At 47.6% G+C, this 71048-nt stretch overlaps 2 protein-coding genes across 2 annotated transcripts; one reads left to right on the forward strand and one right to left on the reverse strand.

Moving 5' to 3' along the window:
* Nucleotides 1–11000: 11000 nt before the first annotated feature.
* ZIC4 (Zic family member 4) lies at nucleotides 11001–28753 on the reverse strand. The gene is given in 6 exon segments (XM_043874968.1): nucleotides 11001–13780; nucleotides 15830–16151; nucleotides 20646–21263; nucleotides 27176–27260; nucleotides 28436–28456; nucleotides 28458–28753. Coding segments are annotated over 6 exon segments (1161 nt in total). The 5' UTR covers nucleotides 28572–28753; the 3' UTR covers nucleotides 11001–13779.
* Nucleotides 28754–34594: 5841 nt separating this feature from the next.
* Nucleotides 34595–39172, forward strand: ZIC1 (Zic family member 1). Its single transcript, XM_043874967.1, has 3 exons — nucleotides 34595–35652; nucleotides 37087–37250; nucleotides 37970–39172. The coding sequence occupies exons 1-3, from the start codon at nucleotides 34671–34673 to the stop codon at nucleotides 38165–38167; spliced, it is 1344 nt and encodes a 447-aa protein (XP_043730902.1). The 5' UTR covers nucleotides 34595–34670; the 3' UTR covers nucleotides 38168–39172.
* Nucleotides 39173–71048: the final 31876 nt, after the last annotated feature.

The following is a 71048-nucleotide window of genomic DNA, read 5'->3' on the forward strand; positions in this document are numbered from 1 at the left end:
TCCTGAAGGATATATGTCCCTCATGGGTAAGCCTAAGAAAAGCAAGGCGTCTGGTGGCCCAGTGGGGAAGTGTGTAAAACACGGGTTGATAAAATTTGCCAGAGGACTAATAAAATTACACAACCTGAGGACAGAGACATTGACATTTTGACTTCCTCCGTTCCTTGCCCTTTGTTTGGAGTAAGATGGCGCCAACGCTCCTGCTCACTTCCATCCTGGTGGCCTGCTGGTTGGGGATGGTGAGGACGATGTGCATTTGTTTCCTGTGATTTACTATTTGAATCTTAAGTCAAGGCTGATCGTTTGACCTCTCTGGATTGAACTAAATCCATCACCTATAATTTTATTAAAAAGCCTCGTGGCCATCAATCATCATGAGAGCGTGGAGAGCCAAGGTTTTCCAGGGAAATGTGTCGACTTCACAGACACGTGGCGCTTACAGCGTCCCTTTCAAGCTGTCCTGAGCTAAGCAGGCACACACCTGGGGTTCCCTCTGAGGACACAAGGTTCGTTCAGCTCCCATGGGTGATGGCATTTGAAAAGAGGAGCTCTTTGCTTGCCTAAGGCCAAAGCTGAGTGAGATGATGCCAAGACTTAGGCTGAGTTCTAAGTGAGTCCCCTTCCTTTGGTCTCAAGAGATGGTTTAGGAACTGTGTGCCCATCCCCAATCCAAAGAAAATTTTAAAACATCCCCCAAATTCCTGTGACATCAGGGTCAGAGCTGATCTCCCTCATTCTTAATATTGCTGCTGTAAATCACTTTGAAACTACAGTCTATCTCAGCCCTACATCTTTCTGAGTATCCATGTTATTGCCTTGTAGTGAAATAAGTGTTACATCAGTCTCATTAAAACTGTTAAGAAGGGTAAAAATTTCCAGTGGTCTTTAGACCCAACTCAACATTAATTCTTAAATCTAAGGTGACAGAGTCCCTATTTTGGAGGTTTCTGGGTTGAAGTCTATTTGTCCTTCTACCTGAAGCAGGTGATGTTTCAGCAGAGACATCTGAATGACAGCGGGAGTGAAAGACAAATCTAATAAAGCCTAATAAAGCGTGAGCATCGAAATGTCATTAAACTTACAAAGATGAGACTCAGAATCACCAAAAAGGTAAATGTCTTCATTAGTCTGATCTCTGAAGACTGTCGAACATTTCATTAATTTATAATTTATGATTGTTTGACAAATATTGAAAAGTATGTAAATATGAGCCGGATAATGTCTTTTCTGCGGGAGATGAGGAAATGACCCAAACTGTACGTGCCTGCAAGATTACACATAGGACCCAGATCTCTGTTATCAAACTGTGCCGCCCCTTTAGCCAACATATTGTGCAAGTGACAAGTGAAATAGTGCAGATAAACCAATGGTTTAAAACGTAATAAAGACAACAGCCATTTGCATTTTTTACATTTTATTACAAAGGTAATTTACTATGACACATTTCTGAATGTAATTTATGAAAACATGTTAAAGCAATTACATCTCATATACAGCCCTCAGAGCTACAAAATTCAGATAAATAATAATATTATAGACCTTCAGAGACTTTCACTATTGAAAACATATCCTTTATTTCAAAAATGGGTTGTACAGAAGAAAATAATGGCATTAAATTTTTAAATTAAGAATAAAAGCTTAGAGAACAATAGAAAGTAAATGAATAATATTCTTTGCTGGAGTTGCAAAATTAAACCTTTATGATGGCAATGTGCTTATTTCACGAGGTTTATTATCCAGTTGTGTTTTTTTTCCCCCCTCTCCTTCCTGGAGTCAATGTTAACTGCAAAGTATTAAGGGCTTTGGGGGAGGGAGAGACAAGAGGAATGCCTGTTTCCTTTTTCAAACTTCTGAGCTCATTCCTTCACCCCATTTCTCTTTTCCTAAGCACAGGACTGTGCCAGCTTTGAAAACTAAAGAAAAATCCATTCCTTGAAGGTCAGTACTGTCTGAGCTGATCCTTCAAGCAGATTTTCTACACCAGTCTGTCATGAGTTATCAGAATGGGAGAAGATTTTATGGGGGAAAGGAGGAGGAGAGTTTACATACTAGAACAGGAAATAAAAATTGAAATTAACCAGGAAATGTTTAATTTCTGCTCCCACCTCCCAGACATTAATTTATCTCATAATAGCTTCACATTATGTTTTAAATATGGAATGCACAGTTAGATTCGTAAGAGTCAGCCTTCAAGTATTCTTATCAACTTTGGCAGGGGAGGGGGATCTGCCTTCTTTTTGTCTTTTTAGGTAAAATGGTTTGCAAATGCTTTAGCTTTAAAAGTCAATGATAAAAGCAAGCCTGAAATGGGCCCTTTACTTGCCTGTGTGGGGAATGCCATGGGTTTATTGTGCAACCTTGAGACTATCTGCAAGGCCTGTTGTATATTTGCCTGTTTTGCTTGGAAGATCCCTTAGGCAGCGTGACCTGCTATGATGGACTTACAGCCACAATTTCCCTCCCAGCCATATTAAACCTTCGAGTTAAAAAAAAAAAAAAAAAAAAAAGGCCTTGACACAACTCAAATCTGAATCTAGGGGCACTGGAAGCATATAAGAATTGTGCCTAGACCTCTTTTTCAATTGGGAAATGTAACCGGCCTTCAAAATTTCCCCCAGGCCCCCATGTTGGCGGGCTCAGCACACTCAAGTGGACGCACAGGTACAGGGTTCTTGAAGCGGCCCGTGGGGTGCTGTCCAGTCGCCACGCGTGGACCATCGCTGAATGCGGCACAGTACTTGCGAGGCGTGGGCCAGCGAGGCCGGTCTAGCGACCTGAACTCGAAATCTCTGCTCACGAACTTGTGCTCTGCCCCTCCCCCTAGTATACAGAGCACGTGCCTAACGCTCCTTCCACCTTCAGGAGAAGATGCCATCGGGAAGGCTCCTCCGCCAAACATCCCTCGGGCTGACGTCACTGATGGACAGACCAGCAATTATTCCCCTACCCTACCCTTTCAGCGCCCTGGGCCGCCCTTCTACCCGGCTTCGGAGAGAATTGTCACTTTAAGGCCAGGAATCGCCCCCACCAGCGACCCCAAGTGCAGTCAAGGCTGAGGCCTAAGTCTGTTAGGCCCGGGCACTAGCCGGGAATCGGTACCCCTCTTTGCCTCCAAAGCTGGACAGCGCCAAGCGGGTGGGCTGTGGGTTAGTTTTCACCAGGGCTAAGTCAGTCCTCGGTTCCAGCCTTTCTCTCTTGGAATGTTTAGGGGCTGCATATGCTTTCGTGTTGCAAACAGCAAGCGGGGTCCCCAGGAGTCCCTGACCCCATGCCTTGACGCGAGCAGAGTTCCCCTGGACGATTGTGACTCGGTGGGCCTCCAGGTGATGGCCCTGAGCAAGCGCATTGCCACGCACATCCCAGCCAGAGCGGACAGGCAGCGCCCGCGCGCTCACATACACACAGAAAGTTCCTCAGGAGGTAAATAATTCAAGAATGAATTGCACTGATGATGAACTCTCTGAATTCAGGGACTAGATGAAGGAGGGAAATATAATGAGAGAGGGGATCAATAAAGAGAAGGGGCAGAGAGAGAAAAAATACCTGCTGACGTGTCAACTGCAATGGGCAAACTCTCTTCTAACAACAAATGAAACAATGAAAGGGCTGCATGTTTCCTGTTAAGCCTCCATCCAGGACCCCGTCTCTGTCTGCCCAGCCACGTTTTGATGACTCCGAATATATGCAAAAACAAACTTTCCCGTGGCGTCATTTTTTTCCTCCTTCTACTCTGCTTGTCAAGCTTTTCTTTCCAAACAGTCAGATGGTTTTAAAAACAAGGCAAAGGAGAAGAAACGGGCTGGGGAGGGAACTCCACCACCATCGCTACCCAAGAAATGATAAATAGCTTCGAACAGCTAATCGCTGGAGGGCGCGTTTACCAATTCATAATCATTTATTCTGGGTGATGTATGGCTCTTACTCTTAAATCTGAAAAGCTTCTATTTGAAGGTGTAAATAGCTTTTTTTCTTTCCTGCAGTAAACCTTCCTGCATTAGCAGTGATTGATCTCATGTACAATTCGTCCCAGAGTGCTATTTTACAGGGGGAACACTAGCTTTTGGAGATTAACTGGGGAGTCTGTTACATATTAATGAAGCCGGGAGATATACTAACGTTTTGGTAATTTAGTTATTTGTGTCTATAGCTATCGTCGTTATTTTCTTTTAGACCCCTGCGGTTGTTATCCATCGAATTAAAAAGTGGTCCTTAGAATTATTTTTTTTTTCCACTGGCGACTAAACGCCATTTAATGTGAAAAACAAATGTTGACTTCTCTCTTGAAGGAAGTGTGTTTCTTGGCAAGACATCAAAGTGTTTTAAACTGTATTAGTGGGTAATGTTAGTTTTCTTACTCCGCGGAGCCTGCGCTGAAGTAATAGCTAACTAGAGGAAAAAGAAGTCTTGGATTGCCTCTATCTTAGAAAAATTATTTGATCTTCTAGGAGAGGGGGAGGTTAAAACTCTAGGATAAAAGGGTTCCTGGCAAAAGGTCCCCCAAAACATCTGGAAATCCAAGTCAATGTTGGGAATGGAGGTGGGGGGCGGAGATTGCCCATTGATTTGCAACTTGATAATTAATATCCCATCAAATGAGACATCAACGTCATTAATGCCTGTGTATTCCCGGAGAGAGACTTAGTGAATTGCAAACCCGAATAAAAGCCACGTTCCGCAAAGAGATTGCTTCAGGGCCCGGGATGAGATAGCCCTACTTCTCTGCTTTCTTGTAGGAATTTTATGGGGAAGGAGGTTTCCCAAAATGCTCTGGATTCCCACCGAAGATCTGGGGGGATGTCTGCGGGCAGGAAGTCTCTCCCGACACACCCCAATTTCCCAGGGTCTGTTGGGAACGCGGGACCACTGCCGATTGCGGAAGTAGGGCTAGGAGAGAAGCGGCTGCGGAACGCTTTGGAGAAAGGAGCGAGGTCTTGCAAAAGGAAAAGTGGATCCCATTTCCACTTCCGGGAATCGCCCGCTGAGTTCAGGAGCGGCCAGGAAGTGGCATAACATCCCCAAAGGACACAACTGACCCCAGGGTCCTGAGCCTTTGAATCTTAGCCCCTTGGCCCTTGGGATCGCCTGCCCCAACCCGGTGCGTCTCCCCTCCCCAAAGGTAGTCCCCCTATATTCCCCGCGCGTCACCCATTACCACTCTCCTTCCAGAAGCCCGACTCTGGAGCTCTAGAGGATTGGGGCCTTCCAGCGCATCGTTTGCAGCGAGGGTAGCTTCTAGACACAACACACTTTCTAGAACCGCGAAACCCTGAAGCGTGATGGCGCCAGTTGGCCGGGGCGCGCCCCTTTTGTTTTCGGGGGGCGATTTATGTTCTTTATAAAAATGTGGTTTGGGAAAATAGAAAGGGCCTTGAAAACGTTGTTACAATGAAAAAGGGACAAATTAGAAGACATCTTCCGTGATCAAAGGCGCGAGGGCGAGCGCGCATGGATTCACAAAGCCTGACTTATTCACTCCCTTCCTTTGCAAGCCGGGGCAACAAGCGTGTCCCCCATTGACAAGGCGCCCTATTCAGACTGCAGGTGCGAAGTGGGCCGGCGCACCCGGCCACATTATGTCAAGGTTGTTGGAGATTAGTGTTCGGCCTTAATAACTAAAGCGCTTGATTTACATTGGAGAAAAGCCCCCTCAGCCGTGAAAACAAAATCGTTGAACGCGTGATCATTGCGAGGGCGGCTGATATCCTAATACTCGCATTGTTCTCAGCCGGGCCCGGCGCCCTGGCCTCCTCAGGAAGGGCAGCCTGAGCGTCTGGCCTTGGACCAGGTCTCCGGTCACACCGCCTGGGTTCTGGAAGAGAAGGCGATGGATAGAAGTTTGACAGGGGCCTGCGGAAGACAGAGTGGGAGGGTCCCCAGGAGTCCTGCTCTGGGCCCCCAGTTGTGGCAAACCTGGGATGGGAGAATCGTGGGGGATTCACGGCTCAGGGCCCGATGGTGAGGTGTCTTAAGGCTGAAAGGGCTCCAGTGTGACTTTGGTGGGACAGTCAGGGGACGTGCCTTGAAGTGTCATAGGCAAGAACAGTCTTACTCCAAGGTGAGGATTCTTTGGAAGTGACTGCAGAGCTGGAGGAACTTAGGAAGGACTAAGACACGCCCACTAATTTGGACTGCTCCAGGCCCAGCGGCGGAACTGATCTGAACTGAGGAAGGCCAGAGTGTTCAGACCAAACCTTCTCCTCCAAGGACAGCCCACTTCCAAGGCCTGCGGAGCTGCCTGGAGCCCCTACTTTGCGTTTCCTGCACTTTCCCTGCTCTACTTTCCCAGAGATGGAGGGGAGGGGGGTGTCCACCTTGGCCTTGGTCCTGCTTCCCCCTGCGTGGATATTTTAGGGTAGATTCTCTCCGCACCCTCATATATTTGTGCCTCCCAAACTTCCCCCTCTCCCACCCATGAAAAGGAATGCAGAGAACAAGAGATGAGTGGTTGGGCCCTGAGATATGATATGTATCTATTCTAATTGCCGTATCTTTTTTAGAGGTCTAGCTACTTAAGGCAATTTCCCCAAGATCTGCGCTGGAAGAATAGGTTTGGTGGGGACAAGGTGAGAAGGCTGTGAACCATTGTCTGGCCCTGAGAAGGTCGTAAGTCAGCGCCTTGGTAGCTGACCTGTCAGAGGAAGGTATAAAGGCTTTATTCATGCGGTCGCTGCAATGTCCTCAGCTCTCACAAAAGTGTTTCTTATGATTTGATTCTCTTACCTCTTTTCTTAATTAAAAAGCTGAACCATTAGAATAGCACCTGCATCGCGTCCTGATGGGGCCTGCATACTAATTCCAGAGCCTTTACAACACGTAATTATAACATAAAATCGGAGATTGAATAAAACAGAAGGATTTTGCTCCCAAAGCCCTGCTAATCCCCTTTTAAAAGGGTCTGGTGAAATAATTCAGAACAGTATCCGGAAGTTGGATTACCGCTCCTTTATTTTTTTTTTAACTTTTTACAATGAAATGATATTTCACATTTAAAGGAAGTTCTGTTTGTCTATAACAGTTTGTGTGTGTGTGTGTGTGTGTGTGTGTGTGTAAGAAATTTGGCAGGTTCTTTGAATGACACAAAGCATTTGACTATGGATTCCTTGCTTACTAAATGCAGTGCCAGAAAACGTAGAGGAAATTTGTACACATTTGCTCAGGTGAAAGTGGCTGCAACGTGATTGAGAATTGCATGCGTGCATCAGGCAATTGTCCTCCCTTCTCTCGGAGGAAATAAGCAAATCTTTTGGGGTGATATGCTTGCTTTTTGTGACTTAGAAATATGTACACTTCAGGCAAAACACTTTTCACTAAGATACTGGGTGTACTTTTAAAATAATGCTTAATGAATACATCCTTGAGCTCACAAAAGCTAGATGCCTCCACTAAACCCTGAGCAAGACCTTGCAGTGCCACAAGCCAAGGACCTTGAGCTGTCTGCAGTTTCTCCCCAGTTCTGGCAAAGAACATTATCCTCATCTGGCTAATCTGATCTTGCATGGCCCAGCAGTCAGTCGCAGACAAGAGAAAACTGGTCATCCCTCTGATTTTCTGTATGAATCATCTGATAATATTGTGGTTGGGGTTTCCCCATTTCTTCTTCCCATTATTCTACAACCATGTGGCACAGACACAACCATAGAAATGTACCCAATTTGGGTTTCTGTTCTCTGCTGACATTTCTCAAGCCTGCCCATTTATTACTGAGGTTCAAAAGCATGCACAGCCTGCGTGACTTGTTTTGAATTGGTGAATATTTTTGCCCTGCATGTTGGCTCACACAGTATCTAAATTGGATCTAAAGAAGCCAAAACTGCAAGACAGGTTTCAAGTTCATTTCCCTGGTCCTGTTTATATTTTATCAATTTATGTCCTGAAGTAATTCTTTTCTTCCTTTCTCTCTTTCTCTCCATTTCTTTTCTTCCACAGCAGTTTTGGATGTTTGCAGAACTACTGGAAGGTTCAGAGGTAAACGCCAAGACCTCTCTTAGTTGTCTAATGAGTTTCTCTTTTTCTTAAATGATTTTGGGGTCTGGACTTGGTAATGTTCCTAGAAAACTCTCAGGCAGTTTCCTCATTGAAGATATTTGGCTAGAAAGGCAATGCTGTCCTGTTGCCCAGACAGGAAGTTGCTGACGAGCAGAACATGTTATTGTGGGATTCTCAGTCACTTGGTGACAAAGATGTTATTAATTTTCTCAGAACAAGAATGAGAATTCAGCATGAAAAGTGATTCAGCATTCAAATGAGGATTCAGCATTTTAAACAGCTATGATTATTTTTTTAAAGGTTCTGATGCCTTCCTAGAAAGAATGCGCCTTTGTGTGACTTTTGCCCCAAACTGCTCTGTCCTGGGTCGCTCACTTTTACCCCCCACTTGCACATTCCCGCCCTGCACACCTGGGCCATGAAAAGCCCACCATCTGGATTCAGAGTAAAAGCAGAATTATGGTAAAAAAAAAAAAATAAATAAATAAATCAACATCTGGGCCGGCTGCAGTGTCAGGGTCTCAACAAGCCATGGGAGTGACTTTAAGGTGATCAGGTTTCTCCTGCTTAGTTCTGCACAGAAATAAACTCGACTTCCTCCCATTTTTCTTGCGCTGTTAAACACCAGTGGCGTCTCTGCCTCCGCGCTCTCCTCCCTCCCCACACTGCACCAGCGCCTAGAGCTCTCAGAGAACATACGCATGTTGTTTCCAGACCCTCAGCTAGCCTAGGAGCTGCCTGGAAGGACGCACCCTGCTCTGAAGCTTGAGACCCTTGCAAGTGCCTCGCTTTCTAGGAGGGTCTGGAGACCTGATTCAAGGAGGAGCTAAGTGATGTGTCTGAAAGATGGAGTCTTGCAAGTGGTCCTAATAACAACAACGTTAACATCAAGCACTCAACACCTACACTCTAAATGGCTTCAAGGATTATCCTATTTACTGCTCCAGGCAAACTTGTGAAGACAGTTCCTGGAAATTCCCTTTCAGCAGACAAGGAAACTGAAGCACAGGGCCACGGGTGGACAAGCCTAGCCAGTCTTCCCCTCTCACCCGCACTTGCCACGTGGTGCTCGCACTGGAAGCAGCGAAGCGGCTAAGGCGTCCCCAACCTTCCCTCGAGGCTACCGGTGTGGGATCAGAGGCGGGCAACTCCCCTACAGATTTTCTCAAGGGTGAACTAGCCAGGGGCACTCGGGCTCCAGTGACCACCCCTCTGCCAAAGGTCACACCATTCAACTTTTCTGCCAAAAATAACTTTTCTCCCAAGGAAGCAGGAGCACTCGGCAGCCGAGTGCCCAGCACACTCGCGCTGTCCTCTCCCTCGCTCTGGAACCTGGCCGGTTCAGTCTCGGGTCCTCCGCCTGCGACCCGCGTGGCGCGGCGGGGGCGAGGGGGCACGGGCCGCTGCCCTCCGCGCAGCTCCTCTCGGCTCCCGGGGCAGGCTGGGCTACGACTCGCCTGGCGACCCCGCGGCACAGCGCGGGCCCGGGCGGGACGAGGGCGGCGTAGCTGGAGGGGCCGAGCGCTCCTCTGGCGGCCGCGAGGCTCCAGGCACCGGACCAGGCCCAGGGTCCCGGGGCCTTCCTTGTGCTCACGTGCTCCCCCAAGGATTCCGTCGGTGAACCGGCTTAATGAGCGCCGTCTCCCGCAGAGGCAGGGCGCGGAGACCCCAGCAGCTGGAGAGGCTCCATCCGGCCCAGGCCGGAGGGGGGACCCTTCCGCGAGAAGGACGGGAGGGGGCGCTCACCCAGGACTGCGGGCCAGGAACCTCTTCCCCCTCGTCGCCCTCGGACGGGCCGCCCCCTGGGGCTGTCTTTCCACACTCGCGCGTCGCCCTGGCACCTTTGCGCGCCGGGGTCCCTCCCGCAACCTCTCTGCTGGCCTGCCACCCTAGCCCTCCGAGCTGGTTCTCCCGAGGTGTTCTCGAAGGGAGCCTAGCACCCAGAGCCCCAGAGTCGTGTCCTCCCACCCACTCAGCTCATCTCAAGCCCCAGCCGGGCCCCGAAACCCCCCTTCTCTTCCATCAGGAAGGGGTCGGGCGGACGCTGTGCCTGCGCGTTAGGAGCGGAGGAGCAAGGCGCGCGGGTGGCCGCAGGGGAGGGCGGGAGGAGGCTCCGGTGGTTCGGGTGGTACTGGTACTTCTGAAATAATTTCTCCAGTGGCTGGACTGGGTAGGAGAGAGCTTCTCCATCAGATGCTAAAACTCACTGAATCCCAACCTCCCAATCCGGGCTCAGAGAAGGGTCCTGTGGCCTCGGGCTTGGCTGCCGGCAATTCCCTGAAGGGAGGTGAATGGTCTGAGCACCGGCTACTCCCCGACGGGAATGGCGTCCGCTGGGAAGACTCCTGCGGGCAACTGTACTCGAAGCACCTTCATGAGGGCTGATGTTTGGCGTTGTGCTTAGTCGCTCGGTCGAGTCCGACCTCGCGGCCCCGTGGACTGCAGCCCGCCAGGCTCCTCTGCTCATGGGATTTCCCAAGCAAGATGCTCGATTGGGGTCCCATGCCCTCCTCCAGGGGATCTTCTCCAACCAGGGATCGAACCCACTTCTCCCGCATTGCAGGAGGATTCTTTACCGTCTGAGCCACCAGGGAAGCCCCATCAGGGCTTAGGGAAGACGTGGAGGCAGCCTGCCCTCTCGTTTTCTTTGTTTTCTTCCTGCCAGGTACCAGGCATTTCTCTAGGAAGTTAGATGTGGTTTGTGAGAGGTTGCGGTACTGCAAGACAGCCCTGCCGGGAACACACCTAAAGCATCGGCCTACCTTTTCCCATTCCGCGATGGAAACCAGTTAAGGGGTGCCAGTGTTACTGGGGTGAGAGTGGGGGCGAGAGAAGTCTTCTCTAAGACCCCGCTCTGGTGGATCCTTCTGTTTTTGCTGCTCCAAACGACTAGACTTTGGAGATGTATCTGGAAGTCGTGAGGGATGGCAGGGAAAAGGACGGGATGCTGCTGGGCGGGCCCCAAATCTCTCCCAAGACGACGAGGCAACAACAGGACACTCGAATTCCAGAGGGAAAGGGGAACATCACATCGTTTATTTCCAAAGAAAATAGGGAAACGTATCTCCATGTACATGAAGATCTTTGGAGGCAAAAGGAATCACAGGTTTAATTCATTTTTACATATTTACAGCAGATTGAACCACAGGTTTCAACTATATTTTCATTCAACAATCACTTTCAGTGAAATACATAACAACTTTTTTCCTTTCAAGTTAGTTCATAATTTAAGGAGCTAAGGGGACAGATGATAAATCACTAGCAGTGTGGGTAGAGAGGGTACCAAATAGTCTAAGGTTTCAGCCAGGCTTTCTTGCGTGAGTAAATTATGATCACAAAACATTTGCCTGTCTGTATAATTCACATTCATTGCAATCATTACATTTTCCCATAAATTAGCAATATAAACAAACATGTGGGGACCTCCAGTAAACAAATAAAAATCAATATAAGAGACAACATTTTGTAGCAACTATAATAACAGCATGGGTTACAGCTTGGGGAAACTTCTTTACAAATCATTTAGTCAGCACACACGGGGGTAGGGAGGCTGGAATCCTCCTTTATGTAAAACACCTTTAAAACCACATCAAAATGTCTGGGGCAAGCTGGACTGGGTGAAAGTCTCTCTCTCTCTTTCCTGGGCGCAATGTAAAATGGAGGACTGCACTTGGGGATGGGGGAGCGGGACGTTTGCATGCACTTTGGGGTCGAGGACCTTCTGAACTCCAATTGCCAAGATGCTTTAGAAAACAGGAAATTATAAAAATGTCTCTCTCCCTCAAGCCCCTCTTCTTTCTATTAACGGCAGAAAGGGCTTGCTGATAGCTGCTAGTGGGAAGAAACACACAATGGGTCTATTTTTAGCTGAGATTGTCTTTGAAGGAGCAGGAAATATGAACAATTGCACTGCTGCAGCTTTAGGTTCCAAGGATCGGGAGCACGAATAGTGGGAGCGTGAGGGGTCCCCAGTGACCTGACTTGGACTGAGTGCAGAGCAGCAGAGAGAAGCAGGCCCGCAGTGGGGCTTAGGGTGTCTCCGCTGTGGCTTCACTGTCTCTGCATTCTTCCCCTCCTGTCCCAGAGCCTGGGCAAAGAGCCCCCTCAACATCTGCACACCTCCACAGGCTCTGGGCCTGATGTCTCTGCAATGCTTTTGTTTTCCCCTTGGCAGGACTTAGCCCTAAGTTACCAGTTAGTGTAGTCTGCATGTATTTTTTTTTTTTTAAGAAGTTAGATTTTATCTCTTTAGAAACGGTTTGAAACTAACGGGGCAGAGAGAGTTTGACAGAGAGGAGAACAAATCGCTGACAAAGAGCCTTTTCCGTTTCATCAGCGTTGTTAGGACGACAAGGAGGAATGTCTCAGATAATAACTCCCACTTCAAAGATTTCTCAGCTGAATAGAAAGCGGACCATCCTTTTTATTCAACCACAAGGACTGGCACTAAAGAAGACTCCACTGTTTGATTTTTTTTTTCCACCGTGTTTATTTTTCCCCTATTCACAGGGGTACTTGGATAAAATAAACAACAAGACAATTAAGGGAACACGGACTTCTAACTCTCCTTCCATCTTCCCTATCCCCTTGGCCTTGGGCTCTTGAGTCTGTAACCAGGCCAGCCAGGCCTCTGGGGGTCCCTACACCCCACCCTGGGGAGAAACAAGTTTGGGGGTGTGTGAGAAACTTCTGGGACAGAGGGGCCGAATGAGCTGTGCTGTGGGCCAGAGTGAAATGTCCCAAAGGCACAATCGGAACTCCCCAGACTCATCCAGGGCGGTTCCTGCTCCTTCCCCCAAGTCCCATTCAAATTCAGGCCTCCAACCTGCTCCCGAGGCGGAGAGCTGCTCGACACAAAACCGAGCTGGGGATGCTCATTTGTTAAGCTTCCGAGCTTGCCCGAAAGTTATTTACTCCTGACCCTGGAGCCTCTTCAGGGCGCAGTCAAGTTGCGCGGAGTCCGGCTCCTCCCTTTCCTGAAAGCGTCCCTGGTGTCAAGCGCCCCTCCCCCGCCCCAGAGTGCAAGGTGAACCCCTAAACGCTGGCGAGGCAGGTCCTAAGGAGGAAGTATATACTGGAGACAGTGACAGTATTAAATGGCGTGAAAGCAAAGGTCAGCGCAAATGTATCTTAATAGAGTGTCTGCAGTGAAGTGTGCCGCCTTTGAAGCGGCCGCTCCCCGCGCGTATTTCCATGGCGAGCCTAACGCGGCATGCTGGTGCACCGTCAAACTCACACTTTCAACCCCAAAACCCGACTCTTTGAACAACCCGAGTTTGATTAGACCTTTCTCCTTTTCTTTCCCCTCTTACAAACCATTTCCTCGCCTTTAGAAACTCGCCATCAAACCCAAATGCGCCCTCTGATCACCGCAGAAAGCAGAAACAAAGGGGGCTGAGCGGCGATTCAAGCGGCCCTTTTCTTCCCTCACATTATTATCCATTTTTATTATGATCGGGAACAAGTGCCCATTCGCGTGGGTTTTGTTTACCGGAAATTAAATGAAAATGATTTAGTCCGCGTCAAACAAAAATATATACTTGTATACACAAGAAAAAAGGCCTGTTAGACGTAAATATTATGTCCTTAATGAAAAGCCTGGACGGGCTCCAGGCTCGGCCTTTCAGGATTTCAGTGCGACTTGCCCATTGCCATAGAAATCCTAACTTACCATGAAGATGCACCGTGGCGAAGAAACATTGCTTTGTGCGCGGCCCCTTTGATGTCGCAGGCGCGAGATGCGGGCGCTCAGCTGCGCCGGGCGAGATTACCTTGCGAGCAACGCGGTGGACATCTGTAACAAGCAAATGAAAAATTAAAGGCGATTAGTGATCGACTACGCATTTTTAATTTTATTTCATTATTTTGCATGGGGGTGGAAGGAAAAATGGGGCCTAGAAAAGCAAGAGAAAGAAAGGAGTCCTCTTTGGAGACTGGGACATTTTTTTTACCATCTTCAGAAGAAGCAAGTCCCCCAGATGTCCCCTGCACCTTGGCGGCGGGGCGGGAGTTGCTGGATGAGAGAACCGTTTGCAGCCGACCTCCAGCCCTCGGCCAGACGGCCTCTGGGCCCTATTGTGGTGGGGGCAGGGCGGGAAGAGGACTGCAGAGCCCCTTCCACAAGGGCGACTTCACTAGAGATGTATTTGGAAGATTCGAGTTTTTATTAGGGGTCATGGAAACAGTCCCTCTCCAGTTAGGACGTTATTTATCTGATGGAAGTGTATGGCGATGGGGCAGGAGTGACAGTCTTCCAACGGTGTCTGCAGAGGCAGAAACAGAAGAAAAGCCAGCAGAGTGGCAGAATCTGGGCTGGTTTGCTGTGTCCAGCTTTTTAACTGAGCTCTTTGGGGGCTCCCCATAGGTAGGAGTATCACACCTCTACTTATCTCCAAATTCTTAAGGGACTGAGACGGGTCTACCAAAACTTTTCCCTGTCTTTTTTATCTGCCCCTCCCCCCAAATCTTAGCAAGACTTTTGGGGCAGCGCCATCCTCCCTTCAGAGGGTAACTGACTGGGAACCAGGCCCTCATCTTTCCTCCCCCTTGGCACAATTGCAGGCTTTCCTTTTCCCTGCCCCCAACATCCGGTTCTTTTTCAGCGATTTGGTACCCAGCACATCAAATACACGCTCAATCTAGACCCATTGGGTGTTTGCCTTCAAAATATTTATTCTCGAAGTTTGTCTCTTGTCCCACGCAACCCCCCCCCCCCCCGTTTTTAAACAAAACCAACATTGTGTGATTTTTGACAAAGACCATCAGAGAATTGCTGCGATGCACCCGGACACTGTCGCCCAGGCGGGACCCCTCTGCTGCGGAGGCCTAGACTCAATGACGTCACTGGTCCACTCTGCATCCCAACCGCCCAGCACCCACAAGACTCCACAGCCAGCTCCTGGACCAGGGTGGGGCGTGGGGGGAGCGTGACTGGTCTGTGGAGTCCTCAGAGCATTGGCTCCCAAAGCCCCTTTAGCACACTCTCTGTTGTGTCCCGTGTTGGGCCTTCTCTCCTAGCCCCGGTGAATAACGTAGGCCGCGGCCGCAGCCCAGGCCGCAGACTGTGCCCGGGCCAGCCTACGGAGGAGGCGCACACGATCCGCAGGGCAGGTGCCTAACCGCCCCTCCCACACCCCCACCCCCACTTCCCTCTCGTGTCCTTACAGAAGTGGCTGGAAATCTTTCGATCTGGGACTGGAACAGCTGGGGGAGGGGGAGTGTAGGGAGGCAAAAGAAGAAAGCAGGAGAGGAGGTAAGGGCTCGTGAGTTTCCTCTGCCACCTTCCCCAGCAGGAATTCCGCGGCGGCTCCGACTGGGAGCTGGGAAGGGAGTAGGGGTCGCTGCGCAGAGCCCCAGGCCTCGGGGAAAACATTTCCCACTCCGTGAACACACAGGGCTTCGTGGTCTTACTTTTGCCACCTGCAGTTGCCAAGATGGCGCAGAAACTCCCCTAAGATGTGTGTGTTTGCTTTTTTTCACCTTCTGCCTCTTTCTCCATTTACCCTACCCCAACCCCGGCTTCACGCTACCCGGTCGAGGGCATCTGGGTGGGTGGGCAGGGTGCTGGATGTGACTGCACAATCCCTGTGGGTACCTTTTGGATACTTGGAGACAATGGACATTAAACTGGCATATTCGGTGAGCTCTGCCCCCGATCAGTGGTGACCTCCCTCCCTTCCCGCTCCCCTCGCTTCCTCCCTCACTGTCTCTTCCAGCCTCGGGAGCCGGGCCTAGACCTGCCCGTCAGCGGAGCGGAAGCAGCACCGGCAGCAGCAGCCTTCGCACAGGCGGCGGCGGCGGCGCGGGGGCAGCCGCCGCGGGGCCCGCGCCCGGACCCACGTACCATTCGCTCAGGTCGGCGCCCCGCGCCGCCGCCGCCGTCGCCGAGGAGGCCGCCGCGGGCTCGCGGCCGAAGTCCGACGAGGGCGACACGAGGGCAGACGGCGCGGCCGAGTCGTAGCCGGAGCCGGGCGGCGGCGGCGAGCGCCCGTGCACCTTCATGTGCTTGCGCAGCGAGCTGGGGTGCGTGTAGCACTTGTCGCAGCCGCGCACTTTGCACGCGTAGGGCTTGTCGCTCGTGTGCACGTGCGAGTGCTTCTTGCGGTCGCTGCTGTTGGCGAAGCGCCGCTCGCAGCCGTCGAACTCGCACCTGAAGGGCTTCTCCCCTGGCGGAGGCAACGCAGAGACGTTAGTGCGCGCGCTGACCTCGCTACCCTTTCCCAGTTTCTCTTCCATTTTGGGGAAGAGGGCCACACACAAAAATTCAGAAACCTGCTTCCCCGGCGCAGCAGGCCCGGCACCCCCTCCCCCCACTCCGAGCGCCCCCCCAGCTCTCCCCTGCAAGCCTGCGGCCCGCCCCCTCTCCCGCCTGGGCCTGGGGGGAGGGGAGGGAGGAGGAGCGACAAAGACTCCGTCTTAGTCCAGTTGCCTTCTTGGGAATATCCAGAGCCACTCCGGTTGTTTTCCTCCAAATTTTCTCCACTCGGAGCCAGAAGCACCTTTGCCCGGAGAATAGAGTTGACTGTGGAGCTCGCATCTGCTCAATTTAAAGTTGCTGTTCCAGCCAAACGTCTCTGCTCGCCCCCCCCCCCCCCCCCCCCGCTCCCCGCCTAGCGGCCCACCCCGCACACATCCAGTTCTGGCCCACATCGTTTCCTAAAGTAGGTTTTGTGCAAACGCCAAGGCGATGGGGTACTTTCAGGATGCGCAGCCGATGCACACGGCGCGTGCCCAACGTGTACTCGAGCTGCCGGGAAAGGTATTCTGAGAAATGATTCACTTCAGTCGCGATTTTTACGGGAAATGGAGCCCCCTCCCCTTCCCCTTTACCCCCCGAGGGCAAACATTTAGCAGCATTCTTCAAATCTTGCCTAAACTGTCCGGGATCCCTCCAGATACGCGCGCAGGCAATAATATTTTATCACGCTGCTCCAGCGGCCTCCTGGAGACTGTGCCTCGGGCAGCCGTCTCTCCCAGTCCAAACTGACTGCGAGAGGTCGAGCGGCCTCCAGAGACCACCCACGGCCCACGGTACGGCCTCCCGGGCCCGAGCAGGGAAACCAGCGAGGCAGGTTCTGCCCGGGCCAAGCGAGCTCTGTGGCCTCTCCAGTGATCGCACCCTTGTCGCGGCGGCTTCAGCAGGAGCGCAGCTGCTGCGGTCCGGCCGGGCCTGGCTAGTTGGACTGGAGGGCAGGCGGGCAGCCGGCGTAGACCCGGGAGGGCTCGGCTCGCGGTGCGATGCCCAGTGGAGCCGCGCGAAGGCGCGAGCGCGCGTTAGGGTGGGAATACTGGCCGCGGACCGAGACTCAGCCTGGGAGCTCACAGCCCGCTGGACCCGCTAGCGTCTGGGGGAGGAAGGGACCGCAAGAATCCGGAAGCCCAGTTTTCTGCAGGAGCTGCAGATGCTGCGGGAAGGAGAGGAAGAAATGTCCGGGCGCTTTAAACAAACGGAGGCTGTCGGGCGCCCTGGGTTGAGGGAGAGGCTACCGAGCGTCTGGCTAAGGAGGAAGGGATCACGGCTGGAGGACTGTTTGCCTTTGTGGTCCTTCTCCCGCCGCTTCCAGGAGAGATGAGTTCTTTGGGGCAGGTTTGAATAAACAAAGCCCCTGTTCCCGAGTCCCGTGGAGGCTTCGGCTGACCCAGAGGTTTGCGCACAACCCTCGCCTCCGCCCGGCAGCGGGTTAGAAGCCCAAGGCTCCCTCACCGCCCGGCCGCTGTGAGTTCCCACTGCAGCAGTATTGTTAGTTCAGTGGAGACAGTGGGCGCTGCTGGCATCTGCCGTTTCTCGGCACAGTTGTATAATTTTATTTAAAAAAAAAAAATAGGAGAACGATGCAGAATAAACCAGTGTCCCGATATGCCTCTCCTTTTCTCCCTTCTGCTCCCTGTCAGCATTTGCAAAACTACAACTTTTCTTCCTCCCTTCCTTCCGTCTTTTCTTTCTAAAATCACTTTCAAAAACCATGTAATTCAGGGCCTGCAAAAGAAAGCAAGACTTGCCAAGACAACAGAGGAGAAATAGAATTTGAGGTCGATTGCAACCCCCAATATTGCTTCCCTCCCCAATCCATCTTGTGAGCGCCCTGTTGAACATTCACGTAAAACAGAAATAATGATTTCGTCCCAGACGAGGTACTGAGGCGAAAAAAGCAGGGCACTGAAGGTGATACGGGCAGGCTGGTAGTTCGCAGGCCCAGGGGAGGCCGCGCCCCGGCGCCCGCCCGGCCTCTCCGCAGCAGCAGGAGGAGCCCCGGGCTCCTCGCCTAACTGCACACCCCACCCCAGCCCACCCCGCCCCTACACCCAACACGCAGCCTCCCGCCCTCTCCCTCCCATCAGATCTGGGCGCCGCGCCCTGGGTGGGTGGGTGGATGGATGTGGGGAAGCAGGGTTGGGCCGGGGTCCTGCAGCCCGCCCCGAGCAGCCTGGGCCTGAGGCTGAGTCCTGAAAGGCCGGCAGTCTCCTCCCAGAGGCTCAGCCGCCGAAAGAGGCCTCCTTCCCCGGCCCGGCGCCAGGCCCGCCCGACAAAGTTAGGCAGCGGCGGGGCGGTTCGGCTCGCGCCATTTTCTCGCACTTGTGGCTGGGCCGGGATCTCCGAGCATCGGCCCCGGCGCGGCCTCTTCTCCTCTGCCTTGGATCCCAGCCCTGCCTCCCTCTACCGTCAGCCTGGGAAAGTGGGGCGAGCCACCGGCCCAGGGGTCCGGGGAAGGGCGCCGGGCAGCCGGCCCGCGTCTCCCTCGCGGCAGCACTATTGTTCCGGGATCGCTGTGACCACCGCGAAGAGAAAGCTTTCGGAGTGGGCTCGGAGCCGCTGCCTCTGAAGCCGGGCCCGGCATTCGGATCCGAGAAAATCTCAGCTCCCAAGAAAGCGGCTCCTGATTGCCGCTCCCGCGACTCAAGGAAATGAAACGCCATTAATATTTGAAAAGGCAATTATTTTCCTGTTGAATCGAGAACTGTCTTCATGAATAATTTGTAGTGAGGTCTATTGCCATTTCAGAAACATTTTGTTGTTGTTGTTGTTTTTCTCCTCTTTTCATTACTTAGGAGGAGGGTTTGAGGGAAACGCCAGGGCAGAAGCGCTGTAATTTTTTTTTTTTTAATTCCGTGCTAATGAATCAGGACTGCCAGTAGAAAGGGAAAGGATGTACTTAGAATTCTGTTGTGAACAGCCGCAACCTGAGCCAGCTCGGGCGCACTGGACTTGCTTCTCTGCTGTAGGTCGATTGCACTGAGAATTTAACCATTTTCTGCTTCACGGACTTCAAACAGTAGGCCGGCAAAGAGCAGTAAAAGTTTGTTTGTTTAAAACCCCCTGTCATTAAAAATGAGTTCCTTCTCTGGCTCAGGACTCGAGTCTACCTTCGCGGTGCGGGTCGCCAGCTCGATGAATAGCGAGCCGAGGGCGGCGATCTGGGTCTCACTTCTCTCCTTCTTCCCCTGGATCAAAATCGGAGGGGGCGGGGAACAAACTCTTGCAAGAGATTGTGGCGGGGGGGTGGATCCTGGAAGCAGCTCGGATAAACCGTATGTTTCCGGAAATAAAGTAGGAGACTAACTGAACTTTTCTTGCCTCCGAGTGTGCCAAGACTGCAGGGTTTGGGGGGAGAGAGTGGGATTTTAGCAAGCTTCTTTTCCTGGGCAGTGCCAGCCTAGGGGAATTCTTTGATAATTGCTGATGTTTCCACCAAGAATAGAGGTAAGGCAGAATGCCAGGGAGTAGAAAGGGGCACTAAGCTGAAACTTATTTCATCCTTTCTGTCTCTTCCATATGTCCCCTTCTCCTGCCCCCAAAATGGAGGAGGAGAGATGTTGACTTCATAAACTTTGAGGAAGCAGGGCAAGAAAACCCTAGCTAAGGAGAGCGAAAACCCTGACTGCTAAACTAATTAATATAACTTCACAGGCTGTTCTGGGAAGTGTGAAAACTTTCTCCTTGCAATTGCATTCATTAGAGATGCTTCCGGCCAGAGGAGTTCAACTTTCCAGGCTCTTGGGCCCGCTCCTTTCCTTTCTGTTAACTAGAACTAACAGATGCTGTTGACACATGTCCCCATTTCACTTAACAGCTCAGTAAATGACATTTAAGGCAGATGAGTCTCCTTGGGTCTCTGCTAAAGCAAAAGAGTCTGTGAAACATCCGGAGTATGGGTGGCCACGGCTTCAGAATAGAGGTGAAGTTAGCCAACGAGACTCCCAAGTCCTAAAGAAGGCACCAACGGGCTGGAGAGCTCTCCGTCCAGGTGGCGGTCAGGTTGCCAGGCCGACCCCTGCAAGACTACTCCCCACACAATTCCAAGGGGACCAGGAAAACAGACTGTTGCTGTGTCTTCACAACTCTGATGAACGGTGCCCTTTAGAATACCTTAATAGCAAACTCGATAAGCAGGGACCACACATTTGCACACACAGAAACCCAAGCACCCTCCCCACCCCCTCCAGCAGAAATCTCACACTATCCTTCCCACACACAGCCTCAGGAAACTTCTGCGACTCTAATAGAAGGGCATAATTAATATTTTATGAACTTGGCTCATGGAAGCACCAAAATATTCCTCCTCCCCCCAGGTGGAACTTGAGGAAATCCAGCTGGAAGGCCCCAAGGAGGCCCCCCTTTCCCCCAGAGGGTCCGCACGAAACAGACAGTGCCGAATACTGACCTGTGTGAGTTCTTTTGTGTATTTTGAGATTTTCTGATCTAGCAAAGACTTTCCCACACCCCGGGAAGGGACAGGGGAAGGGCTTCTCGCCCGTGTGCACGCGGATGTGATTTACAAGTTTGTACTTGGCTTTGAAGGGCTTGCCCTGGCGCGGACACTCCTCCCAGAAGCAGACGTGGTTGGCCTGCTCCGGGCCGCCGACGTGCTCCACGGTGACGTGCGTGACCAGCTCGTGCATCGTGCTGAAAGTTTTGGAGCAGAGGCGCGGGGGCACCGGGCCGTCGGCCGCCAGCCACTTGCAGATCAGCTCCTGTTTGATGGGCTGGCGCATGTAGCGGAAGAAGGCGCCGGGGCCGTGGGGCGCGGCGAGGTTCACGGTCAGGTTCATGCCCCCATAGCCGTGCAGGGCGGCGGCGGCTGCCAGGGCGTCGCTGCGGGCCACAGGTCCCGGCGGGAAAGGTTCAGGTCGCGCGTACATGTCTCCGGGGAGCCCCAGACGCAGGAGTCCATTCAGAGTGCCGCCAGGGGAGGCCTGGGGAGGCTGCTCGTGAAGGCCCGGGAACACCGAGGGGCTGGAGGCGGCAGCGAGCTGGGGGCCATGGTGTCCGGAGCTGCTACCTGTTGTTGAGACAAACAGTGCGAATGAGAAGGTGTGGCGGGGGCTGAGCGTTCTGCCGGGCCCCAGGGGGCAGGCCCAGCCCAGCCACACCGCGGCCTCTGCGGTCAGCGCCGGGACCGGGAGTCAGACGGCGGCGGTTGCGACCCGGGTGGACACCGCGGGGCAAGCGCCGCCGTCGCGGCCAGACTGGGCGGCTGTTTCGTAGAGCCCCCTGCCGCTTGGTGAGCAGGGGAGTGATTGTGCCGGCGGGGTAGATGGAAGGGGTTGTGGGGTGCGCAAAGCTGAGTCTGTGGGTTGCTGGGGGGGGGGGGGCCGGGCTCTGCTCCAAAGGGGTCCGACCGGCCGCTCCGAGTGCGCTTTGGCGGCCAGCTCCCCGGGGTGGGGGGGCGGGGGAAAGTGGCGATGTTGTAGGCGGCGGTGGTGCCCGAGCGCCCCGGCCATATATACGAATTTCAGCGCCCAGATCGGCTGAGAGAAGGAGGCTTGCTGCATCCCGGCCGGGGCTCCCTGGAGCTCCTTGGGTCGGGGCACTCAGGCCACCGTCACCTAAAAGCGCGGAGGGGAGAGAACGATCACAAACAACTTCTGCAAAGTTCTCCCCCCCCGCCCCCCGAGTTTGGGGTTGTGACTTTTTTTTCTTCCTCTCTCGCTCTCGGTCTTTAATGTCTACTTGAAATCCCTTGCACTACAGAGGCAGCAGCGGGGCGCGTGAGGAAGTGAATAGAGATTCGGGGCCGCGGCCCGGGCCCGCCGAGAGGAACAATCGCCTAGGTCGCCCATTGGCCCGCGGCCCGGCCCGACGTCAGCGATGACAGGTCTCTCCGCGCGGGGGACACACACGGACACACACGCACAGAGTCACAGCTGCTCGGCTCCCCGCCCCGCCCCCGTCTCGCGCAGCTACTGCTCATGCGCTTTGACCCGGGCACGGATTCCTTTCTCTACTCGGGAGCCCCCTCCGCTCCGCTCCCGAAAGCTAGGCAGATCGGCTCGGCCTCCGCGCTCTCGGAAGCGAGCGAGGCTGGGCTTTGCCTCCAGTCACCGCGACTTCGGGGAGGGGCCGTTGCGAAGTGCGTCATGTCCTCCGGGCGGCCCGGAGCCCCCAGCCCTGCCGCCGCGGGCGCGCGGGCACGGCTGCCTGCTTCGGCAGCTGGTCCCAGGTGTCGGGAGGAGGCGAGGGCCGGGGATCCCGGGAGGAAAGGCGGCTGCAGATTAGGAGGCCGAGAGCAGGGGAGCTCCCGGGCTAGCAGCCCTTGCCCCTAATTATGTTTTCTCGCTTTCTCCGAATTTGCTTGGTCGCTCAGCTTTCTCGCTCTCGCTCTTTCTCCAGCTCTCGCTCTCAATTCCACGAGCCCTCTGAACACACTTCGCCTTCCTACTTAGAGCCTTTCTTCTCCGCTCCTCCTCTCTTTTCCCTCCACTCCATATTTTTCCCGTTTAGCCTTGTCGGCCCCTCTTCCCGGGTGCCTGGAACGCTCAGAGACGGGCGGACTCTAGAATCCGGCCCGGAACCGAGCCCCAGGAATGGTCCAGAGACGGTGATGACCTAGGAGAGGCTGGTTTTTAATCCACGCCGCCCCCCGGAAAGGGCCCAAGGACCCTTCCTCCCGGCCGCAAATCACTGCGAGCCGCGGGTCACAGAGACAAAGGCGAGGGGGGCGCGGCGAGGAGGGCGGGTCCTCGACCCCAGATCTCTTCCCTCGGTCCGTCTGCGGTCCTGCCCCTGAGAAAGGAGACGCCGGGAATCGCTTCCACCCTGAGTGCCCTCAGGCACTTGTTGCCTGCGGCCGGAGTCTGTCCTCGGCTAGCTTGCCTAGAGCCGAGGCCATGTTGTCCGGCCGGGCTGTGAGAGCCACGGCCAGCCGCGGCCTCCTCTCCCGGACGCCCTCCCGGGTTCCGCTGTCTTGGGGTGGAGGGTCGGCCGGTGGAAGAAGCCTTCAGTCCTGGCCCAGCCGAGTGTGGCCTCAACGGGGCGGGGTGGGGGGGAGCGGTTCTTTGTTTGAGCCGACCGGCTGGGGCCGGCTGCAGCACCCGGCGTTTTAAAGGGCTGCTTGTCTTCAAGCCTGCCTTGCAGTCAGTAGCCGAAAATGCCAACCTAAGTTATCTCCGGCCTCCCCAGAGGCCACAGAAAGCGCCCTCAAAGCAGTGAAAGACTTAAGAGAAGTTTTAAGGATTGGGTAAAAGACCCGGCTCCCCTAGCAGGGGGTGAGGCGTTTGGACAGGTTACAGGGAACCCTGATGGAGTTGACTGAGTTGCCTCAGCCACCCCCAGCACCAGGGACTATTCTTAAACATTTCCTGGTCAGTCAATAAGGATTTCTTTTAATTTTTTTAAAATAATTAACTTATGTATAATGGTTGGCAGAGTCTTTGAGACTTTCTTCGTTTAATGCATTGTTCCTTGCTCAGGGCCGCAATTTAGTGAGGGATTAACTTCCACAACCATTTCCCTCGGCTTTGACAAGTCCAGGTCTTTCTGCTCCTCCGGCCGGAAGAGCTTAAGCAAACTACCAATAGATGCTGCGTTAGCATTAAAAAAAGAAGAAGATGAAGGAGAGCGTTTGACAGCCGGACCCCTTCTGCTCTGAAACCAAGGGCTTCCACCCAGTGGTGCTGAGACTGGACTTCAAGGATTCGTCTCCTTTCCTGGGCTTTTTCACCCTCTTGCAAACTCTCCCTTGCTGGATTTTATCCCCTCTGCCCACAGGTGCCTCCTTTCCATCTGCCCGCCCCCCATTTTCCCTTCCACAAAGCGCTGGTTTCAAGGCGTCCCATGGAGAAGGTGTCTTTTTGAATGGTACAGTGGTCTAGGCGAACCCATGAACCCATGATGGGTTCTGAAAACACATAGTCCAAAAACAAAACCAATGTCTTCCTTTATGGGACCTCTGGCCCAAAGGCTCTTTCTCCTAACCATTTATCAACATAGAACTTAGATCCTCCTGTAGCATTCAGGCCTAATTCAGTGTAGGGGCACTGCTGCACTAGTCCAGCAATTAAATTATTTTATTTAAATTAAAATATTTTCTTTCCCAATCAAAAGTAGGTGATCTACAACCTAACGTTCAGGTTGTTTGTCAAACTAACCATCTACTCTGGCTTCCATTAAAACTGATTTGCACAAAGAGGAACCACTCAGGATACATATGCGCTGTGACCCCATCTGTGTCAAAAGCTTTGAATAACAGCACAGAACAGGAGTATTCAAGTTGGTCTTTGGTTGTGGACTCTCTTGGAAACCTGGCAAACCTGGTGAACATTAATAATCCTGTGTTTGTTGTCCACACTCATAGCATATAACATTCCATTAGAAGGTGGTGAAAATAAAGATGCTTTTTTTTTTTTAACCATCTGAGTTTGTGGACACCCCCACCCCTGGAATTCGAAGCACCTCCACAGAAGCCAGGGATAAGAAGTAGAGGTTTTACACACAGAGACTGTTACTACACCACAGAGTGTTTCTTGATAATTTTACCCGTGAAAAGCTTTGAACATGTGTGTGACTTTTTGTGCCAACAGTGAAAAAGCAGATGCATCTGATTCAGCCAAATTCATGGACAGTAACCCGGCCCCATGGAGCTCCTGCCCAGATGCAGCCTTCTCCTGAAGCACTGAAAACATCTGGATGCATCCTGGGTAGATGCTTCTTGAGAAGTCAGGGGTCAGTTGACCTAAGGTCACTAAGGTTGCTTAATCTTTGCAAGTGCCTTGGAGCCACGTGGTTCACACTTTGGTTGGCTAAACACAGAATTGACCATGCATTCTCCCAGAGGGACATTTCCCCAGGGACAGATATAGAAAGGAGAAAAAACATTTTACTCACTATAATTTATAAAGAGGGACCTTTGGGTTGATAACATAAGGGTCTTCAAGGTGATTCTCTGAAATAAACCCCAAAGCAGCATCCAGCTTGTCACAGATGACAGGGCACCGAAATCAGGGAGGCATAATTTAGTTTTCAAGGCTCTTCCCCTGAGTCTTCAGAACCCAGGAAGCAAGGATTCCAGGTTCCACTGACTATTGATTGGGCAGGCTGAGTGGTGCTGTCCCTCAGTAATGCTCAGAATTTTTCTTTCAGAAAGTTATCTCTCCACACTTACCCCAAATACCAAATGCTTGACTGGAGCAGTCTACTTTCTAACCATGCTGGGGAGTATAGCATTGTTGAGTCCACATTTCTGCTTGATATACAGAAAGAAAAAAGATACATTCTGCAGCTCAGAGATCTTCAGCAGAGTTCCAGGAAGCACTGCTGGTTTTCATAGGAACCTGTTTGGAGCAAGTTCCACCACCAGGCTCCAGACATCCCTCCAGACCTCTGACTCATGCCCTAAGTGTGGTTTACTCCAGCCATGATAAAGCAACATCATAAACTAAAGTGATTTTCTAGTCCTGCTGGATAGAAACATATTTGGTGACCCTACCATCTGCCATAGCAACTCACATCACTGGCTTAAGTGAGCAAAGGTCTAATTTCTCTTCCTTCGGGAGAAAAAAAAATGAGAGAGACGTACAGTCAATAGCTGGGCTATTTTTTCTATTTTGATCTTTTCACCAATGCTAAGTGATGATTTCTTGCAGGTTATGCTGAGAGCCAGGATCCCAAAAACTGAGGGCCACTGCTCAGAGCCTGGCCAAGCACTAACCTTGTTGGCTGAATAGTCTGCATCTGGGTCTGCAAAGTCACTGGTTTAATCTTTTCTTCTCTCTTTCTAGCTATGGTTACACCCAAAGCAGGGGGGAAAATCCTTTCATAGGCTATTCGTAGATAGAATTCAAGATTCCTAGAGTGAGAAGCTGTCTCTAGTCTTAAGGGGGGGAAAAAAAAATACCTTAAGCCCCTGAAGCCTTCTATGGGTCCATGACGACATTATAAGAGGAGGTGAGATCTATCAGGATTTTGAAGATAAAGGAAGATACTCCTCCCCTCTGCTATGGAAGTTTGGGATTTAATTATCATTAGTGGAAGTACATATGAAAGAAAATATGCTTGGATAAAATTTAATTTTCAAACAAACCACCTTTTGACAAATGATTAGTAAACATGGTTAAAGGATCTTTCAGAACAGCACTAAGGAATTAAAACAACAGAATTTACATAATAACCACATTTCTCTAGAGAATTCTGCCATCAAATCCTCCCAAAATAATAGAAGAGAGTCATTTCGTAAGTTGTCCATTTAGCTTTTGTTGAGAAGGTTGCTTTTCCTATCAACAAGGCAGCTGTTGGTATTGGAGGCAACCATCAGCTGGTGGTGTAGTTGGAATGAGGCGGTCTAGATGCCTGAGAGGGGGAACTCTCAGCCCTAAATCATATGCTTATTCTAAATGGAATATTAAATTAAATTCTTCACAATGAAGGTATTCCTGACAGAGCGGCTGTCAGTCACTTCCCGTTCAGACACCACATTGTGGGAACATCGTGGCTGCCACATTGCAGAAGGCTGGTGTCCCTGGTAAAGATGATGCATATCATGTAAACCCCATCACCAAGATCAAAGTCTGCTCCTTTCATGGAAGCCAATACATGTCAAACCTCATTCCAATCAAATCGTCCGGAAATGAATTCAAGATGAATATGTCATAGAATAATGTGACAGTGGAACTGCAGAAGGTCAGGGGTTGTTGTTTCAATGAGAGAGTCGTCAAATATTAATTCTAGAACGTCCAGATGAGTAGACATTGAGGGGGATTAGCTGGTTGCTGGTGGGAAGTTGTGTTGTTGATTTGTATGCAAATGCATCAAACACTAAGGTTTTGTTTTAAGTTTCACTAGAATTCAAGAAACACCCCAAACTCACAACCAACATAACCAAAAATCAACAACAACAAAAAACATACAAAAGTAACTTACTTCTTACGTAAAAAATAACTTCAGCAGACCAATATTCAAACGAGGATACTAACTTACTTGACTCTTTCAGGGCGTTTCGGTAAAGCCGTATTCGTTTCCTCATCACCAAAGAAGTCTTGGATTTCATTTTCTGACTTTGAGCCTGTTTGGGAAGAAAAGACAGTCAGTAGTTAAATGATTTCCTAACATGTTTGTATGGCAAGACTGTATGGACTGAATGTATGAGTGAAAGTGCTGGTCTGAAGAGCTTTTCAGTGTTTCTTTGACTATTTTCAAATTTGCAAGTGAAAGAATTCTGCTGAGAACTATCCCTCTTTACAGCAAAACAATATATCCTGGGTGATGAAAAATATTTAAAAACATCATTTTCCAACTAGATTTTTATCTGTAACTTATTTGTGGGTTTCTTCGCAAGTAGAGTTACCCACCCTTTCCATCAGCCAATGTTCGAACATGTCTCATGCCAGAAATTGGAATTTTTTAAATCTGAGAAGCCCCCATCATTTTCTTTAAACTTATTAATTAATTAAGTTTAGCGAGAAGGAGGGCTGGGTGTCCTTTGGGAGGTGAGCAGGTTAAAAATTGAGTTGTAAGTGTTGGAACTGATAGGAGAGGGAGTTTTTTTGCAGGTGCTTAGCTCCTGTTATGCCCAAGGTGATGTGGAATCCCTAAACGTCATATGGCTTGCACCTCCTCACCCATTTGGAAGCCGTAGCTGTTGGTTTTTTAAAGTTAATGTAAAATTCATCAGATTGCGGGGAGATTTTTTCTATCATTTGGTCCTGGCTGTCCACATTTCTTAGTCGAGAAGCTCAGAAATAACCCACCCCACCCCCAAAATATTCGCATTCCTTATCAGATTCACTTTGTGGATACAACTACCCGGTCTTTGGCCATCTTAAAGACTTAAACCCGTCCTGGGGAACCCTGCATCTGTCAGGCAAGGCTGAAGGCAGTGGAACAGCCAAACAGGCGATTCACCCAGCCCCAACCCTCAATTTGGACTAGAAAGACAAACAGTCATTGAAAAGTTCTCAGGCCGGACAAACACAGCAAGCTCTTTGTCAATGAGGACGTCTGCCTGTCTTGACACTCCAGCCCACAGAACAAGCAGTTGTTTAACTTGTTGAACCACAGGCCAAATCCAAGTGGGGCTCTGCTATCTCAAAGGCTTTCCAGTTCTCTGTGCTCAAAGATCTCTTTCTCTAGCCTTCAATCCCCAGCCCGGGCTTGAACTGGCTTAGGTGTTTTCTCCCTTCCCTCTCCCGTCTTTTCTAGGTTCAAGTCTGAGGGGTGGGGGTAGGGGGTTAGACTCACCTTTTCCCAGAGTGTTTTATTTATTTTCAATTCTTTCTAACCAAAAGGCATCTGTCCCCAAAGGTAATAAGCTCCTTTCCGCACAGATCAGGAAAGAAAGGAAGCCCAACTTCACATTCCTACAGAAGGGCGGCATGCTGGGAGTCCTTGCTCTAAAATTTCCTCATGGCAGGATGTCTGGCACAGGAAAAGTCCTGGTTGGTTGGAACTAATAGAATTTACTTTTTTGCTTCAGAGGGAAATGGGTGTGAGTTTCCCTAGAGACCTCTGTCCACCCACAATGCTGCCTGAGCCCTCCCTTTAAGAGGCTTGGGTCACTTCTGCCCCCAGTCCTGGCGGTCCTTTGTGCATTATAAACCCAAAGGCATGCCAACAAATGTTTCAGAGGCTGGACTTCAGGCAGGCAACTGGGACCGACCTTGGGCTGCTCCCGTAGCAGCTCCATCACCGGCCTGTGCACGGAACCTGGGTAAATATCTTCTCCTTGGTTCAAACTCTGACCCCACTTAGCAAGCCAGTCATCTTGCTGAAGGAGGGGTAAGAGAATCTAGGAGCTGTCCCTGGGCCCCTGGACCTCAGGTTCTTGCCAACCCAGGGATCTAAAAGCCCTGAAAATTCTCGGCTTGGTTTTCCCCAGATGGTTGCTCCTGACTTGTCTTCTCACCCCAGCCCTGGGCACTGAATCACCAGCCGGAGCACAACCTGGAAACTTACTAGACTCTGCCTTCCTTCCCTTGAGACAAGGAAAGGGTGCCAATGAGCATCGGTAATTCATCGCGTTAGGGGAAAGCCACGAAAGTGGGGCCAGTGGGTACAGGCAAAAGGCATCATTTTTCTTTGCGGGGGAACACCAAGGCTGCACGTTGTGGGGTCGCCCTGGCAGGCTCCGGCCTGCCTAAGGTCAGAGGTCGTCTTCAGCCTGCTTCCCAAGCCAGCGACCTCAGTCCCCGAGCCTTCCCCGCTGCTCCACACTGATTACCCCGCAGGCGCGCCGGCAAGGGGATGCCCGCCTCTCGGCCACAGCTCCGCCAGCGGGGCAGGTGCAGAGCGGGGGGCGGGGTGGGGGTGCCTGCAGGCTGCCTAGGAGCGTCCGGGCTCCCGGCCTCTGCCCGCGGTCTGCGCTCGCCAGCTGCACCCGGCACCTCCCGGGTTCCCCTCCGTCGGGCCCTCAGGCGCCAGGAAGTTGGGCTGCCAGGCTGAGTTGTGCGACGGCCTTGACTCATTCTTCTGTTCCCTAGAGGGAAAAGCTAGGGTTCCTCCAGCTGGGGGCTGAAGTCTGGGCCACCTCCGTGTGCCCAGAATAGAATCTGCGTTAGTGGGTCCCTTAAAGGACCAGCCTGGACGTTGAACCGTCCCTTTGAATCGCCTCCCGCCTCCAAGCTGCCGGCGGCTAAAGTGGAAGGGTACGCGGTACCTCTTCGCGGGTCGCTCTGAGGCCATTGCTGTCGGAAAAGGGGTCGAAATATGATCTTGAAATCCAAAGGGAGTTTCCTGCAGACGGTGCAGGCTAAGTTGCGGCCCCTCCAACGCCCCTTCTCCATTCCTAAGACCTCGCTGGCTCCCAGCTGTCCCCACGGACTATTCATCAACTCCAAACTTTCCTATTAAACCTTTGGGACAGTGCTAGATTTCTTTCACAGTCTCTGTTCCCGCCCCACGTGTCCCTAATTTCTAGGGCCTCTAGATGTCTAGGGCAGTGCCGAGAACTCCAGATAGCTGCGGCCTTCTCCCTTGGGAGCTAGTCACAGCCCTGGTTCGCATCCGGGAGAAAGCAAGCCAAGTGCCCATTCCACGGGCGGCCGCGCGAAGAGAGTGGATCCCAGCGGCCAGCGACCCGAGGCAGGACCAGACCGCACCAGGGCGAGGATGCGGGCCCCGCAGCTGACCCAGCCGGCATCTCCCGGCAGGTTGGGGCGGAGAGGCTCCCTCATCTTGCAGCCAGCCGGCCTAACTCGGCTCCTTTGGCCCCGGAGAGGGGAAGCCGAGTCCTTCCCCGCCGTCCTGGGTGGGGGGGCAGGACGGAGAAGCTGCCTACAGGGGCCCCCCTCCTGCGCGGGCCTGGGGGCGAGGGAAGCTCAGGGCCCTGACTCCTCTTCTGGTGCCAAAGGTGGGGGCACCCGGGCGATTTACAGACAGGGGAGGGAAGGCGGGCGGCAACGAGCTGCTCCAGGTCCGAGTGCCAGTGGGAGCCCCATTCATCCCCCTTGCCCACCCCTCTCTGAGAAGAAGGGATGGACTCAACCCCAGCGTAGCCTCTCCCGCGGAAGGGCCCCCTCCTCCCCTCAATGTCAGTGGGGTGGGGCCTATACCCACAGTTGGGGGGCTAAGGAGGGGGGGATGGGGAAAGACATCTAGCTGGGCCTTTTACCCCAGAGGGGTTTGGGTGCGTTCTACCCCGCGGCTGGGGGTACAGGTCCGGTCAGCTTGCCCCCCGGACTCACGCACTTACCCCGCTCCACCTGTTGCCGGGATCGCCTCATTTCTGCACATCACTTTGGGGTGGCTGAGGGGGGACCACAGAACCCTCCAAGCCTCTCTTTTGTGGTTCCGGCGAGGCGGTCATCTTTCATTTCTCCTTTTCCAGCTTTCGGGGAGCAGTTGGGGAATGTATGATGAAGCAGAAATGAGCCGTCAGGATGATATTTTAATGGCTTATATGTCACGTTGGTGCATGTGGCTTTGAACTGGAGCCGCTTGCGTTTCCTGCAGAGAGCGCCGCAAATCCCACTTGATAACTTCTACAACCCACAACTTTTTTTTTTTTTCCTCACATTCACTCTTACTCTGTATATTTGGACGCGTTTCCTAAAAATACCCTCTTGTCAACGTCCCCCTTGGATATTCCACGGACTGGAGAGGAGAGGACTGACTTTCTTTTTTGTAGAATTATTTTCCCTCGTCCCCCCTCCCAACCACTACCCTTCCCTCCTCAGTTCCCCTCCCTGTTTTTTTTCTTTTTTTGAAAGGCAGGCGAAGTGGGTTCAATATTTGTTCTCCCTGGTGAAAGCAGCACAGCCTATAGAGAAAACTTCACCTTGCAGATAAGATTTTTATGACTACCGTGAGGCAGGATCCAAATTCCCCTTACAGGGAACAGAAAAGACTCTGAGTGGCTCCGCTATATCTTTTTTGAACAAAGTGTATGGTAGTTAAAGAAGAAGAAGAAGAAAAAAACAAAACAAAACACCCTCAACCCCTTTGCCTCCATTCCCCATCCCAGTTCTACTCAAAGTTGGCAGGGAATTCCGGGGCTGCTGGACTCAGACTTGTTGCTGGGGACTGAACATTTGTGTGTGTTTTTTTTCTTTCTCAAATTTCTGTTTCCCAGCACAACAAGCTCAAATGCTCAGCCAGGTTCCCTCAGACACCAGGAAATCATCCCAACTAACAGAAGTCCAGTTTTGAGGCGGGAGAACCCAGGAAAAGAGCAGCTCAGCTCGCCAACCTCAAGCCGGAGTCTAGTTGGTGAAAAGACAGAAAACCAGGAAGGAGGAAAGGCCGACTCTGACCCTGCCTTCCTCCAGCCAGTGCAGTCTGAGCAGACGGCTGGGCAAAAATATTCATTTTCATTTTCCTCTCGACCAGGCACTGGTGAGTTTCCTAACGGGGCCGCCTGTGAAAGGATGAGTTGAGGTCTCTTTGTCTGAGAAAAGAGTTTAGGGCTCTGATTCAGCTGCAAAGAAGCCAAATGAAGTTAGAAACAAAGGGCAAATTGAAGGATTCCGACTCTTGGCTTTTTGTGTTTTCCTTACTAGAAAATAATTAGACCTAATGAATATGCAGACGCTTCTGCTAAACCCTCGGCCCGGGCTGCTGGGTTTTAAACAGAGCTGCGGAGAAATGCAACCTTCATCCCCCCAACCCCCCGTAACTGCATGCATTTTTTGAAATGCATAAATGTTGCTCGCCTTAATTGATTGAGTCACAGGGATTTTTTCCCCTGCTTTTAAGTGCCATACTCCTCTACCTTTCAACAATCATTTTAATATATAGTCAATGGCTCTTTGTGGACGGGACAAAAAGCAACTACGCGCAGTTGTTGAATAGACTTTGCGCTGGGCAAAGACAGGTTAATCGAGGGCCGCATCGCGAAAACAAGCGAGTGTTGTATGTTTGCACTGAATCCAAATGTCTGCATTTTCCTAACTAAATCAAAGGGAGTGTTATTTCTTTTTCTGCTCACTCATCTGAAGGTAAGTAAATTTTCTCTGGCGATCAAAAGCCTGGTCGGCAACAAAGACCGCGCCCGCTTTTTCCACCGTCCTGGTGTGGCGAGTTGCGGAATTTCAATAACTGTGACAAGGGTGACTGATTTGTGAACTAGAAAAGGTTTGAATGTCACAAAATTTACATTGGTCCTATCTATCGGAGATTTAAATACCAAAAAAGTATTCGGGGATTTCTAGGGAGCTCTGGGCAATCCTGAAGAACAATGGCGCGTTGGGAAATTTACAGTTTTACCTGAATGAAAGGGGCCCGGGTTGGGAACACGAGTGCAGAGGGAGGGGTTAGCGGGAGGGCCAGACACGGGAGACTAGGGAAAAGGGAGAAAAGAAAAGAATAACACAGGAAAGGAAAAAAGAAAAATGGGCAATAATATTTTTAATTTGCTTAAAAACAACAACAAACTTCAACCAGGAAAGTTAGAGCCCTGATCCCTGATCCACCTGAGCTTTTTTTTTTTTTTTTCGGGGGTGTGGGTAGGGCACAAAAAGCCTGACTAATTTAATAACAGAAAAATCGAGGCAACCGCTCATCCTGAGAAATAACATTTCTTGTGAAGAGAGTGTGGAGTGCCTGTGTGCCCCCGCGATCTTAAATTATAAGCAGGAGGGGGACGAAGCAAGAGGGAAGCAAACTTCAAAAGGACCAAATAACAAAAGCCTCCTTTGCTTCCCTTCAAGGCGGGGACAGGGGGGAAGAAAGAAAAGAAAGTTGCTGAATCGGGACATTCTGGAAGTGCCTTAGCTGTGTTTACCAGCCCCATCCCCGCCTCCTGTTCTCGGAGACGCCCGAAGTCGCTAATAGCTCAGCTAAGAGCAGGTTTGCAGAAGGACAAGACAGAGAGAGAGAGAGGTGGAGAGGGAGAGGGGTACGAATAAAAAGAGAGAGCGAGAATGTATATGACCGCGAAAAGGAAAAGAAATCGTGGCAAAAAAATTTTTTCCATGAGAAGAGGGAAAAATTTGGCTAAAAAAAAAAGTTGCTACTCCTGGCAGCCCTGTTTGTCAAAAGGGGATGTCAAGCGCTTTACAATACCTGGGATTGATGAGGCGGGCGGGCCAATGAACGGCGCGCGGCGCCTCGGCGCGCCCTCCGCTGGCGCGGCGGCCGCGGGCGGGGGGAGTGCAGGCACACCAATGGGCGCCCGCGTCAGCGGCACGTGACGCCTCCCCCTGCTCCCATTCATCAAGGGGGGGACGGTGTCGTCCTTTCAATTCATTTATCTGCAGGAATGATTGCTGCTATCAGTCTCGCGCTCACCGCCCGGCTGAGGAGGTGAAAGTTTCTCCCCAGGAAGATAAACCGCAAAAGACAATATTGTGCATGATTTGCGCCTTTTCTTTGGCTTTTTCTTTCTTTCTTTTTTTCTCCCCCTCCCTTCTTTTTTTTTTTTTTTTTTTTTTTGCAAAAAGCAGAGGGGGAAAAAGGAGAGTGAAGGAGCGAGGCGGCGAGCCTGATAGAAAGGAGAGAGACAGAGAGAGAGACAGAGAAAAAAGAAAGGGCGAGGGGCTAGTGGAGAAGTGAGGAGGGGCGTACGGAGCGAGGCGGAGAGACAGCGAGCAGTCGCGGCTCCGGCGCTCACATTCCTCTATGCTACAAATCCGGGAGGAAGTTTTTTTGGGGGGCTGAGATACTCCATGCCTTTCCCCGGGCAGCCTTGACGCGGGGTCCCCTCGGCAGAGACTGAGCGACGAGAAAGTGAGAGCCGGGCCGGCGGGGTCCGGTCGGCGGGCGCCGGAGCCCGCGTTGCTCGCGGCCCGCAGCCGTCCGGCTTCCCTGCGCTTGGCCAGGCGGGCGCCCCGGCGCGCCGCGCCGCGCCGCTGCCTGCGGGCTAGGACTTCGCGAGGTGGGTCGACTCCTCCTCCCTCCTCTTCTTCTTCCTCCTCTTCCTCCGCCTCCCGTTCCTCCTCCTCCTGCACCACCACCACCTCCTCCTCCTCCTAATTTTCCCTCCTCGGCGGGCGAGGGTGGGGGGGGCGGGGGAGGCCGGGGCTCGCCCCGAGCAGCCACGATGCTCCTGGACGCCGGCCCCCAGTACCCCGCGATCGGCGTGACCACTTTTGGCGCGTCCCGCCACCACTCGGCGGGCGACGTGGCCGAGCGAGACGTGGGCCTGGGCATCAACCCGTTCGCCGACGGCATGGGTGCCTTCAAGCTCAACCCCAGCTCGCACGAGCTGGCTTCCGCGGGCCAGACAGCCTTCACATCCCAGGCTCCCGGCTACGCGGCTGCGGCGGCCCTGGGACATCACCACCACCCGGGCCACGTCGGCTCCTATTCGAGCGCAGCCTTCAACTCCACGCGGGACTTTCTGTTCCGCAACCGGGGCTTTGGCGACGCGGCGGCTGCAGCCAGCGCGCAACACAGTCTGTTCGCGGCTTCGGCCGGGAGCTTCGGGGGCCCTCACGGCCACACGGACGCCGCGGGCCACCTCCTCTTCCCCGGCCTTCACGAGCAGGCTGCGGGCCATGCATCGCCCAATGTGGTCAACGGGCAGATGAGGCTTGGCTTCTCGGGGGACATGTACCCGCGGCCCGAGCAGTACGGCCAGGTGACCAGTCCGCGTTCAGAGCACTATGCCGCGCCGCAGCTGCACGGCTACGGGCCCATGAACGTGAACATGGCCGCTCACCACGGCGCCGGCGCCTTCTTCCGCTACATGCGCCAGCCCATCAAACAGGAGCTGATCTGCAAGTGGATCGAGCCTGAGCAGCTGGCCAACCCCAAAAAGTCGTGCAACAAAACTTTCAGCACGATGCACGAGCTGGTCACGCACGTCACCGTGGAGCACGTCGGCGGCCCGGAGCAGAGCAACCACATCTGCTTCTGGGAGGAGTGTCCGCGCGAGGGCAAGCCCTTCAAAGCCAAGTACAAACTGGTCAACCACATCCGCGTGCACACCGGCGAGAAGCCCTTCCCCTGCCCCTTCCCGGGCTGCGGCAAGGTCTTCGCGCGCTCTGAGAACTTAAAGATCCACAAAAGGACGCACACAGGTACGGAAACGGCTGTCCTAGACAGCCCTCGGTTCCCTATCCCGGGCCTGGGACCCGCAATTCAAAAGTCAGCGGCGGGGGCGCACAAACCCGGCCTCGGTTGGGTCTGGAAGTCAGATTTCAGCAGACAGACAGCGAAAGTGTGCTCTGGGTTTTAGTTTGAGGCTTGAAAGTCTAATAACATATGGAGAAGGTTGGAGGAGAAGGATCTGGGCATATAAAATTTTAAATAAGAACTTAATAAAGGCCGGGAGAGCTAAGAGACAAACCGGCTTTGGGGAGCCCTTGGTGCGCCAGAAGCCGGGAGAGGTGGCTGGCGCCCGGCGGCGGTGGAGGCGGAGGCGCCAACCGCTTCAGCTGCAGGCAAATCTAAACGTTTGCTTCCAGCCAACATCCCCTTTCTACGCACCTTAGTGAGGACTTTGCTAAAGGGAGGAATTGAGGAAACTGGAGGAGCTCGGATGAAGGAGCATAGAAACAAAAACAGAGAAAGAAAAGGGGGGTGGCCGTGGTGAAAGCAAGTCAGTCGGGCCTGTGGAGGCTTTTGAAGGTTTATGTATATTTAAAGAGCCCCGATTTTAATAATGACTTGTCTGTAAGTAGATTCGAGGAGTCGGGAGACTCGGCAGAAGGCGGAGAAGTCCTTTTTGTCAATTAGATTCTATGAGGACGTTTTCAAAACACCGAATACCTTGAGTTGGCCTTTAAAAATAAGGAGACCAGTCGGGAGCAGTTAAAAGAAAAGTTCGCGGCGAGCTTAGGGCTGCAATCTGGGTCGGGCAGGCCGTTCTGGGCTTCTTGGGCCAACAAAGCCGGGAGTCCGGGCTGCTTCATGATTCTGGTGGGCCTGGGTGATTTCTGAGAATCGCGTGTGGAACTTGGCGTTTAACGCTTGAGTCAGAGAAGAACTTGCAGTGCTGAGCTCTCGGCCCAGATTATCCTATAAAATGTGTGTATAGGAGGTGGGGTGGGGTGGGGGCGGCGACGGCGATGAGGAGGGTGCGGAGCGTTGAGGAGGGGGTAGGGGGAGGAGAGAAGAGCGAAACAGCAGGAGAATCAGCCCGGAATGTGAAAATTAGAAATCGAGAGCTAGGTAGGAGCTTCCAGGAGTCGTCTGTATAGCGCCGGGCCTAAAAACCTGCAGCCAGACCTGCTGCTACTCTGGGATCTAAAAAACTACCACCACCAATAATAATAATAATAAAATAGTAAAATCTGGATCTAATTGGATTGAATTAAAATAGTTCAGATGTTTATAATTCCAACGCAGGTATATGATTTCATTAGCGACCCGGGTTTTTGAGCTTGAAAAGTGCTAACCCTGAGCTGCTGCTTTTTTCCTTTTTGTCTTTACTTTTAATATTTGTTTTTCTTTTTAAAGAGCCGCGGGGTTTGTTCTAATCAGACCTCTCTGTTTCTCGCCTTTCGCACCAGGGGAGAAGCCCTTCAAGTGTGAGTTTGAGGGCTGCGACCGACGCTTTGCCAACAGCAGCGACCGCAAGAAGCACATGCACGTGCATACGAGCGACAAGCCGTATCTCTGCAAGATGTGTGACAAGTCCTACACGCACCCCAGCTCGCTGCGCAAGCACATGAAGGTAGTCGCCGCGCTCTCGCCGCCCGCCGTGTAGCCAGGAGCCCTCGCGGCTCTGCGGCCGGGGCCGGGCGGCTGGTGGCCGCTGGGCGGTGGCAGGAGCCCGCAGAGGCGGAAAGGCCACGATTCCTCTCTGCAGACTGCGCAGAAAGGGCGGGGGCTGGAGAAGGGGATGCGGGCACCCAAGGCCCTTCTAAATGTACTGTTTAATAATGAAAGTCAAAAGAAGCGAGCAGAGGCTGCGACGGAGGGGGAGCCAGGACACTCCCGGCGGGATGGTGCTGCCGAAGCTGCGGCCTCGGCGGCCTGGCTGGCAGCGCCTGCGCGGAGCTGGGGTCTGGCACGCGGGCCTGAGCGCCGGCTCACCTAAGCCTGAGCCAGCAAATTTCAGCGGTTCCTGGGGTGGGCGTGTGTGTGTGGGCACCACTCGGGCTCTGGCCTCACATCCAGCCTCCGGCTTCCCAGATCTCTTTTCTTTCGTGAGTCGGGGCGGGGAGGGGGGTGCGCTGGCCTTTCCCGGAGCCGGGTCTCTGCAGCGCCGAGGCGGGGCAACCAAGCCCAAGTCCCACGGGTCGGGCCCCCCTGGAGTTCAAGGGGATCCAGGGCTCCGGGGTGGGGGGGTGGGGGGGTTGGGGGCGGCAGGCAGCGCTCGGCCTTCAAGCTCCCTAAGCGGCCGCCGCGGCGGCTCTTTATCTCCGTAAAAACGCGACTTTATTCCCGCAGGTCCATGAATCCTCCTCGCAGGGCTCGCAACCTTCGCCTGCCGCCAGCTCGGGCTACGAGTCCTCCACGCCGCCCACCATCGTGTCTCCCTCCACAGACAACCCGACCACCAGCTCCCTGTCGCCCTCATCCTCCGCGGTCCACCACACAGCCGGCCACAGCGCGCTCTCTTCCAATTTTAACGAATGGTACGTTTAAAATCAGAAACAAAACACCGAACAAAACCCTATTTAAGAGACTGAGCACACACGCGTATACAACACTTAAGTGAAAGAACCCTGAACATCACACAGCATCCCCACCCCCCAATCCTGTCTTTTCTAAACCTGCCGATAGAACCAGGACCGAGTCAGAGAAGGCACCAAACCTTTTCTTTTCTTTCTTTTTTTGGGCAAAGGCTTGCTCGCCAACGGGTGGGAGGGTGGGCGGGCGAGGAGAAGGCGGCCGCCTGACCAAACGCCGCCAACCCCGAGGGCCGGTTTCTCCTGGGAATCGGAACAGGCTCTCGGGGTTTTGGCCTTTTCCTTTTTTTTTTTTGCTTTGCATTCTTGTAAATACAGAAATTTTAGCTTAAAACTGTACTGTTGGATTCTGTATATAGTTATATCTCGGTTGGAACGGGCGGGTGGGATCGTGGCGTTGTGGTCTTTGCATTGGGGGAGGGGGGAGGGGCCGGGCGGGAGCGGGAGGGGGAGGGGAAGGGGGGTTGGGAGGCCGAAAGCCAACTGTTTGTACTGAATGGCCAGAATGTTCTAGTAAATGTGTACCAAAATGTGAATTACTTTGTACGATTACAGTCTCCACGTCGACCTAACAGAATATTATTGGTATTAATGTGCTTTTTTTGTATAAAGTGCAAAGATTTCGTCCCAAAGTCTAAGTACCTTAGTGCAGTAAAATGTTGTTTCACGTCCTGTCAAGAATTCGTATAGTACGACCCTGGATCTGCGTGTCAAACTGTTCCATTTGTTTATGTAAAGTGATATTAAAAAAGATATAAACTATACCTGTCCAGTTGCTTTTGGCAAAAGATACAACCACATAATGTATATAATTCCTAGTTTCCATATTTATCCGCATGTAAAGGGCCGGTTTATTCATGTTACAGCTATTCAATATTTATGGCTAGAACTCGTATGTACACTTTAGTTTCCAGAACTGTTTGGTAACCTTTCGTACCTTATTAAAGATTCTGAAATCTCAGTGATTGTGGTAGGAATTTCTTCTTCACCCCCAGCAACCTGCTGCCTCTTCTACCAGCCTTAGTGGGTCTCGGGAAAAGCTCACGAGTCTTCCCTTTCTGTCATCGCAGGTCGTATAAACATGATAAATGAAAGCTACCCTGCTGGCTCTCCGAGAGGGTGTAATTAGTATTTATATCAAAATTTATGAAACAAATTTTCGGCCGCAGTATAATTTAAATGACCTTTGCAGACGTAGAATAACAACCATAAAAATAACAGAAATAGATTGCACAGGCGACATCAATATTAATGTAGGCGAATTGTCAGAAGCTCAGGGGCTGGATCTGCAGCTTTGCAAATGAACTTGCAGCCTAGGGTTCCGCTGTCCCCCAAATTAAATTCCCCCAGCTGAAACCAAGTTGCAGATTTACAATATCATATTTTAAATTGCCGTCTTCAATTAAACCATTTATGGCCATAACTAATTTTCAGGATATCGACGCATGCTTTTCCAGGCCTGCCTTCTTTGTACAAAAGTAAACGTCCATAAAGCGTTTTACTTATATTTCTTCAAACGTGATGCTAATTTAAATTAATTACCTCCTATGATATGTTATTATTCCTATAATTTTGCCACTGTTATTAGTTCTCTCAAAAATACATCTAGGGAAGAGAATTATTTTATGTAATTTGATTATCTTTCTATCTCTTTTATTTATTTCTCATTTACTTAAGAAATTCGTTCCATTGGCTGGCGTTGATACAGTAAATTTGTAAATGAGGAGACAATATAAAAAATCTAAATTACTTGTGCTTAATGACTGTAGCAGAACGCCTTTTCTCTAAATCAGATTGTCTTTCTTGCAGTTTAGTTTGATAGATTTGCAAGCTATGCTGCTGCCTCGAAGTTAGCTGCACTGGTAGGAACGCAAGCTTCTTTGTCTCTGGTTGTAGCTTGCATGATCGCCCCATTAAGCAGACAGCGTAGCCGGAGATCACAAATCAGGGTCTTGGCTGTAGCTACAAGGGTGTGGATGGGTCAGAGCTGGAAGTAGAAGCTGACCTCACTGGAGGCCAGGAGGAACCCAGACTTGGATGTTTAATATACTGTGTGTGTTCAGGAAGTCACAGGCCATGCTGACTCTGAGAATGAAAGCAAGAGGGAAGAACCCTCAAGAGTATAAGAACCCCTGAAAATACATCTGTTCCAAAGTGTACCTTCAACCCATTACAAAGTCAAAATGTTAAATTCTCTTAAATTTGGGGGGGGCTTTTCCTTTCGTTGCTTGCTCTTTGTCACTTTTAGTCAACAGAATTTTATTGGGTAAGGAGGGGATCTGCTACACTTTCTGCAGCAGATCAAAAAACTAGAGCTGGTGGTGTTTAACTTAAAAAACAAATGTTATTGTGATCTTTAAGAGTAGATATCAACCTTTCATGAAAAGAGCGCCACCTTGCAAGGTTTGGTGAGATTTAAGGAAGCTGGAACACCTAAGCAGGAATCGCTGCTGGTTCTGAAGTTTTGTGAGAGTACAAGCTGGGCCCCAATGGCTTTGGAGGTTTAAAACTAACAACATAGTATTGAAGTGACTCCAGACATTAGGCCCAATAACTAATAAACCTTGAAAGAAGAATAAAAATAGCTCAACTTTCTAGGGAGAAAAAGTAAGCACCTCAATCAATAATCCTTTTCTTTAGAGATCAGAATTTCTGGGAGCCTTATATAATTATAATATTCATAGTAATAACAGTACTTTTGTAACTTTGTTAGGTTGTTGACATTTAAGAAGATAGTGAATTTTTTCTTTGACTATTCCTGAAAGTTTACCTCAAATTTTGAAATACAAATGTCTCATTATTTGTTATATACCTGATACACTTTTAAACTTTAATAACATAGTATAACAATGAAATATCATACTGTGATATATGAGTTAAATAGGATATTTTTAAGATAAATTTTAGGGATATTTACTTCACAACTACTTCATAGTGTAAAAATTTTTTTTAGACATTGAAGGTCAAATAATTTTTTTAAAAAAGCCACAAAACCATTTGAGGAGTACTGTGTGTGTGAATAATCACTCCCACCAGAAAGGAATTTTTCTAGTAGCAGCCAATATTTATGTCAATTCCTCTTAGGCATTCTCTTTTCTAACACTTATCACAAAGAAAAAGTCATTAATGATGTAGGTTGCCTAAAATAATGCTTCATACTTAAATGTAGTCTATTATTTTGCTGGTACCTTTAATGTCTGCTTCTTGAGATGTATTCTTCATACTTTTCTTCATGGGCTATTAGGTTTTGAAATACATGAATGTGAACAGCGAAATACGTTGTTAGACCCTATTTAGCAGGAGCTGAAGATGCTGCAAATGGCTGGTTTCTGTGCGTAGCTGTGGATTTTGATTTAGGCAGAAAGTCGTCCTGGTTCATATTTTGACTGCATTGTATTCTGTTACTATCAAATGATAAGAACAGCTAACAAGTTATTAAAAAGTTATATTTGTCAAAACAAAAAATGCCTGAGTACAAGCAATCATATTTGAGAAATGAAGAGAAATGAGTTGTGGTATGTGTGTGTGTACATTTATAGAGTAAGCATGTAAATATACAAGCACCATTTATGTGGGGGCTAAGTAATTTTCAAACATTTCAGGTCCTTTGTTTTCTTCTTCAAAAGCTACCCCCAACTGCTTTAAGCATTTGCAGCTGATGATTTTGATTTTTTAAAGTCAAGCATTCAAGTTAACCTTTAAGAAGCAAGCCACCTCCAAAAGAAAGATGTAACCTTTCAATTGCCCATATGCTTATCATTTTTTTCTTTTTCCTTTTTTTTTTTTTTTTTTGCTTCAGCTGACAATGAAAATAACACTAACCTTCTTTGCTGATGGGCCTGGCATTTAGATGTTTTTATTTGTTGATGGGGAAGTTTTCTCAGAACTTTTAAAGTCTGGCAACAGAACTAAATTCCCTAAATACCTTACCCAGCCTTGCCGCCTTCCTGATGTTCCCTTTTTAGGTCAAATTGTCATCAGTGTCCTGGAACCCGTGTGAACCAGTGCTAGTGGGGCTGGTACCTGAGCATACTGCTTTTCAGGAAGCAGCTTGGGGAAGGCCATGGTCCTTAAAGAGCATCAATTTATGATGCGTTGGGGAGGAACTCACTATATGTGCTTTGGCAAAATCAAAACGAAGGTACTGAGCTTGTGCCTTTGATTATTTGTGAGCTAGGTATGATGTCAGCAGATTCCCAACTCACATTTCTTTCTTTTTTACAACTCAAAATACTAATTACAAATTTATCTCCTCCTGTCTGGGTATAGCGTTCTCCTTGTTCCTAGCATCAAATGTTGTTCTTAGAACAATGTGTTCATATAAGGAAAAAGAAGTCTTTGTTGTTTTCACAAAATTTGCCACAGTTGATATCACTCTCTGGTTTTAGAATTCTTTAAAATAGAGTGACAGTGGAAAGATTTATGTTATCTATGCCAGGCAAATCACTAAAGGTTCATATTACTCCGTTGTATTTTTTTTTTCAACTTTTTACCAACCCATTCACCATCAGTAGTATGTACACATTTAAACTGGTTATATATACAGAATGAAAGATTTTATGGGGGTAACTATAGAGCAATCTTTTTTTCAAATGGTAATCACTAGTTTGAGGCTAGAAATAAGAAAAAAAATGTTAATAACTTCCTATAGCATGTCACATTTGAGCCTTTCCCTCAAAATTTTTTGCAATTATAATGGCATAATATTAAAAAAATAAGGGAAGTGTTCTCTATTTATCTATGCAAGGCTGGTTCACTCCAGAATGTCTCACCAAGCAAGAGGAAACACGATCAGGCCAAACAAACAAGGGGCTATTTTTACCATGCAAACTGAATTCTGGCATTAGTTCCTAACGTTTATTTCCACTTTAGAGCAAGGACCTAAAACAGTATGAAGTTGCCAATTGATGCTATACCGGTGGGTTTTTCAAGAATAAGAAACTGACTTTAGCTATCTAGTATGGAAAAAAACATTGCTTGGCAATAATACTAGAGACTTACCATTGTCTGTCAATTGTCCACAGAAGTTTGGCTGTCTCTGACATAGCGGGTGTACTTTGTAAGTCAATGCGTAAGAATTCATGGGTTGTGAAACTTGCACAGTGATATTTTCACCTACAGCATACACAAGAATCAATTATTAAGCGTGGATATAAACAGATGGGAATGCTATTTTTTTAAAAAAAAGACATTCAACGGCTAGCGACTTTAGCAAACTTTAAAAAAGCATGATTATTTTGCATCTACTTCTGTGTAAAAATCCCCATTAAGCTACAGAAAACATAAGGAGAAAAAGAAGGTGAGAGAAGCTCACCTCCTAACTCCTTTAAACATTTTTTTCTGTCTATGCGGGAAAATCCTAGCCTCTGGCAGAGAAAACTGAAAGTTGTGGAGGAAGGTAAAACCACGTTAAAGGATCGGGGTGGGTGAGTCTGTGAGTCATGGAAGATTGTTGTCCTGGAGAATTTCTTGAAAACATATAGACAGAGGCTTTGGAGGTGAGTCTGTGGTGGTGGGATGGAGCACTAGGGCTTTCCCACAGCACCTCCACCGAAGGTCTGGCGGTCGGCGTTCGGCGAGCCCCCTTCGCCACCCTGCAACCCGGCGACGGGCTTTCCAAGTCACTGCCGCGGGCTGGGGCTGGGGCTGGGAGAGTAGTGCGCATGCGCGGCCCGCGAGTCCACGAGCTGATGAATATGCATGAGGCGTCCCCCGCCCACGCGGGCCGCCGAGGAAACAGCTCTGAGGCTTCGGCCTGCGAAAGCCTGTGGCCTGGCAGCCAAAATAGTGCGGCGAGGAAGCTGCACGTGTTTGTTTTGAAACCTCGCGGGTTTAAGTGAGATCACCAAGCCAGGCAGACAGCGTAGGCTCCAGCGGTCGGGTGGGCCCGGCAGTTTCCCCTTCCTTAGAGACCGCCCCGGTGGACCACGAACCATGCCGCTTGGAAGCGGTCCTCCTCCTGTCCCTTTCCAGGGCGCTGGCATCATGGCTGTTCTTACATCCCTTCGCCCCTTGGAGAATACGTCCCCTCCAGTTACCTGACCCTCTCCAGTCACAGACCCCACGCCTGAGATGGTGGGCAGGGTTCTGAGGGTTTTCCTATCACCCACCCTCTTTCTTTGCTCTGATCCAAGCCTGTCTTTGTCTTTCTCCCCCCTTTTCCTTTTTCTCTCCGGGTTCCCAGTCCCTACCCGCTCATCTGGTGGGCTGTCAGCCCCTTGTTTGTGAACAACTGCTCTAAGGTTTTCACTCGACCCTTCCCAAATAAAACGTCCGATTACACACGTTTAAGAGCTGGTGTAGTTCTATTAAGCTCAAAAGTAGCCACTGGTGGAGGAAGTACTCTGTCCAGGAGAGCTGGAAAGTGTGGGGTTTGGGGAGAAAAGCCCAGAGTTCAGGCGCTGGGCTATTGCTTTGCTTTCCTGGTGACGTCCTTTGGGTTCTGCACTTTGCATGATATTTTGTGGCCAATGTGCTGACATTCCAGAGCGAGTGCATAAACTGTCTGGTGGAGTGACCAACACTTGTAAGCGAAGGGGAGGGGTTGGCGCGCCCCTGGGTTCCTCCTTCCTCACACCAGTGTCCATGGAGTTAGGCTTTTGAGTGTTTCGGTCAAAAATCGTAGGTTCCATGACATCAGAAAATGGCTCCCAGACAGGCCCCAATCCTCTTCTGAATTTTACTTTCAAGTAGAGGCAGGCCCATTCCATGGGGTCCACTCCTCTTGCTCCCCTCACTGCCAACAGGAGAGGCCTTTTATCACTGCCCGGTTCTCAGTGCAGCTAACCAAGAGCCAGCTTCACTCCTGCCAGTTCTGAGATCCCGGCGCCATAGCATCATTTCACCTGGCAGCCGTCACTAGCCAAGTCTTCAGCTTTGAAACTGGAGGTGCAGCAGAGGGATTTTGGAAACGTTCCTGCTAGGAAAAGGCCTACCCGGAAGCCTCCGAGTCTCGGGTCTCAGAGCCAAGTAACAGAGGGGTGGCTGGATTAGAGCTGCCGGGTACCTGGGCCCGGGGAGGCCTGGCAGAAGTCAGCCAACCTGGATCGGAAAGGGGTTGGCGCATCAGAGTTCTCTTGTTCGAGGTCCCAGGAGGACAGTGCACCCCTCGTCTATTTAGAGGAGAAGAGGCCCTCGATCCCCCGAACCTCCGTTACAAGGGCCACCCCACAGGAAACTCGTTCCGATTTGGGTCCCTTTGTGTTTTAATATGTTGAGGGGGGTGCAATTTTAACTCTTAACTCCACGCTAATTATGAAGACCTGTGTCGGCTCATTCTAAGCAGAAAGCTCAAACCCAGCGTGGGTTCCTGCGTTCTTGCCCCAAAGGCCAAGGCCCAAAAAACCCTTTTCATTTGGCCTGGAGCTGGAGGGGAGGAGGGGCGGGAACGGGAGCGGGCCCGGGTCCGCGAGCCGGCGGCCCTGCGTGGCGGCCAGGCCCGGCTTCCCCGCTTGGCCGCCAGCGTCCGTGCGGGCGCCGCGGTTTGCCCTCTCCGGGCCAGTGAGTTGGGGACGCCCCTTCCCCGCCCCCGGCGCCCCCAGCGCCCCCGGGGTCGGCGCCAGAGACCCGGCGGCCCGCAGGCTCTGACTTGAGGCGGCGAGGCGGGCTCTGGGGCCTCCCCGGGCCAGGCCGAGTTTAGCCTGAGGCGGCGACGGCGGGGGACGCGGGTCGGGGCCAAGGAGCCGGGACCCCAAAGCGGACAGGCGCTGTCTTCCCCTCCCCCGCCCTCCGGCCAGCCCCAGTCCCTGCCCAAGCTGCCTGTCTCCGGTAGGACTGACCGTCTGCCCGGCCTTACTTGGCTGCCCACCTTGCCCGCCATCTAGACACCAGATCCGGTAAGTCGCGTTCTGCCCTCACCCCGCCCCGCCACCTTCCTGGCGGACTCCGCGGGCGGCGGCGTGTGCGCGCGAGCCGCCGGAGGCGCGCGCCCAGGACTTGGGCCCCTGCGGCTGGTGCGCGTGAACACACAGCGCCCGGGGCAGTCCGAGCGGTCGCTGGGGCCCCCTGTCAGGAGGCGGCGGGCGGGGGTCCAGCCTCGCTCCTCCGGGTCCTCTTTGTCCCTGTGGACACCCACTAAAGTATCTTTTAAGAATAAGCTTCTGCTGGTCTCCAAAGTGTGTGTGTGTGTGTGTGTGTGTGTGTGTGTGTGTGTGTGTTGGGGAGGGAAGCAGGGGGAGGAGAATGGCCCCTTGCCCTAAGCAGTTTCTAATTCCTGAGGTCCCCAACAAAGTTTACTCATGATTTCCATTCGAATGCTGTGAAGTTATTATCATTACTATTTCAAGTGAAGATTTCTGAGAGTCACAGCTTCTCAGATATACGTGCCTCTGGAGGGCATTTCGACAATTACCTTGTCCACTAACTCCTCTCCCTTCCCACTGGAAAAAAAATAAACTTAATTTTTCAGTAGTTGCCTTAGGACACGTCGTTTACAAGTCCCTAATGTGAGGGAAGAAGGGAAGAAAGAAAAACAAGCTAGGCATTTCTCGTTGGGACTCCGCGTGCTCGCTTATTGAAACGTGAGAGATGGCTTTGGGGGGAGGGGAGGCAGGGCGCTGGCAGAGTGCTTTGGAAGGCGCTGCCCCGGTGCACGGGGCTGACCTTTGGCTGACACGGCCACGGAGCGGGCCGTTCGTTAACGAGGATTTGATACATTAGACATCCGAGCTGGGCGTGTAAACCCACACTCTGAATCCAGATTTCGCTCAAATTAGTGTACGAGGAAATGATCTTTTTAAGTCCTGAGGCTTAACCAAGTGTCAGGAGGGCCGACTGCTTCCTGAAAAGGGCAGCGAAAGACACTGGGCAAAAGGCACATTCGCTGCTCCTTAAAAAACACACAAAATCAACCCCCAAATCATCAGAAAAATTTCCCAAATCCTCCAAGTCGCTACTTTTAAGTGATGCTTATAAATAAAGCTTATCTCGTTCTAGTGAATTCTGTTGTATTAATTCCTAACACGAGGCAAAGCTGTGAAGACAGTGTCACAGTTATGTATATATATGTGTGCATGGAAATATATACACATATAAGATATATATGTAATACACATTTATATAATTTTTTCCTCATTAATCACTGGAGATGTTAGAATGTGACAGTTCATTTCTGCTAGGCAGTGGGCCACATATGGAGGGGAAAGTCAGATTTTAAAGCCGTTTCAAAGTTGACGCGTCTCGATTTAATTTGGTTCGACTCGTATCCAGATTTCGGGGCCCATCAGGGGAAGACAGGCTGGCCACTGGGATCCCGGCCTGGCGCGCGGCGGCGGAACCTGCAGCTCGCCAGGCTCACGGATGAGACTGAAGTTGGGGACTTGGCTGTGACAGTGGAATAGGAGGCCAGTTGGAGGCTGCAGCGGCTCCCGCGGTATTTACTGACTTTGGAAAGGTGTGATTTTATTTAACTTGACAATAGAGCTCCAACATTTAAAAAAAAAAAAAAAAGCACCCCTAGAAAATGTTTTTCTCCTCCTTCTCCCAAAAGCAGAGCCCGCGAAATGCTCTGAATTTGAGAGTGGGGGGAGAAATTCCCTCCTGCGCGAGTTCCCAGCCATTCTTAGGGTGGAAAGGGGAGGAGGAATCTGTGCCCTGCAGCCCTGCAAAGGCCGATTTCCCTCAACTACCAGCCTGGGGGAGGGTCGCAGCGGCCGTGGCAGTTTTCTACACCTGAGTGTTGGCTTCTGCCTCAGGCTTTTGCTGGGGCTGCACAGGGGCGGTTCCTGGAACCAGAATTTATTAGGCGAAGCAATTTTTGGCCTCCAATTTTTGCTCTGGGAGCCTGCCTCCAATCCCCTCTGTCCTCTGAGTGTGGATAAAAAGATGGAAAATTAAACGAGAAAGGCACCTACTATCATGAAAAGAAAGAGAGTTTAAAAACAAGGATGCTAGGGGAGAGAAGTGATTCTCCCAGACCGACGATGAAGAAATTCAGACAGGGCCCAGGAGAGGTACAGGATTTGTTCCAGACAGAGCTTTGTATACCGAGTCCCACGCACAGGCTGACAGGCTCGCGTGTCCCCGACCTTTAGGATCAGGGCAGCTGAGCGGGCGGAACACTTTTCTGGATTCAGGCTCTGCCCCTCTTTGGAAAAATCACACCTCTGCACAATCTTGAGAACGCCCAAGGTTTGGGAGGGTTACAAAAGCTGGCCTCACGGTGAACAGGAGAGTAGGGGAAGAAGGCAAGGTCGCGAGTGGAAGGAGCGAGCAGAGTTTGCTGCCAGTCCTCTTCAAGATCGAATTCATTTTTCCCCGGGGCGGGTCCCAGCACATCTTTCTTTCCCAGGTTTGGAGCGTCAGCAACCGGTGCTTGGGGCAGAAAATCTCCGGATCACCAACTGCCAAGTTGTGTCAAGTTTGAGGTGGAAAAACGGTGGGAGTGTTTCATTTTAAGGTCCACTTCTGGAGTCAGTGGAAACCTTCTAACGTTGACTTGTATAAAGAGTGGAAGGAAGGAAGCCCCTGCAGCTTGCAGACTTGCCTGGAGCTTCTTTGGCCCTCTTGTCTAGACCGCCCACCCGCGTCCAGCCCCGGGCGTCTCCGCGGACGCGGGGGCCTCCGCACGCGGTGCCGCGTCTGGGCGCCCGCGTGTGCTCGGAAGCGGACGCCGCGGTTCTGACTGCGGCAGGACTTTCCGGCCAGCGCCGGGGCTGCCCCTTTGGCCGCTTGGGGGGTGCCTCGGCCCTGACCCGGGCCCCCTCCCCGCAGCCCCCCGCGGCCCCGGGCCTGGCCACCGCAGGGCTGCCCCGGGCCTGACGCGGGCAGCCGGCCGTGACGTCAGGGGCTCCGGTGGCCCGAGCCCCAGCCCGGCCCGGAGGCGCGCGGCGCGGGCGTCAGGAGCGACCAGACGCAGAGGATGCAAGGGAAGCCCAAGGTTTTTCAGGAGGCCGCTGGCTTTGAGAGTTACATGTGTGCGTGTGTATTGGTGTGGGTGAGCGAGAAAAGAAAAGGGGGGAAAAGTGGAGTGAGAAGCGTGATTCGGTTTCTCAAAGCACAGTCAGCAACTTCTCCCCTCGGCGTCCGGGCCCGCCCCTGTGTGCGCCCTGCCGTAGCGGTGGGCTCCTCACTTTGTAGCTGGTTTGGCAAATTTTCGGTGGAAGCGCCAATATTTGTTCCTTCGGGACTCGCAGAGACAACTTCCCTGTAGATTCAAGCTTGAGGAGCTTAATTATCTCCAGAACCCAAGGGAGTGAGATCGGGTGGGCATTGCGTCCTAAAGATGGACCTAGGATGTTCGAATCACCCTTTCCATTTGGTTAGATCTTTAGCCAGAGATCTGATATTATTATTGTTGTTGTTGAGTAAAAGGGGGGGGGGACCCCACATACACCGATAGGGTCAAGATAAATGAATAAAGTTCGGTATTAGCAACGAAACCTTTCACTGGTAACGTCAAAAGCAGCTTTCCTTTTTCCCTTTGTTTTAAAAGGAATTAGGCATGCAATATCTAGCTCAAAATAGAATTTTAAGCGGTAATAACTTCTTCAAAATCGCACCAATTCTTGGTTCTAGCTCTAAAACATTTTCAAAAATCCCTTCGAGGATCACTGCCGAGTAAACACAGGCAGGGTCACTGTGAGGCATATTCTCTCTTGGGCCCTTCTCTGCAAAGGGAACAAATTTCGTGTAATATGATAAATTCCACAGGTGATAGTGAAGTGATTTTCTGAAAAAAAGAACAAAGTGAACTTAAACTAAAACCCCACCTAAATTAAAATTTTTATGTAAATGAAAACAATAATCGACAAATTCAAACGTCTGAAATATTATCTTATTTGCCATAAATTTCCTCAAAATTGGCTAGTTGAATTAGCCATTTGGAAGATCCTGAATATAAAAATAAAACTCACATATATCACTGCATATGTCAGTAAATAGCAGCTCTCACAAATATAAAATTATCTTCATACATGAGAGTACAGAATGCATCTGATAGTACCCAGAGTCAGAACACAAAGCCTCTCTAGTTATATCTATAGGAGGTAAAAATATCCTGAAAAGTACTTTAAGTAGCAGGTAATTTGTTAGAGTTTCACTGACAGAAAAAGAATGAACTGAACTTTAATTTTTCTTTTGAAACTTTTAGAACCCTATAGGCAACTTTTGATTCAGATCTGTGATGATGACCATTTTATTCTGAAATCAGTAGTTTATTTTGAGCCAATAATTATATGATAAACATTTAACAAGTATATACTGATTTCTCAGAAGAGACTTAGTTCATAAAAATGAGGAAAAATGGAGCCCATGCTTAATACCAAGTGTAAATATATTTGTAGTATAGAAATTCTATGGAGAATTTTAACAAGTTTAAAAGGTCATATTAATACCTGTGTTGAATACAAAATTCCAGAAACATACACCAATAAAAATTTCCAGGAATTGTGTTAAAAGTATTTGAAAAGAGATATTTGCATACAAAGAGAAAAATAAAAAAGAACCTCAGGGTAAATAAAAACAAAGGTTCAAGTTCCAACCTTTTTCTTTAATTATTATTATCTGTTTTCGTGGCTTATACCTAGATTTTTATTTAAAATTCCAAAAATGTGTGTTAATAAGAAATTTTTGAAGTTGAGGACAACAGTTAGTCGGCACCCTACAACTTCAGTGCTATTTTACTTACTACTACTTTTATACACTACAAGTATTCCCAGAGAGTTCTGCTCTTGTTTGGTGCAACAGGTTGAAATTTACAGGTCTAAGATATTTTCCAGACTATATATGTTACACTCTGGCTGAGAATAACCATAAGATATTCATCAGATTTAAAAAGTCAGCTAACATTGTTATAGTTCCTGAATCAATTAATTATTTACAGATCTAAGGCAATAATTGAAGTGCCAAATTTCAGGGTCATTATGTATGTATGTGTATCTCCACATAAGTAATCTGCACAATTTGGATAGTACCCTATGGGGCTTAGGTGGTTTTGGTGTTGCCTCAGTCATGGTTTCACTTGCTGACCTGGTCAAGTCGTTGATATCCTTGACTCTTAGCTTTTTCACTGTAAAATTAGTGCCCTAGATAAGATGCTCAGCGAATTTTTATATAGTTCTTAAAGCAATGGCCTTGCTTACTCTTACTTATAGATTGACATTTTAAAAACTTTTAAAGATAGAATTTTATTTGTGAAAAAATTAAATCAGGAAAATTTACTTAACTGATTGGATATAAATGTAATCAGCTAGCAATTCCTATTGTAAAACTCATTGTTAAGGTTTTCCTTTTGTTTGTGTGTACTTGAGAGAGAGTCCTGTTTTAGAAATATGCATTCTATTAAACAAGGGGTGGGGGATACAGGAAATCTATCTCTCTCTTTTTCTTAGTTTGAAAAGGAAATAACATACATTCCTAATGTTTTGTTTATGTGAATTACAAGGACCTGGGGCAGAGAGTACTTAGGAGATGGAAACATTATTAAATTCAGTTGTTTAAGGGCATGCATTTGGAAATTGTGAACTTCAAGTTCTGGCTGTATGCAAATGTATGTAAAATATGTTTGCTGTACATATTAATTCACTGAATTTACAAATCCCAGTATGTAAAATAACAAAAATAAGAAGAAAACACAGTTCTGCGCACTGCCATTCCCAGATCAGTGTGAAGGGCTAAATATATTGAGTATATTATTCAATCTACAGGTTTTGCAGCTGTTGCTTGTTACTTACCTATAAACTGACTACACTTGACTGGACCAGTTAATTAATTGATTGATTAATTAAACCAACAAACATTAAAGACAAGTATGGTAGTTGTTACTGAGAGTATGGCATTTCAAAAAAAATTCCCAATGCTTTCTTCCCTCCAGGAATACAACGGGAGAGACACATAGAATTAAACAAAATTTAAGGTAAAATATGGTATTTGTCAGAAGGGAGGTATGAACGAAATATGGCTGGGCAAGGTTTGACTTTCTGATCACTTGCTGATTTACAAAATCAGAACAAAATCTTGCATCCCAGACTTTTTTTCTCTGTCCTTCATACTCTCCTTCTCTCCATTCCCTCCCTTGCTCTCCTCCCTTTTCTCTTCCCCTCTCCCTGACTCTGGAACCTAAGGCAACATGACATTTGCAGAAGACCTTTCTCGGGGTGGTGGTAGTGGGTTTGAGCTTGCTGCTCGGGCCCTCCCCAGGCCTTTGTCATTGGGGGGCAGTTTTGTCTGAGCGCCCGTCTATAGCCAGCTAGCCTGGGCTCCCATGGATGAGCTTAAGCTCTGTGAACGTGGGGCCTTAGAGCTGGGTCAGAGCTTTTCAGGTACCAGAGTGTCCATTTTTCCGGTTGAAGTGGGTCAGGCCAAGCAGAGACCAAATTCTGACAACTCTAGGCAAATACCTGAAAAGAGAACACTGATTGCTTGCAAGGACATTTACACTTTGCAGAACTGTGCAGGATTTCTCTCTCCTCTGTTTTTTATTTGGTCTAAATACAGGTTCCTTGTCGCTAATAAATAAGCCTTTTCTTGTTTTTATGATGGTTCATTTGTTCATTTCTATTCAATTTAAATTTATTTACTATAAAATTTTAGTATACTAATTGTTTCATAAATTTTTGATCTGTTTTGTAATGTTAAGCCATTGAGCTATGTTTTTCCTTTCTCCGAGGCAGACTTGATTTTCTGGCAGTATTTTCCTGGGAAATTTTATGTCTTGTTTATAATATTTGATAGTCACCCCATGAAACCAAGGAATAATTAATTTTCTCCAAAACAGGTTGCACTCAAGTGTTTTAGAAGCTCTAAGGAGGAGTAACTTGTAACTAACCAAAGAAGTAGAAATAACTGGTCAGGTTATATATTATTCAGATTCTCTTTTCTTCTTCTTTGTTGCTGTTCTTTGGGTTGATTGGAAAGTGGCACAGCCCAGACCAGTCTGATTAGTACTTACTGGCTGTTTGGGTGAGTAGATTCAGGCAGGAGGGGTTGCAACGTGTGTTTGAAGACTTTGTTTTATCATTTTTGTGTGATTCCTATCCTCTTTATAAAATAAAGTTTTCATTCTGAACGATTTCTAATATATACAAGTAATACATCTCCGTTACCCTACATCAACATTTATCAACTCATAGCCAATTTAATTTTGTCTATATTTCCACCCACCATTCTCTCCCAGGATTATTTTGAAGCACATTCTAGGCATTATATTATTTAAGATGTAAATATTTATTATTTAACTATATATAGTTAATGTTTGCTATAAAGCAGAGTAGCTTTTTCAAAGCAACTAGTGTGTTTTTCTGAAACACTGCCTGGTTTGAGCTTTTAGGTTGCTGTACTTGATCCTTTTAACAGTTTTACTTCTAATAACAGAGCCTTTATTAGCCACTGGAATCAAGGAGCTCTGTAGTTCTCAAGAGGAAAAGAATAATTCAGTTGATTATCTTCATAATCAATGAAGATGGAAGCTTCAAGTGGGAAATCTCACAATTCCCAGAGTCTAATAGTCACAGTGGAATCAGAATAATTTTCTCAGAAGTTTCTGAGTTTGGAAAAACGTGATGACTATAAATTCCTTTTATAAAAAATAAGATGAACGTGTAGTGATATGGAAAAACCATTGTACTTAAAAAACTATCACCTATATGCCTTGAATTTCAACTTCATACTACCCAAGGCAACCCCCCACCAATTATTCATACAATAGTAAATATGAATTCATACACTGTGATTTATGTATAATGTTTTCTTATTAAATTGTATGAAGCCATATGTTGTGGTTAATTTTTAAAAAGAGAGTACTGATCCTTTAGAGTTCTATGCCAAACTATTTATGGATGAGGTAATACAATGTCTAGAACTTGTTTCAATAATCTTGGGTGAGGGGTGGTGAGTGAGTGAAAGAAGAATCAAGATTTTTATTGCTGGGTGATAGGTACTTGATGATATTCTCACTGTTTCTATAAATAATTTTTTTCTTAATAAAATAGTAAAAAAAAAAAAAAGCCAGGAAAAAAAAAATCCCACTAAACTGTCTATCACTTTAAAAGTGTCAGCATAGAAGCCAAAAGTTAGAATGAAAATGTTTGAAATTTAAAATTAAAAAGGTGGAGGTTTACTTCCGTCATCTTGGACTACCTATGTGTATACTTGAAAAAGCCAATGAACCTCTTTCAATTTGCATTTCCACACATATAAAATACTCCATCTGGTTTAAATAAATGCCAGTATTTTTCCATATACCCCTATATGGTAGATATAAATTCCTAATGTGACTGAAGTAGGATCTGCTGCTTACCACTCAAAAGTCAATAAAGAGGCCAGGTTGATGGAAAGGAAAGTTTGCTTTATTTTGGAAGTTGGCAACCTTGGGCCGGGGGGGTGGACGCCTATCTAAAGGCCAAATCTCCCTGGTGACAATCAGGGGACAAGAACTTTTATAGACAGAGCAAGGGGGCTGCGTGGAGAAATAGTATGGTCAGCTCTGAGAGTCATCTTGAAACTGGTCATGCCGTAGTCTGACCGGCATCATCTTGATTGTTTTTAGGTACAGTTAGTCCTCAGTTCTAGGGTGGGTTGGTTTCCATTTCTTTGAGGTCAGTTCTCAGAATTGTGGCAGTTATGACATGGCTACAGTCTGACCAGCGTGCAGTTAACTGCCCCACCTGGGGTTTTACTGTTGATAAGACAGCTTGCAAGATGTGAATCAGAATATTACCTGTGGCCCTTGAGAATGATCTGAAGGTCTTTGACTATGCTTAACGACTAAACTATTGTTTGGTCTCCTTTGACTGTTTTCCTTTGTTTCTGCCTCTTCTCACTTCTCTGATTCTTTGGCTAAAGTTTCTCCACAGACGAAAGGCAGGCTGCGGACATGGGGGCAAGACCATGGAGTCCTCTTTGTTCTGCTAACACCTTGCTAGCGAAAATGTTGCTTAATAATTTAAACTTGCAGTTACTTGAATGTTTGCTGTCTAGTTGTTCTGAGATCTCTGGAAAGACCTAGTTGTTACTTTTGTTTGTACTTGTTTTGTGCATTGATTACAATAGAACTGCTCTCAGTATGTGAGGAAAATAATGATAGCTGTAGATTTTAAAATGAGATTATTGCTAGAGCGCAGTGCTGGGCCTTCCACTCTCCTGGTGGGGGTGGAGACGCTTGATGTTCGGGGTTAACCCCTGCCTCATTGTTTCCTCCTTTATAACACATCTGCGCTTCAGACTCTCTGGGCCATTCCTGCTGGAGAGAGAAAACTTAGCATCCTCAGAGGTAATTCATTGTGGAACTTGGAGCGGAATCATGATTTTCAGACTTGGGTTTTCATAACATATCTCTATTTTTAGATTATGTTGCCCTTCCTAATTTTCTAGCCTGGTCTGGAACATTAGGGACGAGGACAAATAAACCCTTCAAAGTGGCAAGTTTACCTTCCTCCCGGCTGATCTTCCCAGAGATTGGGATTCTACATGTGTTGGCTGCGCCAGATTTTCCTGCCTTGAGCTCAGATCTCCCCTAGGGCACAAAACAGCCCTAGGCCTGAGACCGAGCCCTCGACCAACATTAGAAGCCGTCTAGCCCTTTCCTTTCCGGGACTAGATCCTGGTCCATTCATCCCCAGTAGCAGTGGTTATTCTGACCGCACTCAAAAATGGTGACTTTTCGTATCACTCTGCTATGCCTGCTATGACAAACTTCTGGTACCAAACCATATTTGAACATGCCAAGCTTTGGATGCCATGCACTGAACTAACTAACCTTCCCTGGTCCAACCTTTATAGTCAAGTTAAACTCTTTCTGGGCCACCGTTTCCCAGAGGGTTGGCATCAAAATCATTGGGAGGATGTTTGTGAAAATTCATATTCCTGGCCTTTACTCCAGGTCTAATGAATCAGGATGTCTGGGTTAGGATGCTTATCGGGACTGTGACTTTTATTTTATTTTTTATTTCTTTGGCTGTGCCGTGCGGCTTGTGAGATCTTAGTTCCTCCACTAGAGATTGAACCACACCCTTGGCAGTGAAATCACGAAGTCTTAACCATTGGACTGCCAGGGAATTCCCAGGAAAGTGCATTTTAATTAAATGAAGCTTAAAAATCACTAACTAAAGCTATAGACTTTGCCCTTGGATTTGAGTTTTTTTCTGAGCCCGGGTTTTCTTTTCTTTCTCTGGTTTCCATTGCTATGATTTTAAATTCTCCAGATTCCTGTACTTGCTGGTATCTTGACTTTAGTAGAAATGTAGAAAAACAAGACTGGTTCTTGGCATGCAAAAGTGGTCATCTCAAACATACTGCTTGTGTTACCATCGGCCCCCTTACTGCGATTCACTGTCTTCTTCTTGATCTACTATTAGAGTAAGAATAAGTACACTATGTTAGTAATAATAATGCACATGAAAGTGCCTTTTATGAAGTTTAAAACACTATATAAGTGCAATGTATTATTTAACAAACAGTTAATGAACTCATAGTCATTTGGGGGCACTATATAACTTGCCCCCTGAACATAGTACAGAGAAAATGAAGGACATATTTTCTGCCCAAGGGAAGTCTATAATGAGGATAACAGGCACACATAATGTTACATGAAGACGATTGGAAAGCAACGTAGCTGATTCATACCCCAAATATTCTCTTCAGTGATGCAAATCTGAGTTCCCTGGATAATACTGGGTAACCTTGTGTTTATGTACCAACCATTGTATATGTTGATGTATCTATGAATTTATGTAGTCATCTTTCTCAAATGCCTGGTATTTATCATATCTGTATTTTTCTGTTTTTAAAGTGGATGTGAGGTATTTAGAATATAAGCTCCATGGGGGTGAACATTTTTCTCTGTTTTCTTCACTGATGTGTTCTCACTACACAGATTATGTCAGCTCCATAATGTCTGTTCAATAAATATTTGTTGTCTGACTATCATTATGGTTGACTAAATGAAGTTAATCAGAAGAGATTTCCAAAAGGTGATGAGTGTAAGGAGACCTCACAGGTGCCCACAGGTTGGTAGGAAATGGTTATAGGTGGAGGCTCTGGGACTGTAAGATAAACTGTCTTAGAGGAGGTAAATGTCCTCACGGTTGACAGCTTTAGTCTGCCTCCTATGGGCTAATCCAGTTACTGACTTGAGGTGGTTATAATTGTGATTCTCTGGCTCTGGGGAGGAAACTGCACCCCCTTTTAGATCTGAGACTGTTATGAAGTGGAACTTAATTCTGTTTGGGGAAGTAGGCACGGGAAGGTGCTTTTTGGAATTAGAAAATTTTCTTTCTTTAGGAATTCTGTCTGTTTGCCTATAGAAATATATTGAATGGTGAAGTACATGTAGCAAGTCTGACTGGTAGTTTTATTATAGGAACACCTCCTTTGCAATTTCAGTTTCCAGTCTATATGAGGTAAAAGAAGAAGATTTTCTCTTGGAAACTGTAAGTGCAACTAGTCAAAGTTGAACCAGCTACTGACCATGTACTACTTGTACCCAACCAGGATTTAAAATCCATCTGAAATATAATTTGGCAATCTTTTGATGTATATCATATGTGATATTTTAATTGTTAAAAATTACTTGTGCTTATAGCAATTTAGTTTGTTGTTTGAATCCTAGTACTGAAGAACAGTAATAGTGTGTGTGGGCATGTATTTTAAAACTGCACTTTTCAACCTTTCATTCACTCACTTAACAAGTATTTATTGACTGCCTCTTAAGTGCCAGGCCCTCTTCTGGTTTCTGGAGACTGGTGATGCACCAGTCAAAGTTCCTTGTGGAAATTACATTTCAGTGAGTAGACAGGTGATGATAATAAACATGGAAATGACACATGTAAATGGGAACTTTGGATGGTCGTAAGGGCTGTGTTAAACCAAAATAAGGTGACAGGTTAGAGAAGACACGGAGGGATGGAGAGTCTAGTGTAATCAGTGGCCTTTCTGAGGAGTCAGTGATGGAGCTGAGACCCACATGCCGTACAGGAATTGGCTATGAGAAGAATAAGGGTGGGAGGTTCTGGCTGAGGAAAGGAAGTATAAAGGCCCTGGGGCAGGAACGTCTTGATGTGTTCATTACACCGTCTATTTATCCTCTCCACAAGTATTCGCTCAGTGCCTATTTTGTGCCAGGTACAACACACTCTAAAGTACTCGGGAAATGGTGATGAGCAAAACAGACAAGTTGGGTTCCAGCTCTGCTAGAGCTATGTTCCAGTGGGAAGGACAAGGCAAAAGCAAATGAGAAAAGCATCGGATGATGGTAAGTGAATTCATACTCAGTGAGAAAGAAGAACATGATAGAAACTTTTTTGGTGGAGCCAGAGAATGCCTTTCTGAGTAACTGACCTGTATATTAAGAAGGTGCAACGTGAAGTTCACATTCATGTCACCTACTCCCTTTGGGTATTTCAAACGATGGACTGGTCCCTAGTAATGCAGGCTGAAGATAATGTGTGACTCCTGCAGATTTACCAGTAAACCGACACTTTCTCCTCCACTGTTGAATGCATGTGGGAATGCAAGGAACTCCAGCTGTGTGTTTATAAAAAAGGGAAATAGTTTGTAAATTTATGTACTTTATTAGTAGTAGCAAATTACATACAACTCTTCTCACCAAGGGCTTGGGATATTTAGGCTCAAAACAGCTGTTTTAATTGATGGGAATGTATGGCAGAATTAAGGAAGGTTTGCTGAATAAATGTTAAATAATAGCTTTAATAGTGATCAAACTTTAAATTAAATATGAGGGCATGCAAATTAATGTGAATATGAGCAACCCTGCAAAGGCAAGAATCAGACTTGGTTTTCACCTTCTTATATTTTTTAAAATGAAAAGCAGTGGATTCAGCATTGAGAACCTTTTTTTGTATTTCGTATTTTTTTTAAGTGTTGGAATATTGTCTTAGTTTGTACCGTGGAAAATATAGTGGATATTTAAGTTAAGGGTCTAACATTGTAAGGAATCTGATTCTATTTAAAGTAGTTCATGTTAAAGGGTGTTTATCGTTAGGAAAGAGCATGAGTAACGAAATAGAGCTTAGATACGTGGATGGCTCTGAAAACTGGAAAACCAGATGTCTCTCTGTCTCTATATATTTGCACCATCTATTCTGTTCCTACTTCTCATAAGCTTTCTTTCCTTAATTATGTTTTCTTTTCTGTCTAAAATTTCACTTTACATATGGTGTTGGTTGATAATAGTCTCAGACTCTACATGGTCTGTAGTTTCAGTTTTCACAGTTCTCTGACTTAATCTCTCCACATCTCTATTCCAAATTCCTGGGAGAGATGATCTGATTTTTTTCCCCACCTTGAATTAGATATATACTCTAGTCCAGTCGGCTTCCCTAGTGATTTAGTGGTAAAGAATCTTCCTGACAATGCAGGAGACGCAGGTTCTATCCTGAAGATCCCCTGGAGGAGGGCATGGCAACCCATTCCAGTGTTCTTGCCTGGAGAACCCCATGGACAGGGAAGCCTGGCAGGCTACAGTACATGGGGTCGTAAAAGAGATAGGACTTATCAACTAAATAATAACAACTGGTCCAATCAGATGTAGCTGGAGTATGGGAACAGCAGATAGGGGCTACATAGTAGTACCTGTGATACATTAAGTGAAGTCACTCAGTCGTGTCTGACTCTTTGTGACCCCATTGACTGTAGCCCGCCAGGCTTCTTCATCCATGGGATTTTCCAGGCAAGAATACTGGAGTGGGTTGCCGTTTCCTTCTCCAGGGGATCTTCCCAACCCAAGGATCGAACCCAGGTCTCCCGCATTGCAGGCAGATGCTTTATTAATGAATAATCAATCCCCCATTACATAAAAATAATTAATGACTATATCACACTTAAAAGCTTAAAACAGTCCTTATAAGGATAAAGTACCATATTTGTAGACTTTCCAGCCACATCAATCCTGAGCCCATTCACCAACCCTCCCACCCCACCACTGCTCTCCCTAGAGCTAAACTCGGTTTGGAGATATACACACATATACACATGGGTTTCTCATGGGGGGCAGTGAGGAAGAATCTGCCTGCCAATGCAGAAGACTCAAGAAATGCGGATTTGATCCCTGGGTTGGGAAGATCTGGAGGAGGGAATGGCAACCACTCCATTCACTCCCTTATTCCTGCCTGGAAAATTCCATGGACAGAGGAGCCTTATGGACCACAGCCCATGGGGTCGCAAAGAGTCGGTTGTGATTGAGCACACACATACACACAGTTGTGCACTGGGGATTTAACATTGAATGAAATGGGTAAAAAAAAAATAAAATGAATAAAAAAATCCCTGCTTGCATGGAGTTTACCTTCTAGGGTATGCAGAGATAAAACTAAATAAGTGTTATATGACATTTGATAAGATCATAATTGCTGTCTGAAAAAATAAATCCTGAGAAGAAGTAGGAAACAAATACAGTGGTCAGAGAAGAACTCCAACTGGGGTGAGATTTGAGCCAAGACTAGTAAGAGGTCATCTAGAAAAAGGACACTCTCAGCAGAGGGAACATCGAGTGACCTGCATGTTCAAAAAACACGGGGTTCTGTGAGTCTGAGCAGGCTGAAGGAGGAGAGGGTGGGAGCAGTCAGGGTGACTGAGGAATACCAGGGGCTGGGGGAAGGAGGCGGGTGAGTGATCCTTCAGGTTCTCACTAACAAGGTAAAGGCCTTTGGCTCTTATTCTCTGTGAAGTAAAAGACCCTGTAAGGTTTTGGGCAGAGTGACCTGATCTGACATTTAAAAACAATTATTTATCTGATTATGCCAGGCCTCAGCGTGGCGTGCTGGACCTTCTCGCTGCAGCATGAACTCTTGGTTGCAGCAGGTGGGATCTAGTTCCCTGCCCAGACTGGCCACCCTGCGTTGGGAGCGCAGAGCCCTCGCCACTGGACCACCAGGGACATCCCTGATCTGACACATTTTAGGTGGATCGTTGTGATTTCTGCGTTGAGACCAGACAAAGAGACTGGCAGTGGTTGGATGTTAGGAAGCTGTTGCTATGATCCAGGCAAGAACTCACAGTGACTTTGACAAAGAAGTATGTAGCAGGTAAGTGGTGAGTAGTTAAGATTGTGGATTGGTTCTGAAGATAGAGCCAACAGAGGTTTCTTAGTGATTAGATGTCCAGGTGAGTGAAAGAGAGAAGTCAGGGTTGACAACGGGATATTGAACTTGAATAACAGGAATGGAGTTTTCATTAGCTGAGATACAGAAGACTGTGGAAGGAGAAGGTTTTTAGTATGTGTGTATGTGTGTGTGTGTGGGAAAGTCAGGAATGTGGTTTGGGGCATGGTAAAGATGCCATGGTAAAGAATGTGGGAAGTTGGGGTTCAATCCATGGGTCAGAAAGATCCCCTGGAGAAGGGAATGGCTACCCATGCCAGTATTCTTGCCTTGAAAATTCACAGAGGAGCCTGGCGGGCTGCAGTCCATGGAGTTGCAAAGAGTCAGACATGACTGAGAACCTAACACTTTCACTTTAGACATTTGGGTGGAGTGGTTGAGCAGGCAGTTGAATTTGAGTGATCAGCAGAGTGACAGTATTTAAAGCCTCGAGACTGAGTGAGACCACAGAGAAATTAATTAAGGTACAAAAGAACAGGTCTAAAGCCCCTTTGGCACCCCAGTATTTAGAAGGCTTCCTGTGGGCTTCCCAGGTGGTGCTAGTGGTAGAGAGCCTGCCTGCCAATGCAGGAGACACAGGAGATGCAGGTTCGATCCCTGGGTTGGGAAGATCCCCTGGAGGCGGGCATGGCAACCCACTCCAGTATTCTTGCCTGGAGAATCCATGGACAGAGGAGTGTAGCAGACTACAGTCCATAGTGTTGCAGAGTCAGACTCGACTGAAGCGACTTAGCACGCATGCAAATCCGATCTTTGGCACCCCAGTATTTAGGAGTCTTAGAGATATGCAAGAATTAGCAAAGGAGGCTAAGAAACAGTGAGAAAGGAGGGCATCCAGGAGAGGGGTGGTGTCCAGGAAGCCAGGTGAAGGGAAGGAAGTCTTTCAAGAAGGAAGGAATGATGGGCTGTGTGAAATATTGATGATAGGCCATCAGATAAATGAAGTGATCATTTGTCTGGTTCAGTAAAGTAGAGGCTATTTGACGTAAACAGTTGCGATTGTGGTGGTAGAGAAAGATATCTTTGCAGTGGGTTTGAAGGAGACAAGAAGAAGAAAAGAAATGGACACCATGAGTATATAAAATGAATAAAATGGTATTGTTTTCTGCAGATTTTTCTCAGAGCAATATGTGCTAGGGATTCATACTATTCTTTTTAAATACATATTTATTTATGTGTGTATTTATTTGGTTGCCTCGGGTCGTAGTTGTAGCATGTGGGGTCTTTGCTGCGTTGTTGTTTGGTGCCTGGACTCTAGTTGTGGGACAGGGGCTTGGCTTCTTTGCCGCCTGCGGACTCAGTTCCCCAGCCAGAGACTGAACCTGCATCCCCTGCATTGCAAGGCGGATTCTTAATTGCTGGACCATGAGGGAAGTCCCCATACTATTCTTTATAGCTTATCTTACTTCTCTTAACCATTCCATAGTTTTCAGTTAGATGAATGACCGCAAAGTGTTTAAGATGGTTCTCTAAACAGATGGTTCTTTGTTATAGTAGTAAGAATGTCAGTTATCCCTACCTTAAAACACTAATACAAATGAAATGAAATGTTAAGTGGAAATCCAAAAATCGTGGGACAGGCCAAAATATTTTGAATAGTCTATATGGGGACAACAGTGGACAGCAACCTCGCTACAGGGAAATTTCATAAGGAAACCAGTAGAAAAGAAAGATTACTAAACTCGTCTTTGACAACTCTCCTTGGATTAGGACCAATACTACACACGCAAACACAGTTCTCTGCATCCTAAGAGACCCCTTTCAGGCCACAGATTCTTCTGCCATAATATAATTTTTTCGAAACATGTAAGTTCTTTTAATTTGGTTTTGAGACCAACTATATAGTTCTCCATTTCCTTTCTTCTAAGTACCAATGTTATTTGGTACTCAGGATGAACATCCTTGCCTTCTGATGCTTTTCTCTCTACTCTCAAAATAACTCATCCTATTTTGGAATGCTTTCTAGCTAGAAACCTCTTTTAGTTCCAAACTCTTATGAAGACAGGAGCTGTCTCTCCCCAACCTCCCACATTGCACAGCTGTTTATGAGACTTGTAATTAATGAAGATCTGCTAACAGTCACACATTCAATGATGTTTCAGGCTTGTGGAAAGAAGCAGGGTGGGTAGCAGTCACTGGGGTGGACCTTCAGTTGTTCATTTTGCCAATGGGCTGTAGATTGGCTACTGTATTTTTTAGTAAGAGAATTTCTGGAAGCTTTACTTACACCATTCAGGCTATGTGACTTGGGAAATATGAAATGATCTGAATTATAGAAAAATTAAAGAGGAATTTTCTGAACAGAATTGGTTGTTGTTTTTGTTAGGCCTATTTAAAGAGCAGTAATAGTACATCACCTACACATCTTCAGAAAATTTCCCATTTAGTATCTGGGTTGGTTGATTTCTATTTTTGATGGTTTATAAAATGACAGCTTCTGCCGCCAGCCTCACTTTCATTGTTCTGAGGATGAGAGCTTGGTCTAGAGTGAAAGTCGATAAGTCAGGTATCTGTAGGAGTCCAAGAAGGAACCAAGCAAAGCAGCCTGGTGTAGAAATCACTGGAGGGAGATGAGGACTGGGGTGGATCAGGGAGAGAAAGCTCTGCTCCAGTCAGTTTCCCTGTGAGAATGTCTGCCTGCTCTCAATACTCAAGTGTTTCAAGAGAAGCTAGGAATCTGGATTTTAACATGACATCGTTCAGCTTGGATGTGTTGGCAACAAACTCAATATTTTAAGAAAAGTACTCTGTAACCCAATACATTGCAGGCCAACGCAAACACATCTGCAAGCTGGATCCAACCCCAGGCCATCAGTTTGTGACTTCTGGTCCAGATGGATCAGTGGTGATGGTGATGATTTGAGACTGGTTCTTTTCAGACTTAAAAACAACTGGCTGCTAATGATCTAAATGTTCTCAATTACAGGTTGTTCTCTATATTTCCTGTTTTTGCAACAAATCTTAAATCACAGTAGCCTGATATTTGAAACCTGCTGGTTGAAAGCAGAGTGCGCATACATCCAGGACTGTCCAACTTAGCGCTGGCTCAGGCGTGGACAGTTATTATGTGTTAATATTGTCTCCTTTCATTCCTGGCATGTTCCAGTTTGGACAGTAAATTATATAGACACTTTGATTAAGAGTCTCTTTTATGCCTACTCTCCACCCCTTTTTAACTTACTTTTATTATTTATTTATAATAGTGAAGACTTTTATGTTTAGAATTAGCCAGCTGGACTCAGTTTTAATGATCCCAATCTTGCTGGCAATATCTAAAGCATCATGGCCAGTTGAACACATGCCTTCTTCTCTCCATCAGGCCTGAACAGGGTGTTGACTTTAGCCTGTCCGTGTCAGAGAACTTCCTCAGAGCCTGTTTAGTTTGGTGCTTGTTGGCCTCGACATTCACAATGAACACCAGTGTGCTGCAGTCTTCCATTTCCTTCCTGGCCAGCTCCACGGTGAGGAGAGCTTTATGAAGGCATCGTGGTCAGGCTTGCTTCTCCTAGGGGGCGCTCTTCCGAGGATATTTGGGCTGCCTCCGAAGTTGCAGTGTTTTGGACCTTCAGAAAGTGGGTGGCCTTTGGATTTTTTTTCCTTTCCTTTTTTCTTTCTTCTTCTTCTTCTTTTTTTTTTTTTGTGGCTGTGAATGCCTTTCAACACTGCTTTCTTGGCCATCAAAGTCTTTGCTTTAACTTTGACATTGGGAGGGCCTGGGGCTTACTTCTTTGCATTTGGTACCATCTTCATGAAAACAGGTCACTTATTTTTACATTTCTTTTTAAAAAAGCTATCATGGGTCATTTGAAATATTTAAGAAACTGATAAACATCTTAAACCTCTATGTAGCCATCATCCAGTTTCAGCAATTATCAACTAACGTCCATACATGTTTCTTCTATACCCTTAGCCACTCCCTACCCGCTGTAGTCTTTCGAAGGAAATCTCAGATTCTGTATTATTTAATCCACAATTTTATGTCTTTTGAGTCAATATTAAATAAGTACCAACCCACCACTGAACACTTACATTTTAACCCATTATGCTTCAAATTGTTTTTATTTTCCCTAGTACCTTGACTTCTTTGTAGCCTCCTTCTTTCTCCTCTGTCTGCCAAAGTCTGTCATTCTATTTCTGAATCCTAGTGTTGAGAGTCAAATACTTCTTACTGCTGAGGGAGATATCCATTATTTGTGTCTAAAAACAAAGTATCATTAAATTTATTATTAAATATAAAAGATAATATTTTAAATTTTGTTTTTTTCTAGTCCATTAATTGCATCCATCTTTTCAAATGTTGATTTGCCCATTAGTTTGCCCCTTGAATAATTTTTGGTGAATTTATGTCATTGCCTTGCCCTGCCAGATTGCAGTTCTCTGAAGACCTCTGTTGTCTATTGTGGACTAATCCTAGGGTCTAATTTCAAGGTTCATTTGATGTTTTGGTGGGAAATGTGTGACTATGTCCTTTGAAAAACTTTCTGAGTTGCTAATGATCAGAGAGAAGAGGCATGACTTTTAAACTTTGAAAAATTTATTCAGGACTCAAGATACTTTATATGTTAGAATTTTTTTCATAGTTTAAATTTTTTAGATTAATACATATGAATGCACAGCATGTTATATATATATATATACACATATATGTATATATGTATATATATACACACACACAATTTGAGGGCTTCCAAGATGGCACTAGTGGTAAAAAACCCACTTGCCCACACAGGAGATGTAAGAGATATAGGTTCAGTCCCTGAGTCAGGAGGACCCCCTGGAGTAGGACATGGCACCCTACTCCAGTATTCTTGCCTGGAGAATCCCATGGACAGAGGAGCCTGGTGGGCTACAGTCCAAAGGGTTGCAAAGAGTTGGGCTTGACTGAAGCAACTTAGCAGGCAGGCATATACAATTTGATTATAGAAATAATTGATTCCTCAAATAAGTTAGTTTTATTAGCTTGCATTCTATCTGGGAAACTTGAGTAGAATAAAAAGTATTACCTTTTTATGCTTTTCTGTATTGTGTTTTTTAATTTTTTTCATTTCTATGATTTTTTTTCAATAACTACATTCAGCTTTTCGAGTGTTGCATTGTTTTATTCTGTTCTTCACATGTTGGTAATCCCTGTCTGCATTCTGTCCCATTATTTAACCTTCACATAGACCCAACTTCGACATTTTCAAAATGCACGTATTACGCATGGTTTAGAAATGAGTCGCTCAGTCGTGTCCGACTCTCTGTGCTCGTGGCCTCTAGCCCACCAGGCTCCTCTGTCCATGGGGTTCTCCAGGCAAGAAAACTGGAGTGGGTTGCCATGCCCTCCTCCAGGGGATCTTCCTGACCTAGGGATTGAACCCAGGTCTTCCACATTACAGGCAGATTCTTTACTGTCTGAGTCACCTAGACTTTATTCATTTCAAAGTCAACCAAATGATTAGATGTGTTTTTATTTTTAATTTTCTGGCTGCACCACGCAGCATGGGGGATCTTAGTTTCTAACCAGGGTCAAACCTCTGCCCCTGCAGTGGAAGCACGGCATCCTGACCGCTGGACCACCAGAAAGTTCCCTAAATGTGTTTTTAATGAGCTTATACCTTTCATGTGTGTGCCCAGTCATGTCCAACTCTTTGTGACCCCATGGACTGTAGCCCACCAGGCTCCTCTGTCCCTGGAATTTTCTAGGCAGGGATACTGGAGTGGGTAGCCATTCCCTCCTGCAGGAAGCTGACCCAGGATCGAACCCGTGTCTCTGATGTCTCCTGCGTTGGCAGGCGGGTTCTTTACTACTGACCACCTGGGAAGCCCACACACCTTTCACACTACATTGAAAGTGCCTGAAGGCCAGAATCTTAATCTTTTATATGTGTGTCATAAACCAACATAAAGTTTGAATATGGTAGACTCTCCAAATATCTGTTGACTTAAAATCTAGAAAGGAAAAATCATGTTTTGTTTTGTTTCATATACTAGCTGATCATAACATAAATAAAGACATATGTAAGTGTTATGGTCTTATGCACTATAAATATTTAGAACATTAGCAAAATTAATGGAATTTTAATAAAGCATAAAAAAGGTTTAGCCAGAGCTCTACTATTCAATAAATCAAACTTCTTTCATTAATCTATTTTCCTTCCAAATTGCTACTTATTTATAAGGGCAAATAGCTTTTTTTAAAAGAAATGTTTTTTAAAGTTGAAGATAATTGATTTACACTGTTGCATTAGTTTTTAGTATATAGCAAAGTGATATATATACATATATATTCAGATTCTTTTCCATTAGAGTTTATTACACGATATTGAATATAGTTCCTGCGCTATACAGTAGGACCTTGTTGTTTTTCTTTTTTTATATAAAGTAATTTGTATCTGCTAATCTCAAACTCTTAATTTACTCTTCCGCCTCCTTTCCCTTTTGGTAACTGCACGTTTATCTTCTATGTAGGTGTCTGTTTCTGTTTTGTAAAGAAGTTCATTTGCATCACTTTCCAGATCCCACATGTAAGTGATCTCATATGATATTTCTCTTTCTCTGTCTGACTTGTTTCACTCAGTCTGATCATCTCCAGGTCCATCCATGTTGTTGCAAATGGCTCATTTCATTCTTTTTGATAACCGAGTACTGGTCCATTGTATATATATGCCACAGTTTTACTCGCTCATCTGTAGATGGATCCTTAAGTGGCTTCCATGTCTTGGCTGTTATAAATTGTGCTGCTGTGAACCTGGAGTGCACTTGTCCTTTTGAATTTGAGTTTTCTCCAGATATATGTGAGGGCAAAGTATTTTTACACAGCTATAATTATTGGCATGGATGCTGCTGCTGCTGCTGCTGCTAAGCCGCTTCAGTCGTGTCCGACTCTGTGCGACCCCATAGACGGCAGCCCACCAGGCTCCCCCGTCCCTGGGATTCTCCAGGCAAGAACACTGGAGGGGGTTGCCTTTTCCTTCTCCAATGCACGCATGCATGCTAAGTCACTTCAGTCGTGGCCAACTCTGTGTGACCCTATGGACAGCAGCTCTCCAGGCTCCTTTGTCCACAGGATTCTCCAGGGCAAGAATACTGGAGTGGGTTGCCATATACTTTGTTTTATTTTTTTTAATATACTTTGTTTTAAAAATCAACTTTATTAAGGTATAGGTCATATATAATAAAATGTACCTATTTTTGGTGTACATTTTGGAAAAGTTTCAAAAACTTTTGACAAATTTATATACCTATGTAGCCATATCTACAATCAGGATATAAAAAACCTTTCATCACTCCATCCCAATCAATCTCCGTATGGTCCTGGATCCAGGCAAACCTGACATACTTTGTGTTGCTGGAGATTAGCTTTGCTTTTTCTAGAGTTTCATACTATTGCAAACATATGATATGCATTCTTTTATATATGGCTTCATTTGCTCAGCATAATGTTGTTGCTTGTATCAGGAATTCCTTTCCAGTGCTGTTTAGTATCCAATTGAGTGAATATACAGGGACTTATTTCTTCATATACTTGATGGACATTTGTGTTGTTTCCAGTGTGGGAATGTGAATAAAGCCGCTATGAACATTAAGGTACACATCTTTGTCAGATATATGATTTTCTTTTCTTTAAATAATTAAAGAGTGGAATTGTTGGTTGGTATGGTAAATATAGGTTTTATTTTGTATAACTTACAAAATATACCATTTTAGTTTCTCGGCAGAAGTAGAATACCGTTCCTGGTGAGAAGCGGAGATGCCCGACATCCTCGTGTGGCGCATGCCTGCATGCTAAGTCGCTTCAGTCATGTCTGACTCTTTGTGACCCCATGTATTGTAGCCCCCAGGCTCCTCTGTTTACGGGATTCTCTGGACAGGAATATTGCAGCGGGCTGCCATGCCCTTCTCCAGGGAGCTTCCCGACCCAGGGACTGAAACCTCCGCTCTTACCTCTACCTGCATTGGCGAGTGGGTTCTTTGCCACCAGCCACCGGGGAAGGCCCAATGTGACACATAGTTATTTTTATTTTCTCATTTAATGTAATTTTGCAATGCTTTTTGGTCTTCATAGTTAATCTTTATATTTTGATTATATGTACATATATTTATATGAAAAAAGTTGTTAAAAGGTAAAAATGCTATTCATTTTCTAGTTACTGGTACAAGTATCCACAGTCTTCCTGTACCTACAAATTTTCTGGCCAAGACTGGCCCTGGGTAAGATTTGGAAACAAGCAAAGGTTTTGCTTTTTTTTTCTCTCGGAGTCCATCTCTGCTTCCTGCACCTCTTCATTTCAAGGTGAGTTTTCACTACAAGTCTCACCTCTCCCTCTGGTTTTCATCACATTGGGACAAAAGCTTTTATACTTTAGACTCCTGAGTTTGTATTTAATGTGCTAATATCTTTAGTGGTAGAGATTTTCAGTCAAATATGTGGTGGTTTAGTTGCTAAGTCATGTCCAACTCTTGTGACCCAGTTGCTGTAGCCCATCAGGCTCCTCCGTCCTTGGGATTTTTCAGGCAAGAATACTGGAGTGGGCTGCCATTTCCTCCTCCAAGGGATCTTCCAGACCCAGGAATTGAAGCTGGGTCTCCTGTCTTGCAGGAGGATTCTTTACCGGCTGAGCTATGAGAGAAGCCTAGTCAAATATATAAATGCTCCTTAATCATGTATTGTTTGAAGATTTACCTCTTCTTCTATAAAGTTAGTTCTGACAGTACTAACTAATTTATTAACATTAACTAAAAATTATTATTTATTAACTAACTAAAAAATCTCTAGATTTTTTTCTGACTGTTGCAGGTATCTAAGTCTTACCTGCAAAGAGTGCATGAGGCATCATGAGTGTGTGCATGTATATAAACCAAGTTGTGTTTTATTGCCCTGGGAAAACGTGTCCTTTTTCAATCTTTTCATAATATTCTTGTGTAGGATGAGTTGGGGAGGAGTTTTACACTTTTCAAGCTTTTATCAATTCTCTAGTACTTACATATCCTGTTCTTGGCCTAGCTGGGTGGATAGGGTGTAAGCTTGAAGAGCTATGCTGCCAGAATGACCTTTCATTCTCCCAGGTGGCTTGAATCAGACACCGCGCTCTTCAAATATTCAATCACAATTCTTAGTCACAGACTAGGTCACAGCCAAGCAGTCAGCCTCAGGGGACGGTCATGTTCAAGTTCAGCTCATTAGTACCAATCTGGGCTAATGTCTTGTTTTTGTTCTCATAATTCTGTTAGGAAAGGGCAGGATTTAGACTGCTTTGAGAAATTTAATCCTGTTTCTCCAAGTTTTTTGACTGTGGAACAACAGCTACAGAGGGATCCTCCCTTCTTTTCTTCCTTCCTGTTTATTTTCTCATTTGTGTATTTATTATTGAAAAAGAGGATAAAAGGGCATGATACAATTTCAAACAAATTTAAGAGTACGTGATAGAAAGTAAGCAGTCTCTCTGCCTCAAAGTCTCTGAACTCCTTTTCTGAAGGCAGCCACACTTAGCATTTTCTAACGTGTCTCTCCATAAAATTTCTGTTTATAATCAAGCACTTATTTGTATTTAGCTCTTTAATTTAGATTCTGTTAGAAAGCTCAGATGTATCTGGCTTATTTTCACTTGAAATGTGTCTTGAATATTGTTTGAAAACAGCACCTATAGATCAGCCTCATCTTTCTGGAGACCATGTTTGGCTATCTAGTGTTCTACTGTTTTGTACATACATTGATTATTGGTTCAATTACCTATCCCCTATGGAGGGAACTTATTTCCAGTTAAAAAATTCTTTTTGGCTATTAAGGATAATAGCCAAATACTG

Source organism: Cervus elaphus, chromosome 19 (assembly GCF_910594005.1).
Source record: "Cervus elaphus chromosome 19, mCerEla1.1, whole genome shotgun sequence".
Lineage (NCBI taxonomy): Eukaryota > Metazoa > Chordata > Mammalia > Artiodactyla > Cervidae > Cervus > Cervus elaphus.

Excerpts from the sequence above, each read along its gene's own strand:
- ZIC1 (XM_043874967.1), top strand. The coding sequence starts at position 34,671 with ATGCTCCTGGACGCCGGCCCCCAGTACCCCGCGATCGGCGTGACCACT. Across the intron at positions 35,653-37,086 it reads CCACAAAAGGACGCACACAG|GGGAGAAGCCCTTCAAGTGT; the intron begins GTACGGAAACGG and ends CTTTCGCACCAG. Across the intron at positions 37,251-37,969 it reads CGCTGCGCAAGCACATGAAG|GTCCATGAATCCTCCTCGCA; the intron begins GTAGTCGCCGCG and ends TTATTCCCGCAG.